Source organism: Canis lupus, chromosome 31 (genome assembly GCF_003254725.2).
Source record: "Canis lupus dingo isolate Sandy chromosome 31, ASM325472v2, whole genome shotgun sequence".
Classification (NCBI taxonomy): domain Eukaryota; kingdom Metazoa; phylum Chordata; class Mammalia; order Carnivora; family Canidae; genus Canis; species Canis lupus.
The window spans coordinates 4,032,523-4,104,611 of record NC_064273.1 but is presented as its reverse complement, the minus strand read 5'-3'; positions in this window follow the sequence as shown (position 1 = coordinate 4,104,611).

Sequence of the window (72,089 nt, the reverse complement as noted above, 5' to 3'; positions counted from 1 at the left end):
ACAAGGATTTAACATTTCACATTTTTTAGGGTGGTTATTATTAGAAAGTCAAGGGATAGCAAGAGTTGGTGAGGATGTAGTGAAAAGAGAACCTTGTACACTGTTGGTAAATTGATACAGCCACTAGGGAAAACAGCATGGAAGTTCCTCAAAAAATTGAAAATAGAGCTATCATATATTCCAGCAATGCCACCTTTAGGTATATATCCAAGAGAAATAAGTAACTCTCTTGAGGAGATATGTGTACTCCCATGGTGATTACAGCATTATTTACAATAGCCAAAATATAGAAACAACCTGAATGTCTATTGATGGGTCCATGGATAAGGAAAATGTGTATATATATACCATAGAGTATTATTCAACCTTAATAAAAAAGGAAATCCTGCTATTTGCGACAACATGGATGAACTGGAGGACATTATGCTAAATGAGATAAAGAGACACAGAACGATAAATATTTCACAACCCTACTGACGTGGAATCTTAAAAAAAAAAAAAAAAAAGGCTGAACTCACAGTATCAGAGACTTGAATAGTGATTACCAAAGGCTAGGGGTCAGAGAGAGGGAAATGGGAGGGAAAAAGTAGAATGGAAGTTGCCAGGAGCTGAGGGGAAGCAGTCATGGGGAGTTACTGTTTAATGGCTATAGTTTTACAGAAGCAAGAGTTTTGGAATTAGATGGAGGTGATGGTTGCACAACAATATGAACATACTTAATACCACTGACCCATAGAGTTAAAATGTAAGATAATAAATTATATGTATTTTACTGTACTAAAAATTGGGGGAAAAAAGCTTAACTCTGCTGCTAGACAATAATCTTGGTGACTATTTAGCAGTAATGATGATGATCAATGTCCTTAGATGTTGTTTGAGGTCCTTCTGAGTTTCTTCATGCACCATGTGAAATATGTGAATTCAGTCAACCACCTAACACACCAAAACACCACTGAGAACTTTAAATCTGGCCGAGCTTTGGAATCTAGCAAGAGTTGAGCTGGTGGGCACATAGAGAAAACGTCACCACCTGAACTTGCACATTGGATTTATGGAGTAGATCAAAATAGTTTGAGCCTCTTGGAGCAAATATAATGATTAAATATAATCTAATTTCCTTTTATAGATTAATACTTACATATTTCAAGAGCCACAATAGTATTTTGGAAAAGAATGACTAATATTTAAGAAGGACATACAAATTTTAACTGTTAAAATATTACCAATCTAAAGAGAACACAAACAGCAAAAGCTTACAATTAAAAACAATTTATATGTATACATATATATATACACATATGTCATACTGTATATATGCCATATATACATATATATCCTACATATATATACATATGTATACTATATATATTCACAGATTCCAGCACACACACAAAAAAAATCAAAATCTTGTTGAATTAGACAAATTAAAAAATTAAAAAGTACAAATTAAAAAAGTACAAATTACTGTACTTTTGCATGCAGTAAAATCCATCAACACTTCGGGAAAATCAAACCATTAAAGACACATTGGAGAGCATATGAGTATATGGAATTAAAAATAAGAATAATTCATATTCATAGCAGAAAAACATAAATATAAAACAACAGAATAGAAAAAAAGACTATCATTGGTTTTGCTGAATACAGAATGAATTCAGAATGAGTGGCAGAGTCTAGAGAATTTTAAATACATTTTTATATTTAAAAATATTGAATACAGGAGACTGTTTTTTATAATTCACCAATAAATTAAAAAAACATAAAAAGTCTGATGATTTTGATTACACTGAAATAAAGATAGTTTCATTAGATAGGACATCATTATCAGAATGGAAGGTAGGAGAAAAAATGCAAAGCAAAAAACTCTCACAAATCTAATAGCAAGTGGTCAAATTGGTTTTCAATTCTAATATTTCATTCTATATTCATCAATACTATATGACAGTGTCTGCTTGAGTTCTCATATTATGGAATATTCTCAAATTTTAAAATACTTGTCAGTGTGGTAAATGTTGCTTTGAGCAGGCATAAAATTAGATATTTTTCCATTTTTATTTGCCATTTGTTCTTTATATTTATGAACTGTTCACTTTGTGTTTTTAATTTCATGATCTCTTCTGCTATGTACTTTTGTCTCTATATGAGTCAAAAGCTATCATTTACAATGAAGTACACATTGCAGGTATAATTGTAAAGAAGATGCACAATTCAATAAGTTATTTCTTCTTTTTTTTTTTTTACTAATTTCAAATTTATTTCAAAGTTACAGGAAATAATTGAAGAACTGTAAGAAATACACCACTTACATCATTTACCTTTAATTCAGATTCTTAATTCAAATTCTAAAAATTTTCCCCACAATATACTTTATGTCAAAAAGATCCAGATCAAGATCATGTTACTTGTAGATGTCTTCTGGCTAGAACAATTCTTTGTTTGTTCTTGACTTTAATATCCTACACATTCTTGAAGATTACAGAACAGTATTTTTTTTTGTTTTTTTTGTTTTTTTTTTTTTAATAATTTTTATTTATTTATGATAGTCACACACAAAGAGAGAGAGAGAGAGAGGCAGAGACACAGGCAGAGGGAGAAGCAGGCTCCATGCACCGGGAGCCCGACGTGGGATTCGATCCCGGGTCTCCAGGATCGCGCCCTGGGCCAAAGGCAGGCGCCAAACCGCTGCGCCACCCAGGGATCCCCAGTATTTTTTTTTTTTGGAATGGTTTTTAATTTGTCTCCTATTTCATCATGATTAGATTTAAGTTATGCCTTTCAGTAGAAATGCCACAGGAATACTTTTGTATTCTTATAATATCCCAACAGGGGCCACACAATTGAATTTGTTCCATCTTTTGTGATGCTTGAGATAATTCCTTGTGGTACTAGCAGAAAGGATTCTCTACTGTAAAGCTGCTTTCCTCCCTTCTTTAAATAGATAAGTACTTTGAAGGTGCACAGATAGAGATATACAGATTTCCTATTTCTCATCCAGATTCCAGTCACTCTTAACCACCAATTGATGTTCCTTGCCTGTATTTAATTGCGGTGATAGTAAAGGGTAATTTTCTAATTTCATCATTTCTTTCAAATTTGTTACTCAGCATTCTACTTCAAGGAAAACATTTTTATTTTCCTACTTGTTTATTTATCTAATCAATGTGCCTTTGTGGATTCCTATTTTATTCAATGTGATAAACACACATACTGTTATATTTGGAATTCATTTTTCTCAGTTGGGCCAATGACAGTGCTAGCTTCTTTAAACTAGCTTCCATGTTGTTATAATGTGTTTTCTCTGTCCTTTGAACATTTCTTTGTTTCTTGTGCAACAAAATTTGCCAGAGCCATGCTGTTCTTTCCCAGCCCCAGCCCTAGAATAAATAATTTCCTCAAGAAATAGTAGTTTCTTTTAGTGGAAAATATTTATTGACCAAGTTCTGAGTTCTAAGTATTCTTATTTCTGTTGAGGACTTGCTGGTCCCAGAAGTGGATGAAGTCAGAAAATAAATGCATGCAAATTCATATATATAGGTATACACACACATACACAGTGTGAATGTGACATCTACAATTGTTTCTGTATCTATGAGGTCATATCTCTACTTCAAAGTTCAGTATTATACTTCAGGACTCATTCACTCTTTTCATATTTGAGGATCATCTTTTCTCCAAATGTGAAACTTGGCTCCAATTAACTTTGTTGTATTTATTTATGTATTCATTTAATCCCTCATATATAAGCAATTTCTGAACCTTACTGCATTGCTGCCCTATTTATTTCTGCTTAATGGCTTTTTAATTAGGCCAAGGAAGGAAGGATGGGAAGAAGCAAGGAAAGAAATGGAAAACAAGAAGAAAAAAAGAAAAAAAGAAAGGAGTTTGATGAGTTTTGACATACATCTATTAGTGTAAACTTCATTCCCATTAAAATACAGAACACTTCTCTCATCTCAGTAAATTCTGACATATTCTTTTCAGTCAACCATTCAATCATTGCTCTGATTTCTACGAGCATGGCTTAGTTTTATCCATTCTGGAAATTCATTTTAATTGAATCACAGAGTATGTATTTTTTTGTGTTTGATTTGTTCTATTTTGAATGAAATTAAGAGTCATCATGTTGTTTTATGCATTGCTATCTCATTCTGTTTTTCTGAGTTACAACAAATAATATTATATAAATATACCATAATGTCACTATCTTTTCATCCATTCTTGGAAAATTGAGCTAATTCCATTTTTTATTACTAGAGAAACAGCTGTTATAAACATTTTATACAATCTTTTGAATAAATACATTTGTATTTCATCTTGGGTAAATACCTAGGAGTGGAACTGTTTTTAAGAAAATATTTTGCAAGTGAGAAACCTGTTTTTCAAAGTGATTGTATCATTTTATACTGCCACCATACATACCTAATGACAGTTTTATATGAAGCAATAATTTCAATACCCAGATATAGATGTCTATTCACAGACACATTATTCTAATTAGTCATTTCTTAAAAAGGTACTTAATATTTAGAATTTCTAAGAATATTAATTCAAATATAATTTTTTCATGAAATGGAGATAAATCCTTTGGTGTTTGAAAATGAATGACACAACAAATCACTGAAAAGTTTACAGAAGGGGTTCTATCTCCCCCTCTCTCTATGTACTTGTTCCCTCCACATATCAAAAGGAAACCAATAATGACCAAAGTATTCTACCTGGAAAATTATTTTAAATAAATTACAATAATTTAATAGAAGCTGATCAAGTTGCACTTTTTTAAAACAACATAAAAGATCTACCCTTTTCCTTCTTAGAGCCAATTTCTCCTTGCTTCATTATTTCTTTTTATGGTCTAATAGAGCATCATATAGAGTCATACTGAAAAAATTCTATTTTCTTCAGACATTTACCTGAGCCCTAATTAATTGATTTTTTTACTGTGTTATGAAAATTTTTTCTTGGGCAGCCCGCATGGTTCGGCAGCTTAGCGCTGCCTGCAGCCCAGGTCATGATTCTGGAGAGCCAGGATCAAGTCCCACATCAGACTCCATGCATGGAGCCTGCTTCTCCCTCTGCCTGTGTCTCTGCCTCTCTCTCTCTGTGTCTCTCATGAATAAACAAATAAAATGTTAAAAAGAAAAAAAAATATTTTCTTTTTGATGAGACATAAACTACAAATTCATTTTTGTATAATTAAAAAGGTTATAATAATACTTCTACAGGATTTTAAATTTTATAGAATTAACATACATACTTATTTCTGTTTGTCTTCCACTAGTCACAAATTTAGCACAACAAAAAAGTCATTAAAATTAAAGAGTAGCAGGATTAGATGCTATAAAAGTTCTCATAAAGTAGCAACATTTGCAAAGTGAAATCTTACATACAATTGTGCTTTTTAAAAATATTCTAGGACATATATTATTAAACAGAGAAATAGCCTTGAGTGTATAAATTCTGATAATGAAGATGTATATAAAATAATAATACACTTTTTCTTAGTAATTGTAAGCATTAAAAAGAGCAAGACTTAAATATAAGCATGAAGTATAGTGGTCCAGTTATGGACTTGCCAAATTAGAACTGGTTTGTTATCTATTATGGGCATTTGTTTATTTATTTTTAAGATTTTATTTATTTATTCATGAGAGATACACAGAGAGAGAGAGGCAGAGACATAGGCAGAAGGAGAAGCAGGCTTCCTGCAAGGAGCCTAATGTGGGGGGACTCGATTCTGGGACCCCAGGATCATGACCTGAGCCAAAGGCAGACGTTCAACCATTGAGCCACTCAGGCATCCCTATTATGGGCATTTAAAGTAATACTTAGTGCTTCACTTATTCTTTCAGAAACTTTAAAACCGACAATTGTAAAAGAAACATTCTCATAAATCTTTTGATACTTACTTATGTTGGAAAAAATATAATCGAATGAAGAATATAGAACTTATTTTGGCATCCTTTACTTAATGAATAATACACACTTATGATGACAGCCAGTAAAAATATCCTTTGGTAAACCTTCAATTAATTGAAAGAAAAAATACACCTTTTTTAGAGAAATTAAGAAATACATAATCTAACCAATTGTCAAACTATGCTTTTTATTCTTATATTATCTACATTAATTTTGATAACTGATACAGAGCAAATATTCTTACTATTACAAGCATAACATTTGTGAGAATAAAGTTAGAAGAATATGGATGAAAAAATACATATATAAGAAGAAGCATAAGTATTTGTATGATATTAGTATTTTATGGCTACCCAGAAAGCCAATAATACTGATTACAAAATTTGAGCAGATAGTTCATATCTTTATTGTTCTTCTCTAGTTCAAAATACTACTCTCAGAAATTACTTTCACTAGGATCCCTGGGTGGCGCAGCGGTCTAGCGCCTGCCTTTGGCCCAGGGCGCGATCCTGGAGACCCGGGATCGAATCCCACGTCGGGCTCCCGGTGCATGGAGCCTGCTTCTCCCTCTGCCTATGTCTCTGCCTCTCTCTCTCTCTCTCTGTGACTATCATAAATTAAAAAAAAAAAAAGAAAGAAATTAATTTCACTGAGTAAATACAAAACATAGATGAGACAAATTAATGAATAAAAGGCTTTAAATTTCAATAAATAAACTGAATAATGGGCAACTAAGGAAGAACAACATTACCTGTTTAGTTCATTCATAGGAATATTATAAAACTTCATAAAAGTATCATATAACAAAATCTTGAAATTACCCCAAACTTCTAATAATATATTTGAAATACACTGTGTATATTACTATCTTATTATCTTGATGATTTAATGATATCTCAAATGTCCAATAAGTATTTATTGTTAAAAAGATATTATTCGTCTCTTAGTTAAGTATAATACAGCAAAATTATCTTATTTTCTTCAAAGGAAATGTTGAAGGGAGAGAAGACATAACAAGGGTATTAACTATATTTTGGTAATGCTTATGTGGATTTGTAGTTCATACTGAAGGAAATAAATGAGACAAAAGTAACTGAAAATTACTTTGGTACTTTACTGTGCATGAAGAGAATAATAGGGAAAAGAATCTAAAACATGAGTCACATAAAGAATGAATATTAAAAAACAATTTGCTCTAGGAAGCTGAATAAATCTTCTGGAAAAAAAAAAGTTCTTCTAATGTTAAAGAAATAGAGAAAAAAGGCCATGAAAAATTATTCCAAGAAGAGTTGCAAGATAACAATGGATGATTAGATGGTCAATTTTATGTGTCAACTTGACTGAGCTAAGGGATGCCCAGAAATCCTGTAAAACATATTTCTGGATGTGTCTGTGAGGTGTTTCTGGAAGAGATTAGCATTTTAATTGGTAGACAACATGAACAGACCCAATGTGGGTAGATACCATCCAATCTTCTGGGGGCAGAAACAACAAAAAGGCAAAGGAAGAGTAGATTTGCTCTTTTGACTTAAACTAGGACATCCATTTTCTCTGGCCTTTGGACTTAGTGAGGACCAGGACTCACCAGTGGCCTCCACAATCTTTGGCCTTGGACTCAGACTGAATTATACCACTTCCTGGTTCCCCAACTTGCAGATGGCAGATCAGAGAACTTTGCAACCTCCATAATCACATAAGCTGATTCCCATAATAAACTCTTCACATATATTTATATTTTTTTTCTTGGTTTTATTTCTCTGAAAAATCATGACAAATACAGTTGATAAGACATACAAAAGTGAGATGAGGGACACATGATTGGCTCAGTGGTCTGCCTTAGGCTCAGGGAGTGATCCTGGAGTTCCAGGATTGAGTCTCATATCTGGCTCCTTGTATGGAGCCTGCTTCTCATGAATAAATAAAATCTTTAAAAAAAATAAAATAAAAATGAGATGAGAAATGATTTGGAGAATTCCAGAAAAGAAATGGAAGGAAGATGCCTTGGGAAATAATTAGGTTACAGAAATTAAAAAAAAAAAAATTGATGTAAGTGAATTTTGATATTGCTTCAAATTCAAATGTTCTCAATTCTAGATCTTTAAAACAGAAAAGTATAACAGGAAACGAAAAAGATTGTATAGAAAGAGCATTTATATTGATATAGAAAGTTTTCATGATATAGTATTAAGCAAAAAATAATAATTTGCCTCAGATTGTCCTTTAATATGATGGATATTTTATTTTAAAGGTATAAAAAGATATATGGATAAATATGTATATTTCTGTAAACATAAAAGGCTCAACTATGCACAGATAATTTTTGTATTGACAAGGTTAAGTTATGAAAATATTAATAGATGTTGTTAATATTGAGAAAACGTTAAGTCACTCCCTATTCTAACTGTTACTTCTATAGTGTAGCAGTTCTGGATTCTCTCCATACCATGATACATCCTTTTATTAGGTAAAAATCTTTCATAACTGTGAATGTGGAAGAAAAACTCGGTCTATAGACATAGTCCTGGTCTTTTCCTTCTTACCTCTCTAGATTTTGCCAGACTGAAGATATCACAAGTTCTCAAAACCTTAGATTATCTGGGGCAGATATTAATGGGTGTTTCCAGTAGCAAGGGGGAAGAAAGAATTTAGGAAAGTGCTTAACTATTTATTGAGTAGTAAAATCTATAAAAATCAGATAATATTCATTCTTTGCCTTAGGCAGAATTAAAAGAATAAATTATTTTTTATGATGAATCCTAGGTTAGTTTTGGCTTTTTTTTTTTTTTTTTACAGAAGTAATTCAAATAACTGAATGACAGTGCTATGAAAATCTAATTCCTGAACACTTATAGGAGTGACAAAAGTTTTCCCACTTATTAACACTGTACCATGAAAAATGAGTGAAAAATAAAGTGAAAAATAAAGTGAAAAATATGATTACAGAAAGAACACTATCCCATTTAGCATTGAATAACATCTATTTACAGATAATAATTAATTAAAATAATTAATAAAAATATTTGCCCATCAGAAATGCACTTCCAGTAAAAGTTTAATTAATTCATATTACGTGTTTGATGAATTACTTACTAACAATTTTAGTATTTATTTATTTTTATTTATTTATGATAGAGAGAGAGGCAGAGACACAGGAGGAGGGAGAAGCAGGCTCCATGCCAGAAGCCACACGCGGGACTCGATTCCCGGACTTCAGGATCATGCCCCGGGTGGAAGGCAGGGGCTAAACCGCTGAGCCACCAGGGATCCCCTTTACTAACAATTTTAATAATTCATTTGTAACTAAAAAAACTTAACACTAAGAACCTTATAGGCAGAAAAGTTTTTAAAAATTTTTCAATTTTTAATCCATAGTTTCATAGAAAGGTATAAGGAAATTAACATAAGACTACAAAGTATAGGGGCAGCCCCAGTGGCTCAGCAGTTTAGCGCCGCCTTCAGCCCAGGGAGCGATCCTGGAGACCCGGGATCGAGTCCCGCATCGGGCTCCCTGCATGGAGCCTGCTTCTCCCTCTGCCTATGTCTCTGCCTCTCTCTCTCTCTCTGTGTCTCTAATGAATAAATAAATAAAATCTTTAAAAATAATAATAATAAAAATTAAAATAAAAAAAATAAATAAAAATTTTAAAAAAGACTACAGGGGATCCCTGGGTGGCTCAGCGGTTTGGCGCCTGCCTTTGGCCCAGGGCACGGTCCTGGGGTCCCCGAATCGAGTCCCGCATCAGGCTCCCGGCATGGAGCCTGCTTCTCCCTCTGCCTGTGTCTCTGCCTCTCTATGTCTATCATGAATAAATCAATCAATCAATCAATCAATCTTAAAAAATAAACTACAAAGTATAGCATTATACTATGATAAAAATTTTTCGTTATACTTGAATAAAAGTATACATGTAAGTATTTTTTAGTAAAGTAAAATTTCCACAGTTAAGGATGAGCTTTTTGATATAGTTTAAAAATATTTATTGCCAAGTATCAAGTTATATTAAAAGGATAATAATTTTATTTTTAAATATTTACATTATATATATTAAAATGACACTTTATATTTTAATTTATCTAAAAATGCTAGAAATAAATGAAAAATATGAAAGAGTGTTTGCTGTTTCAAATTATTTTATTGGGGTCATAAATCCAAAGGCATTTCTATTTTATAGGTGAGGGTTGTAAAAATAGGCTAAGTAACTATTAACTGAAAATATAAAATCAAATCAATAGACAGTGGTTTAAAGGCAAATGTATTTATTTTAACTATACTACATCTTTTATTACCATATCTAAAGTGATGAAAATATATGGATGATCAGAGGCACCTAAAATTATATATTTGCATATGCTGTCTGATTTCTGAAATTTACGACTATCATGAATTTCAACAGATCACCATATTTCAGCTTACATTTTACGTAACCACTTTATTACATGGTATAAAGTCAGAAGCTTCCTTCTATATCATTTTTCTGGGGGAAAACTAATGTTCAAGATGAAAAGTTATTCACTTCTTTATTGAACCATTCACTCTTGATGTATCCAAATTAGACTCTAAGACTGAAAGATTCCTGTCCACTCTTGCATCAATTACGTTAAGGAACACTTTATAGGGAATAAAACTAATCACATTACAAAAGTTGAAAGCATTTCCTTTAATTACTATTGGACGCCTTAAAATTTTTGTCATATTTCCCTATTAGCAATCAATATATTAATAGAATTAGAAAAACAAAAAGAAAGCTAAATCTTAAAAATAATGTATTTTTGAGAGCAGCCAGCTAAGTAAAAAAAGAAACTGATAAGATTTAATGGATATGGCACTGGAGAAGCCATTTGTCAAAGCAGATGTTCTGTGTAGCAGTACAGGGAACATTAGCCATGGATTGGTGAAAATAGACACCAAATTCAAATAACTGAGGAGAGAGGAAGCAGACAGTAAATGTCGGCAACTCTCTCAAGAATCTTGGCAGTGTATTCTATAATGATGAAAAAGATGAGCTTTAGCATTAAGACACCAGGGTTTGAATCTTGATTCTGACAATAGCTGAGCAATTTGGAGTAAGTCACACAATTCTTGACTTTCAGAATCCTCAGATGTCAGTTGAGGGTGAGGATCTCTACCTCAGGGGTTATTCTAAGTATTACAGGAAATCATTTATAAAAAGTATTTAACATACTGTTTGTCATGTGGTAAGTGCATAATACACGGAATATATACAATAGTAAATAAATAAAGATATTATGAGGGAATACATAATTTAGAGGTATATTTTACACAATTTTAACTATAAAATGTGGCTAAAGGTAATCCATATGTTTATTGGAAAAACCAATTTATATTGGAATGATTGAGAGCATTGTAGTTTAATGTTTACATTTATAAGGATTAAAAAAAAAAAACAAAAAAAAACAATGAAGCTTTTAATTCCAGGTGGGGAACCCAAACAGAAATTCCTCATTTAATAGAAGGTAACATATGAGTTTTTATTTTCCAATTGCAAACTAAATATTTGAAATATTAAAAAGTGCTAAAAATTGGATCAACGTAAATAATCCAAAATTATCTCTAGATCTATGAGGATTCTAACAGAAATTATGACTGCCAGAAAAAATCCTTAAAAACTCAGCTTCTACTGCCTTTCATTTTCAGTTATTTCAGAAGCATGATAGATTTTAATTTTATGTAGAAATTCAGTTAAAAATTAGGACCAATTCTTAAAAATGTCTTTGCCATACATTTATTCACATGCTTGTCTGATTTTTTTTTACTTGTTGTAAATCACAAAAAATATCTGATCTGAAACCATTAAGATAGTGTCAGTCACGCAAAATGTAATTAGCCTTTTCATTTTTAACAACATAGTTGATATACAGAAAAAGTTTAAGTATATTCATAATTTTGACTCTAATTTGGAACAAAGATTTTTGTTTTCAATTTATTTTTCAAATTAAGATAATTAAAAAATGCTGGTCTTTGGTATCATCAAGTGTATAAACTGTAATTTGTTTAAAAATAAAGCTTACTCTTTAATTAAAAATACTATTAGATATCAAAACAATCGAGGTCAGAAGTATTTTAACCTGATTCATACATAAATCATTTCCTCAAAACCTGTAAGAAATTGATAAGAATCCAAACCTTGAAAACAATAGTAGGCATAGTTTGTAAGAAATCTTACCTTCCGGATACCTGGGTGGCTGAGTGGTGGAGCTTCTGCCTTTAGCTCAGGGCCTGATCCTGGGGTCCGGGATGGAGTCACACATTGGGCTCCCTGCATGGAGCCTACTTCTCCCTCTGCCTGTGTCTCTCATGAATAAATAAATAAAAATCTTAAAAAAAAAAAAAAGAGAAATCTTCAAGGGAATAAAATGCATGGTTTAAAAATAGTTTTATAAATAATTGAGTGTGGAATATTGATATATGGAAAAAAACTTGTTAATCTTAAATAAGTTGGATTTAGTATTGTTAATTGCATGCATTTAGTAATATTTAAGTGATAGATTGATAAATAGGTGATAGGTATCTCAATTGATACTTCTTAGGATCAAATCTCAATTATTGAGTATTTTGGCAGAATTAGTAGCAATGAACTCTGATAAATCTCAGGGAAAACATAATAAAATGAATGATTTACTAGGAAAATGTAGTTTATTGTTAAATATTTGTTTTTCCCTTTCATTGGAAAATTCTCTTTTATTTCCATTTCATTCCCTTTTACATATGTACTTTATTAGCTGACCCATATTAAAGAATATTATATTATTTCTTCCAAAAAAATCATAACAGTATAGATGATAACATTTCTGGGTATAATTCAACATGTTGCAGAATAAACTATTGTTATTCAATACTCCTACTATTTTATACAAAAAAAAACATCTTATTTCAACATCATTGAAATGATTAGTTTCCTAAATTCACCCAATCTCAATTTACACACATATGTAATATGTTTATTATATAATAACACAGCACATATATATGATATCAGTACTAGTTTAAGAAAGTAAGCGAGAAGGATGCCTGAGTGGCTCAGTGGTTAGGCGCCTGCCTTTGGCCTAGTGCATGGTCCTGGAGTCCTGGGATTGAGTCCCATATCAGGATTCCTGCAGGAAGCTTGCTTCTCCCTCTGCCTGTGTCTCTACCTCTCTCTCTGTGTCTCTCATGAATAAATAAATTAAATCTTAAAAAAGAAGCAAGAAAAGTAAGTACGCATTTAAAAACTCTACCTATGTCTTAAGTTAAAACCACATAGATATTAAAAAAAATGATGGGCAATTTTGTTTACATTCATAAAGTCAACAGAAAGCTGTACTAGGGTTTTTTACTCTCGATTTTGGTCAGTTATAGGTGCAATCTTTATCACTGTAGTTTAAAAATCACTACAATAAAATAAATATATATTTTTAAACTTTCTTCGTATTATACGAATGGTCTAGCTATATAAAAACATAAGAACTGGGGCACCTGGGTGACTCCGGTATGGGCCTTCAGCTCAGATCATGATCTCAGGATCCTGGGATTGAGTCCTGCATCAGTCTCTCTGCTCAGTGGGTACCCTGCTTCTCCCCCTGCCCCTACCCCTGCTCATGCTTTCTCTCTCAACTAAAAAAATCTTTAAAAAAAATATGAGAATTTCTCTATTGTATTTTATTAAATAAGGGTGGGATCACAAATGTATTAAAATCAAGGATGAAGTGAAACTATTAAGCACATAACTAAGAGAAGAATCACCAAACATTATAAAATTTCTAAAATAGATACAAATTGAAAAGGGAATATAAAATAGAGGATGTGTAAATTTTACCTACATTCATATCACACATTTATAATTTTGTTAGACAAGCTATATTAGGCAAGTTGCTGTGTGGAATATTAGTAATGAGTCCAACTTAATTAGAAAAATAATTAATGGATGGAAGATCATAAATTAGTGCTGAAAATAAAGAAACAAACAAAAATTCACAAAATATATATCCAAATGAAAATAAACAGAATATATGTATTTCTTTTTTAAAAAGGACTTATTTAGAGAGAGAAAGAGAACAGGGGGAGGCCAAAAGAAGAGGGGAAGAGGGAGACTCACCAGCAGATTCCTGCTTAGTGAGGAGCCCAACACAGTGCTTGATCCTGAGATTATTACCTGATCTGAAATCAAAGTCATATGCCTAACCGAGAGAACCACCAAGGCACTCCTAGAATTTATTTATTTCAAACGCCGAATAAAGGCCCAATAAAATCACGTATGTGTCTATTTTTGCATAAATAATTTATATATGTATACATTCATACACATAAGGTACATGTATATGTAAATACACAAAAATTATATTCTTACATAATTCTGTGTGGGAATTGTGTATAGAGCATAAACCATGCTTAACATTTTGAAAAATAATTTTTTTATTTTAGAATAGTACCTTATACAAAATAATTAAGTGATTTACAGAAAGTCCATCGTAGAAAACGACATGAAATTTTATGAGTGTTTTCTCAACCTCTACATTGTAAAAAAAAACAGTCCCTAATGTTGAAAAATTGGTCAGATTGGACATTTTCCCTTTCTCTAAAATTAAATGGCATGACCAAGAGTCCTTAGAAGTTACTTGAATTCTCCTTAATAATTTGAAGATTCCACCTTATTTCAAGGAAGTTATTTTATGACAGAGGAACTTTTATTCTAATTGAATTATTAGATAAGAGATATACATTATATCATGTAGTGTGCACTATATATTATAATATGAACAAACATACGATTAAGGCAAAAAATAATATTTCAATACCAAATGATTTGATTGCTAAATAAAAATTTTATGTACAGAAATTACAAGCAGTGATCTAATAACATAAAGCAATGCTGAGAGGAAAAGCAAAAGTATTCTTTTCTTCAACAACCATTTGATATGCAGGTTTTGTTGTAGTCTAATCAGATAAATCTAACAATGAAAAATTGTCTTTTCAATTTATAGGTATTTGTACTTTAATCTTTCAGAATTGAATGGTCTCATAGTGCTGATATAATCCTAAAAGAAATTGGAGGATATTTAAGACTCATTAATCTGATTCAATATGTATAATTTGATTTTTCAAGGTACGTCAAATGAAAAGGGTGTTTTCTCCATGGTAGCTCAAATGTTTCCAGTACTACTATCTGAATGCCAAAACACAAAATATGAGATATGATGGATTCTTCAATTTTGTATTTCTAAAGTAAAAAGGCCTGTGGCTTGAGATAAAAAAATAAAAATCAGTACTCTGGAGTCATTTTAAAATGCTACCTTTTTTGGTATATATTTTATTTATGAGAATATTCTCCTTACCTTGTAGATGATGACTTGAGGAAAAAAAATGAAAAACTTTCTGTAACCACAATATTATATTTACTCATCAATTGAAATTCCTTATTTAAAAATACAATATTAATCATTTGTTTCCTAAATTCTCCAAGTCTTGTATTTGATATACTACAGTTTTGCTCTGCATTATTTTTCCTGTTAAGCAATTATTATCCTAGCTCATTCAAATAACCGGTCAACAAATTTCTTCAAATCCCAAATCATATATATTTTTTAAAGATTTTATTTATTTATTCATGAGAGACACAGAAAGAGAGAGAGGCAGAGACACAGGCAGTGGGAGAAGCAGGCTCCATGCAGGGAGCCTGATTTGGGACTCAATCCCAGGTCTTCAGGATCACACCCTGGGCCGAAGGCAGGTGCTAAACCCACTGAGCCACCCAGGGATCCCCCCAAATCATATTTTTACCAAATTATACTAAAGTCAATTTTTATCAAATTTCATATGTAAAAATGTGTAGTTCATTTTAATATACATAATTACCTACTTAGTTGTTTCCTATATACTTTGAAATTAAGGTAGAAAGTAGTTTAATTTAGTTAATTTAAAGAAATGAGTTCAAATTTAATTCTGAGACAATTAAGAAAAAGAAAGAGATATAGAAATTATTTTCTCCTGCTTATAGTCAGTTATTTTTTTTAAATGTTGATGTTTAAAAAAATTGCAAAGCATAATTTTCAGTGAGTTTGGGTTAGGTTATGCATGCTAAGAAAACCAACAACTTGTAAATCTTAGTTACTTGAAGCAACAAAATTGAATTCTCATTCTTATTAAATATATGCTATGTGTATTTTATCACCCAGGCTCTCCTTCCATGTCTCCTCCATCTGAGATCCAGGCTAACTAACACAGAGGCCAGTATGTGGAAGTTGCAGTTTTCCATGGTGGATGGGAAAAAGAGAGAGAGGGGAGGGAGAGAGAGATTTGCAAACCAGTCACTGGCTCTTAAAATTTCAGCCTTTCCACTAACATCTTATTAAACTGGTGCTTTTAAGCATATGTTCCTTGGACCAGCAATAGTAATATCATCTAAGAATTTGTTCGAAATTTGTACCAGAACAGGGATGGTGGGTAGTCCTATTTTTGTAGCTTCTTAGTGACCAGAATTTCCAATGATATTATGCTATGCCAAAACCTAATATATATTAGAATTATAATTTTACATTTCTAATTTGAATTCCTCATCATAAAATTTTGAAGGAAACATTTAGACAAGTCTCTGACAAATATACATTAATAGCCTAGGCTAGAAAACCAAAATCAAAATAAAAGTGAATATAAAGAGAAGAAGAATCTCTTTGAGGAGAATTTTAAGAGAAGCTGTAAATAATTCTCTAGCTCTAATCTTAGTTCATATTTTTTATTGAGACCTTCTAAATACTTTGAATTTCTAGACATGATATTTGAACAAACAAATTTAGAATTCTCTTCTAATGTGACAATTCTTCATTTAGTTTAAGGACAAATCTTTAAGCCAGAATGAATGAAACTTTATTTCATTTTGGAAAATAGATCTAGAATTTAAATTCATGTCTGTTAATATATGGCTTACTTTTATCTGATTACATTTTAGAGAATACTTAAATGGGCTCATTAAGTTCTTTGAAATATTTAAGTTTCCAAAGTGTGACTGTGTGTGTATGAGAGAGAAGAAGAAGCAAACTTATTTTTCCCTAGTATTACTTAGGGTGTTTACATTTCAGTGATTTATGCTTAAATTCAGACCTACAGACCATCCAACTTCTACAAAAAAAAAAAAAAAAAAAAAAAATCTGGGCACAACCTAATCAACCTACAAAGTACTGTTTTGTTTGAATTTCTGTTTCAGTCCCTCCAAATACACAAATAACTGATTTCTTCTGTTTGTTCATACCTACTAGTATTCATGTCTTGACTACTGCAGATATATAAGTGGTAGGCATTCAATTTCAGTGTAACATTTTAGTAAAATGTTTGCAAGTTTGCTCTGTCTTTGTAAAAGGGCATTTACACAATATTTTGAGTATTTTTTAAGTAATAGGGTTCTATTTGAAATTAATGATTAATGCTTATACAATAGGTTAAATATCATCACTCATATCAGAAGATTTATGTCCATAAAACTCTAATCAGGAAGATAATTTCATATATATTCACCCAGAAGCATGTCTGCTTCTATATGCACTGTTCTGATTTATCCAACTGCTGTTTTGCTGGAGGATGAATTTTCCCAAAAGAAAATCATCATTACTGATAACTTTTACTCTTAGGAATTGTGGTATTGTCTTTTCTAATTCTTACCTTCCCAAAACTAGGCTTGTTAAATATTGGTGATATCTGCTTGTTTGAAAATAATGATAAACATGAGGATGTCCAGTTAAATATTCTCTTTTATTTTGAAGATTTTATTGTTATTTATTCATGAGAGACACAGGGAGAGAAGCAAAGATATAGGATAGAGGAGAAGCAGACTTCCTAGGTGGAGCCCAATGCTGGATTGGATCCCAGGATCCCCAGGACCCCAGGATCATGCCCTGAGCCAAAGGGAGACACTCAACCTCTGAGTGATTCAGGCATCCCTAAATATTCTCTTCAAACAAGTACATATTGAAGCTTTTGATCTAGAACTGGGTTTTTACTCCATTTCCTACACCGACTATTTGAATTAACTGGTTTTAACACACTTTCCAAGGCCCAGCTTTTTATTTCTATGAAGTAGGGCTAATAATACACATTGCTTAGGAATTTGTGAAGATTGCTTGAATCAAAAATCTTTCTACTTGCTTTTATCATGCCTAATGATTCTTGGTTTTTCACAGAGTTGTAGCTGCTTTTGGCTTTATTTTGTTTTTCCTTTTACTTTGGGTTTACTGTTTTTTGTTTTTGTTTTTCTTTTTTTTTTTTGTCTTTCTTTCTTATGAGTGCCTAGCTTATTTAAATTAAATTCATATTTTTAATATTTTAATTATGTAATATTTATATTTATTTCTAAGTACCACTACTGCATTAGATGCATGCTACACATTTTGGCATTTATTATTTTCTTTATTATTCAGTTCCACACATTTTACTATTTCCCTTAAGATGTTTTATGTCATAAATTATTTAATCTTGTGGTTGGAAGTCTCCAAAATAAAATCTGGTTTTCTTTTTTGTTATTATTTTAAAAGTTTATTGAATTGCATTCAGAGAAATATTTTTATGATACAGTCTGTTGTAATTCCTGGTAAATTATTTGTCTTTAGACTATTACTTGGTGACTTAAAAAATAATTCCCCTCGTGTACTTAAATTAACTAAAACTTCTTTAACACCTGGAAGTGGGGATGACTAAATGCCCACTTGATCAAATATGTTGAATATTTTGGCCAAATCTTCTATATACAATAGTACCAGACATCAAGACTGACAATAAAGGTATGGGAATAAAAACAGGATGGGATAGCATTGATACAAGGGAATATAATCCTACCAATGGAATTAGAGAGACTACAGAAATTGATCTAAGAGAGCCTGTATTGTGAAAATAATAACAATACCATCTAAAAAGGTTGTGAATAGTATTTTCAATAAATGGAACTGTGCCATTTGGTTAGTCATGCAAAAATATACACACGCATTCACACACACACACACACACACACACATTTTGACCTCTAAATCACAATGTACAAAGAAAATAGATTCTACATGGACTGTAGATCTAATTGTGAAAAGGAAAAATAATAAATAATAAGGCTTTTACATGATATAATAATCAGTTTTGAATAAGTTTTTTCAAATAGGAAACAAAAGGGTTAAGCTTAAAGGAAAAATAAAGTGAACTATATTCAAATTAACTTCTATTCATCAAAAGACACTTTTAAGTACATAATTTAGAGGGAAAGATCTTGTGTGAAGAATTTCTGAAGAAACCATATAAGTTAAGAAAAAAAAATTAAAAAAAAAAAAAATTACATGTATTAGTAGAAAAAGAGGAAAAATTTTGAACAGACACCTCACAAAATGGGACATCCAAATGGGCAATGCCCTATTTATATGTGTAAAGGTGCTCTAATTCCTTAGTGATCATAGGAATGAAGATTGAATTTGATGACAAAATTAAACCATAAAGCAAAATGCTAATGTTGGCAAAGATATGGACACACAATAAAATTTTCAATATACATGGTACTTGTGAGAAAACAACTCTGGAAACTACACAAATATTCATCAAGTTTGGAATGGATTAATAATTATAATCTATTTAAGCAATGTAATGTTGTAAAAGCAATACAAATAAATGAGCCGCCAGTACTTGCAAAAATATTGATGGATCTTACAAGTATAATTTTGAGCCAAAAAAGCCAGAGACAAAAGGTAAAAAAAAACACATACTTATGATGCTATTTATATACAGAAAAAAAAAAAAAAGCAAAACTTACCTATACTCATAAAAATCAAGATAGTGGTCACTACTGGAGGGGAGGTTGTGATATAAGGAGTCCTCTTCAGATGTAGATATTCAACCCCTTGATCCAGGTAATGTTTGCAAAAGTGAATTTGATTTGTAAGAAAATTTATTAAGCTGCTTAATTGTGAAAATTAAAGCTTTCTGGTGTATTTTATACTTTATGAACTATATCATTAACATATTCTATCTTGCCAATTGACATGTTAGTTGATGAGGGTAGTGTTGTGCTCCTACTCTGTTTATGAACTTGTCAATTTCTCCCTTTGATTACAGTATATTAATTTATATCTTTAAGGTTATTTTGCATTTCATATACGCAATGTAAATGTTATTTTATCTTGGTAATAAAAGGATTAGATTTACTACAACATTGTTTCTTTACTTTTTCCTGAGATACGTTCTTACACTCTTATGCTATTACTTAAAAAATATTTTTAAAGTATTCCCTATAGAAAGCAAGTACCTAGTTGGTATTGCTTTGATTGCTTTTTTTTCAACTCAACTAGAATATTTTTTCTTTTTTAGCTGATTTTAATATATATATATATCTACTGCCATTACAGACTTCCTTGATTTTATCTTAAACACCCTAATATATAAAACTTGTTTTCTTTTCTTGTGCTTTACTGCCTTCACAAAATGTGCTAAAGATAATATTTCTACATTCCATGTTCCCTTTTATTACTTAGATGTAATATACTACTTTATAGTATGTTCTATACTACTTTATATCTCTTAGTATTATATAAGTTTGGTTACAATCTGAAGAGAGAAAACAATATAATTTAAAAGAAAAATTTTAATGTAAGTAATCATAGCAGGAGACTCAAATTAGAAAGATTGGCTAGTAGAAAGTAAATAAAACTCTAAAGAATATAGGAATACCAGATATATCATGTCACATCATACACAATACATTCTAATATATTGCTACACCCATATATTAAAATATACCACTAAGCTTAAGGCCGAGACGAAGTGTTCAAGGATGAGGTTCCACTCTACTTTTACTGATGCACAATCCTCAGTGGAAGGCACAGACGTTGGTGTGGCACCACATTGCTGAAATTTGCTCTAAACCATCCTTTTGTAACTTGTTAGAAATCTGTCCTCAAAAAGAAAGATATTTATGGGAAGGGTTTCACTGAGTATACCATCTGGCATGGGTTGAATTGTGTCCTCCAAAAAGAAGGAATTACTTCTATAGATTCCAGAGGGAATATGGCCATGTTGGCATTTTGTTTCAAATCCTAGCCTCCAGATCTGTGAAATTTCTGTTGTTTTATGCCATTCCAGTTTGTGGTACTTTTTTACAGCAATGCTGGGAAACTAATAGGAAACACCCAAATTAGGGTGACGGGGGTCGGTGATGGCCATGGAATACTGCTGCCCATGCAGGAGACAGGAGAAGCCATTCATGCAAGAGCAGAAATTACTCTGCACTGCAAGTACCTTTTAAGGAAAGGCTTGTAACCGGAAAGCAAAGCCATTCTCTTAAACAATTCAAGGAACTTAGAGTGTTTTAACATGAAGTCTCCCCATTTAATGGTCTGTGTTATTTTCTCACAGATTAATCCCTTTGCTTTTTTAATTATTTAAATTCAATTTGCCAACATATTGTATTAACAACCAGTGTTCATTTGCTTTTATAATAGCCTATTCAAAATTATCATCCCATTTTTAAAATAAGTCAAGGCTTATTTGATATACCTGTATATTTGCAAGTATCTTTTCTCACCACTGATCATTTTTTATAATGGTTTATTTTAAAAACTAAAAATAGCAAAAAAATATGATGCATAAACAATTTTCCTGGTACTTGATCTACAATCCAAATAATATCCTTTATGAACAACAATACACAAACTCTTAACAGAATATTCACGGAAAAAGCTAGCAATATCTAATAATGATAATAATATACTCTAACCAAGAGGAATGCAAGATAAGGGATAATAAAAATTCAATTAATGAGTCATTTTGAAAGCATAAAAGAGATAAAGCAACATTTGACAAAATATAACATTCATTCAGATAAAACTGTCTGAAGTCTTGAAACAGAAGGGAATTTCCACAATCTCATAAGGGGCAGCTACAAAAAGATTGGAGCTAACATCACAATAAATGTGAAAGACTGAAAACTCTCCCCCTAAGATTGAGAAGCTAGTTTCTCTTCTCATCAATTCTATTCAGCATTGTACTAAATTACCTGGCTGGAAAAAGGCAATAAGAAAAGAAAAATATAAAGATTAGAAATGAAGAAATAAAACTTTTATTATTTTTAAATGACATCATCTTGAATGTGGAAAGTCCTAAAGATTCTACAAAAAATATATTATAACCAATATGTGAATTAAGCAATATCATAAGATACATAATAGGTATATGAAAACCAACTGTATTTAAGTATATTACTAACAATAAAAAATGAAATGAAAAGTAATTAAGTCAACAATAGCATGACAAAAATATATATAGGAACAAATGACATACAATATCAATAAAGTGTATAAAATGTTACTGAGAGAAAAAAAGACCTAAAAATTGACAGATATATCATACTTATGATATAAAAGTACTTATTATTACTATTATCTGGAAATTATCCTAAAATTGATTTATCGAGTCAATGCAACCTCCATTAAAATGGAATTCAACACAGCAGTAAAAAGAAAGGGACACTGATAAGCACAGTAACTTAGATAGATCACAAAAATATCATTCTAAATGAGAGAAGCCAAACATAAAATCTATCATATTATATGACTCAATTTATATCTAATTTATAGAAAAGGCAAAACTATAGAGATAGAAAAAAGATCTTTTATTTCCTGGAACTGTGGTTGGAATATTGTTTAACTTTGGAGGTCACAAAGGTAACAGTGGATTGAGGTAAAAGTTTTAAAACTGGTTTGTGGTAATGATTGCACAATTGTATAAATTTAATAAACTCATAAACTATACACCAAATTAAGGAAGTGTATGATATGTAAATTACATTTCAAAAATTACTATTAAAATAGAGTTCCATTTGTCATTGTTTACTTTTTATAGTTTTACCACAAAATTTTGCATGCTGAAAAAATATATTTATTTATTTTTGTTTCAAACTTTATGAACGTATAGATTCAGGCTAAAATAGATTCATCTGTGACTCATGTTTTTCACTGAAGCATTTATTTTTTAACTATATATACAACTCATCCATGTTCATTGTTTTATAATATTATATTGCAAAAATACACAAAACAAATTAATGCATTCAAATGCTCATGGATATTTGAGCTATTTGTAATACTTTACTGCCACAAATAATGCTACTATGAACAATATTTTTGGTTGCCAGGTGCATTTCTGCCAAACACCTACTAGAGTATATATGGAGTAGTAGGATTTCTAGATTTTAGGGTATGTTTGTTCTCAATGTTATTAGAAAATAGAAGAATAGTTTTAAAAATTCCCATCACTAGACTTGTATAAATGCATTGTTCTTCCAGTTCCTTAACCACTTGTGGTATTATCATACTTTTAGATTTTGTGAACTGGTATGTGTTCATAAATAGGTATAAAATTACAGTTTAATTTATGTGTTCTAGGTGACTAATAAAATTAAACATATTTCAAATACTTGTCATCATATTCCTATCTTTGTTTTTTTTTAAGATTTTATTTATTTATTCATGAAAGGCACAGAGAGACCTCTATTTTATGGTACTATTTGCCTATTCTTATATAAGTAACATATTATCTTAGTAATATGTTTTCATAATCATTACCTATTTTTGCTTAGGTACATTCTCTCACATCTTCTTCAGGAGCCCCTTGCTATTCTTGGAATTTGCTTTCTGCAATTTTTAAATACAGTATGTCAATGCAGTATGTTTCTCTGAGACAAACAAACAAAAACTAGATGGGTTTTAGAGTGGATATGGACTAAATCTATATTTTGGTAAGAATGTGAAGAAAGGAATCCTCTTACACTGTTGGTAGGAGTAAACTGGAGGAGCCAATCTGGAAAATACTATGGAAGTTGCCTACAAAGTTAAAAATAGAGCTACCCTTTGACTCAGCTATTGCATCACTAGATATTTACTCAAGGATACTGATTCAAAAGGGCATATGCGGGGATCCCTGGGTGGCTCAGCAGTTTAGCGCCTGCCTTTGGCCCAGGGCGCGATCCTGGAGACCCGGGATTGAGTCCCGCGTCGTGCTCCCGGTGCATCGAGCCTGCTTCTCACTCTGCCTGTGTCTCTGCCTCTCTCTCTCTCTCTGTCTATCATAAATAAATAAATCTTAAAACAAAACAAAAGGGCATATGCACCCTGATGTCTATAGCAGCGCTATCAACCATAGCTAAAATATGGAAAGAGCCCAATATCCAATGACTGACACACACACACACGCCCTCTTATTAATTCATATATAAATATATAATGGAATATTACTCAGCCATCAAAAGGAATGAAATTTTGCCATTTGCAGAGGCATGGATGGAGCTAGAGTGTATTATGCTAAGCAAAAGTAGTCAGAGAAAGACAAGTATATATGATTTCACTCATATGTGGAATTTAAGAAAGAAAATAGATGAACAACTGTTTTGTTTTGTTTTGTGTTTTACTGTATTCATAGTTTACTGTATCCATAGCTTTGCCTGTTCCAAATGTCATATACTTGGAATCATACAATAATGTAGTCTTTTCAGGAGTGAAATAATCTTTTCTTCTTATCCATTGTTTTGACATTGCTCCTTTGTCAAAGATCAGTTGCCTTTTTTTTTTTAATATGGTCTATTTTTTGGCTCTATTCTATTCCAGTGATCTATTTGTCTACTCTTCATCAATAGCATGCTGTCCTGATTACTATAGCTTTATAAAAGATCTTGAAATCAAGTACTGTCAGATCTCTGCAATGATTCTTTTATTCATTTCCTTTTGTCAAATCTTGTTTCTGTATCCCCATTCAATTCCACAAAGAACTCTGAGAGTAATTAATTTTAAAAATAAATGAAATAAGATAACTTCTTTACCAAACTCTTTCAATAAGTCTCATTTCTTTTATGATAAAATAGAAAATTAACACAATAATCTAAAGGTCCTTTACTTTCTGATACCTGTCTTCATCTCAAGCCTTCTAGTCATTATACCCTGTGCTCACAATCACTTTGATTTCATTAAATTTCTGGAATATACCATGATCTTTTTCCCTCTCTGTGTCTTCACAGTCTTTTGACATTCTTTCTCTTTTTTTGCCTCTATCATTATCTTGACAGCCCCCTGATCATTTTAATTCAAGTTATTTGAGCAAAGAGGATCTTCTGAACATAAAATTTCTCAATTATTATGTAATATGAATATATTTGTTAAAGTATTTCTTCTAATATCCAACATCACTGAGGTCAGTGACCATGTTCATTCAACTCAGAAGTATGTGCATGACGAAATACATATGATCATTTAAAAATGTAATTTAATAAATAAATACATCATAAGTTTAAAACAATTTAAAAAGGAAAATCAGGAAAATATAGAACGAACACTCTAACTTTCCAAGACTCTTCAATGATTTGGGAACTGCAATGGCATCCACTGGTATCCTGCCTTCTGAACTTCAATCTTTTCTTAATAAAATAGTCACATTGATCATGATAAAATATAAGTTACTTTGTTCAAAATCCTCCACTGTTTTCCATCTCACTCAGAGTAAAAGCCAAGGATGGTACAATATGGTTATTAGTTAGTTACTTCTGCTTTCACTCATCTAATCATCATTCCGAACCAGCAACATAACTTCTCTGCCAGTCTTCAAACACAAAAGTTACACTCCCATTTCAGAACTTTGCCATTTGATTTTTCTCTGGCCTAGAATGCCACAAATATCTGCTGTTTGTTCCTTCATGAACATCTATTCACTACTCAAATGGTGACCTCCTCAGTACTACCTCTCTTTGCCTTATGATCTAATAATACAATCCGGATCTCACAACTCATTTAGATGTGAACTTTGAAATCTGTCTCTGGATTCTCAGGGGTGTGTCTGCACATGTGAACATACAAGCTTTTCATTCTAGATCAGTGTTACAAGTCATGAATTTATCCCATATGACTCAATATGAAGAATAAAATGTGTATTTGTAGTTCATATTTTGGCTAAAATGTCATGTTAAAAAACAGAAAAATACTAAAAGTTTAATAATAAATTAAAAATTTATTTCAATGAATTGGTAAAAAATGTGGAAAGGTATAAAGGGGCTATTGATAAAGATGTAGTCTCATTTTCCAAATATTCTTACATTTAAATTCAGTGTAGTCAGTGGCATAATTAATATTGTAAATTTTGAGATACATATTAATATTGACAAATAACTATGTTTTAGAATATGTTTTCAGTTTTGACTGAAGGCAAAGGAAATCACTCTATGACCTAAGAATCCTTTCCCATCAGTATAATTCTATGTAGTAGCATTCTTTATAGAACATGCAAAAAAATAAGCAAGAGATTAGCAGCAAAACCCAGCATAAGTGGATTAGTCATTTGAGCAGTCTTGAAGGTAATCCCTTTTATTTGGGAGAAAAACATACTAAATGGAGAATTTATACATCTGTGGTATTATGCTTTATTAACAAAAGGATTAATTGAAAATGACAATAGATTTAAATGCTTTCTCTGGAATATTAACTTTATTTCAGTATATGGGCTTGAGTATTATACATGATCCACAAAAGTTAACTCTCCGATATGTGTGAAGTCTCAAAATGAATTATACTGCAACTTGTATGTATAGAGAAATTGCTGGTCTTTTGTCTTGATTAAATTGACCAGAAATTTATGAACCTTATGTTTGGGTTCAGGAAGAATTTAGTCCTGACCAATATATAATTTTGTCACCTCTAATAAACTTAAAATTGTAGCTTGCATAATCCTTAATCTTCAGAATTTAATTATTTCTGCTCTTCTCTAAGGGAATGTAGAAAGGATTTTTATGATCTTTAAATGTAAGAGACAGGGGAACTCTAAAGCTTCATCCTGGTTCTTGGTTATAGGTTTGATTGTCTTGAGAGGTGAGTGGTCTTCTCAGGACATTCTTTGGCATTCACAGTTGGTTTATGGGACTGCTGTTAATTGATCTCCCTGAGCTTGGTAGAGTTTATTGTTTGCTCCTTTGAAGACACAGACTTTCTTCAATTCTAATAGGAACATTATAATGTTCTTCATCCATGCTGTTGGTTCTGGATATCCACTCTCATAAAAATTTAAATAGTAGGCTTTCTGGACCTAAACTTAGTTCTGAATTACCTAGAATACATGCAATTTAAGGATTATGCTACTCCATCCTTAATGCTTTCTTATAAAAACTTCATCACCTTCTTATCTCTGCTATGTTAACTATACTTTCTTAAATTCACTGCATGGTGTTTAGAACCACTAAGAATAGAAACCTCCTTTCTGAGTACCAAGACACATAAAGGAAAGATTTGGACATTTTTCTTGGATCATAAGTCGTACATATAAGAAAATTAGGTGTTATCTGACATCTTTCTTCCTTACCACTCAAGGTCCATGGCTAATCCTGAATCTCAGACACATTATCCTCTTTATAGTAAAGAGTTTATGACTTATTTCCACAACTCTGTTTCAAGATTTACTAATGAAGCATGAAGTAAATTAAAAGACAATTTTCTTGGTTTAAAGATAGATTTTTCAAGTCTATTATCTTATTAAGGACATCATAATCCTATGTCCTTCAGCTAGGGGTGATAAAATTTATGATTTAGCCTTAATAGTGGAAGAGTGAAAAGGAGCATTAATTAAGGGTGAAATGAAAATATATCAATTTTATATTTTCAATTATTCTCTTTTTATTGTAAATCTTCTTGTCTGTACAAATCTCTACTCTAGCTTCAGCTATCATATTCCCCCAACAAAGTGGGAACTAGGTCTTTATCCCAAAACTACTTTAATAAATTCCCTTTTTATTCCTAGCTATTCCATATTTTTCTCAATTTATTTGCTTATTGAGTAAAAAATGCTACTTTATATCTAGTCAGGGTCCCCAGAACAGTGTTTTTTTCATGAGGGTCATGAAATAATTTTATTTGTCATGAAATTAATTTAGTTGATTCAGTTGAAAAAGAAAAAAAATGAATAAAAGAATAAAAGAAAGAACAAATGGTGAAATAAAGGGAGAAAGAAGGTGAAGAAAAAGAAGAAGAGGAATATTGAAAAAGGAGAAAAAAAGAAAGAATGGAAAATAAAATAGAAATAGGATAAGTAATATAATTTTTATTTCAGTTTTATTTGTATGTGAAAGTCTGCACACTCATGTTGTGTAATGACAACATGACATATTTCTTAGTATTAGTCATAGGCAAAAAATAATACAAAAATTTTGTTTAACCCTTTTAAAATACTGTGAAAGATATAAATTACATGGACATAGCAAATTTTGTTAGATAGCTATATCTTCCAGATGAGTCCTGTGTAGTGTGTGTGTGTATACATGGAGCATGTGCAAGGCTTTATAAGCATACTTATGAGCAAAAGGATAGACTATGAGTCAGCATCTCAATCTCAATCTCTTCTTGGTCCACTCAGGTTATAGTTTCCATATCTGTCTTTAATGATCTGACTTGAGAGAGAGATATGCATAACATCTGTTCTAGATTAAAAGAAACATCATGGTATCATGTTCTGGTTTCCCAGGACCTCTTAAACTAGACTTGGCTACCATGTGCTTATTGCGAAGTCTCTTTCTGGCTCATGTGTTTGATACCTTTCTTCAACTTACTGTTTCTGTACAGTCCACAAGTCTTTTTGGCCTGTAATGTGGCTATTGAAATTGGATCTTCCCTATATGAAGTTGTGGCCATGATTCATTTATATGACATCCAAATAGCCAAACAGGAAGCTATAGCAATCCAAATATAATAATAAGTCTATTTTTTTTTTAGTTAACATGTGTACTTTATATATACCATTTATTCATCAGGCCCTGGTTTCCTCTTCTTTATATTAAGGGACTAAAAACAATTTAAATATCTATTATATTTTACCTTGTATCTCTGCTAACTAGGATATAAAATTCTAGTGACTACAGTCTAGGGAATTTCATGGAGAATGGCAAGTTTTCCTCCCACCTAACCCTACTCACACAAAGAATTTAGGATTTTAAGCTTAACATAGGATACATTGATTGACAGAGTGATTATATTTGGCAGTTAAGGCAAATTGTTTATTGATCATTGATAGGATACAAAGAAAACCTGTAGTGAATTGGCTGAAAGGATCAGGTAATAGTAAAACAGAAGGCCTGAGGCTAATAGAGTCCTTAGTTTAGAAGTAGATACCTGACCCAAAAGGAAAAGTTGAGCAGTAGCAAACAGCAAGTTCAAGAACACTGATACTAGGGAATAAGGCAAATTGTGCAAACTGGTAACAGAATTTTCTATTTGTCAATATACAATCAGATTCAATCACAGGAATAGGGCATTTGAAAAGGGAAAATTGAAATTTATTGGGTATATGTGTTAGGGGCAGAGCCTAGTGTTTTTGCATATAGAGTAGAATAATTTCTCCCCAAGTGTGGGTAAGTACCTTCTCATTGTAGATGAATATATTGCTGTCAGTTTTCTCAAGCCCAGTCTAGAATTTTCAAAATTCTACTGAATGCATCCAAAACTTAATGTATAACCTCTTCTTCTATCAAATTTCCCCCATTTGCTTTGTTCTCTTATACTCTTTTTCCAACTTCAATGGTATGAAAATTGAAAGCAGCGTTAATCATAAACTTCATAGCCCATTATTATTTGTTAGTACAGGAACTTCTTGTTTGATTTTATATTTTTCTATTTCTATTTTTTCTATTTCATCCTTGATCTCATTTCCTGCCCCCAATGCAGACACCTATTCTATATTTTTTTTCTTCCTTAGCCCATATCTCTTAGTCCTGTCAATTCAGTCTTCAACAATCTTGGCAATTATACCCATCTATTCTAGTTTAAGTTCTATTCCTTTATTCTGGTCCTCATTATTTCTCATCTTTGTAAGAACTCCATACATACTTGGATTTTAGAATTAACTCTTTTCTGTAATTTTTTTTGTTTTGTTTTCCATTCTGGCCCATCTTATACATAAAATGACTTATTTGGGTTGGTTTCTCTAAAAGCCAATTCTTTCTTGGAAATTCGTGTGCAAACAGCTCACTGAGGGTATGCTATCCAGAGAAGAGAAATGATGGATTCTAAATAAAGCAGGAAAGAAGAGCTAAACCAAGATGTGGTCTCTGCTTAAGCCCACCTTCAATCCTCAAGTTGTGCTGGAGAATGAACTATTCCACAGGGCTAGTGCTCCCATTGTACAACCTTGTATATCTCTGTGTTAGTCATTTTGCCTATGGAGCTCCTTTGGGTAGGGGGAGCATAACATTCTGAGTATGTCAGGTCACCATGGTTGAGGACACTTTTTAAAAAGGAGCAACTCTGAGCCATGGGCAGCTAACACAGCAGCAACAGTTCTGAGAAGGAATAGGTTCAACTGCTTAGAAAAAGCTATCTGGGCACAGCATCAAACACATTTACTACATCATCCAACAGATTTTCTAAAACTCACTCCTTGTTCATAATCCATCAGTGGCTTCCTACAGGATTTGATATTAATTCCAAATCACCTATCATGACATGCTTTTGCTCTGTTTCAACTCATCCATCCTTGCACTCTATTCATATGGACCTATTTGCAATTTTTAAAGTGCCATCTTCTACATATACTTCTATACCTTTTAAACAGATGGCTTCATCTTCAAACAATAATCTTCTGACATTTGGCACCTAGTTAATTTCAGCTTTCTTAGTCTAGCTAAGATTTTACCTCTCCTAAATACCTAACCACATTTAATCCCTTAAACCTATGCCTTGATTAAAGCCCCCTCTAGCATTTATAATACTTTAGTATACTAAAGTATCTGCTCACTGTTCCCTTACCTCACTAGATTTCCCTAAAAATAGGAAATGTGGCTTTTACATCTTCATCATGTATCTTGACACACATAGAATATATAATTTCTTAAACAAATTGATAAGGATTATAGAGTTAAAATGCTCAAAGTAAAAAAAATAAAACAACTAGAATGGATTGTCCTGTTTTGAATTCAGTTTCAATGTATTCTAGAGCTCTCCCCTTTCTTTACTACAATAAGGCTCTTGGATTTTTACACTATGGTATTTGAAATTATGCGGCTTTCAATTTATTGGTAACCTAAGATTATCTCAACAATGCTATTGTGGCTGTTTGTGGATCTGTGGTCTCACTTATATTCATCTAGATTTTTAATTATGCTTATTTTCACACTTCTATCTTGTACTCCACTGAAAGGGCAACAGGAAATTTAGTTAACTCTCCTGTAATTGTCATATTTTCTTCCATTTGTCCTTTATCCATGATGTCCTTGACATGATCCTTCAATTTTTAATTTTTATTTTTATTTTCCTCATTAACCCTTCAAACATATTCATTGCTTGCCTCTATATTCTCTATATTAGTTTTGTGCAAATCACATGCACACGATATATATGTACATGGTATACACACTGCCACTCAAATAATGCCACATAATATTCAGCATAGCTATCTTGTTAGCATGCAGTTCTTTAAATAAAGAAATTCGTACTCTTTGGCTATATGTGATTAAGATCGATGTTTTTACCTAATCCTGTACAGAATATCTTATTTTTCACCCATGTTTTCTGTTGTCAACTGATCAGCTTTCTTCACAGCAAATTAATCTGAATCAAGATGGTCATTTTCTTATGGTGGTGCTTGGATACTAACTTCATTCCCTCGGTTTGTAACTGCTTACTCTTCAAGCTCAACTGTAGAGACATCATTAACCATACCTCTGTGCTGTATGGACCTGCATCTTACTCATTCTATAAATCTTTGGCTCCTGCTTTTGATAGAAAAAGAACAACTTCTAAGTTGAATTCAACCAGAGTAAGTCTTCTCCACTTTTCAAAAGTCATTGATTCTAAGTAGCTTTCTGTGTTATACTTTCAGACATGCCTCTGGAAATGTATCCTGAGGTTTTTTCTTTTTAACAGTTTCCTTTCCATGAGGCCTGTGCTGCATAAGCACTGCTTGGGAAGGCATTTGCTATTAAAGTGTTGATGGAAGCTTGCATCAGGTTCAACATAGGTCACGAGGAGGACAAGGGAAAAAAAAACCTAGAGATAAGCCCAGCACTAATTAGTAACAATAGAAGCTAAAATAATATTACCTCTTCCATGCTGAATATCCATTTTGTTCAATCTACTATGTAACAGGTACTTGCACCTTTAATTCTCAGGGTTATCACTATGAGACAAGTAGTATTTCCATTTAATAGATGAGGTTTACCAAGATTAAGCAACTTGTCTAAGAATCTTGAGCCTTAAATGAGAGGGCTACATCTGCCTCATGGCAGAAGTTAAACAGATACTTGAACTGAATTTTCTGGTCAGCTTTTCCAAATCTATCTTTACTCCATTTGCCATGCACTTCTGTATACCCATTATGTGCCAGACACCATGGGCTTTAAAAATACATAAAATATTTACTCATAACAATTTATAGGTAATGCATTAAATCCTCATTTTAGAGAAGAGGAAACTGGGGCCAAAAATGTTTGGTAACTTCCTCAGGATTAGACAGCAGATAAATATTTCCTTTTCAATAGATCAACACATGTAACTAGACTCTGCAATGTAATAAAATCATTGCATTTTTTGAAATTTAGTTTTGTTTCAAAATAGGCCTATAGTAAGTAGACCTTTCAGTTTGAGCTATAGCTATCAATTGTCCATGCCTGGAAGACATTTACTTTTAAGCCTGGGTTACTCTAATGGCCACTACCACTATTTCCTTTTGGCAGCTACTAGATTTTCAGGCTGAGGAACTTGGGATTAATAATGGTTTCTAGGAGATGTACATTAGAGATCCAATATATTTCATCGATGACACATGCCCTACTTCCTCAATATCCTTCATTCCAGTCAAGGCTCTCTGTGACTGGAAGAAAGAAAATACTTTGCGGCATCCTTAGAACTGCAGGATGCTGACAAGGACCATTAACTAATTTAGATTTAAGTGTCTGTGGAATTGCTGGCTACAACTGCTACAGTGGTGCCATGGGTTAAAAAGATTTGCCTGTATCAGGGAGTCTATGGCTCTGCCTGTGTCTCATATTTCTTCTCACTAGAACTTAATGCACGGGAAACTTTGTGGTGTGTGTGTGTGTGTGTGTGTGTGTGTGTGTGTTGTTTAGAGAAACACATTGAATAAAATATATATTTTATAGTATACAATCAGGTGAATAATTTATTATATGTGTAGCACTAAAGAGATCAGGAAAAATGTGTTATTGGTTACACAGGTCCTCTATGATGTTATTTGGTGTGATGTTCTTCACATGAATTGCTCTGACAATTTTTATATCTTGTCATTGCATGCTGATGGCAGTGTGCAAATAGGTTTGCCACATAGGAATTACCTGTCCCACAAGTTCATTTTCAATGGCATTCTAAAGATCAGCCATCCTTGCAGGAGTTAAGAAAGATTTATAGAATCATTTTAATGCAAATCCTTAGAAAGAAAGACAAAAATTACTGACAGTTTTGTGTAAAAGAGAATATAAAGAAGTTCACTATTTTGATGTTTTATATATATATATAATTGAAATACAACAGAAATATAAAAATCAAATTTCTATAAAATCAGATTTTAATGTATTTTCCTCACCCATCAAGCAACAGGTCCTTAGAAAGACTTATAAGGAGCCTATACTAGAACCAAGAAATAATAATCATTTGTTCAAATGATAGAAGTTCCAGTATATTATTCATTATACAAAGCTGTGGTTTACATAATTATCTGACTATAGATTATCAAAAAACTAGAAATTCTATAGTTTTCACATGTGTAAATTCACATTTACTTGAATTTACTAAAATGTTGCTGAGGAAAGAAAACTAGCATCTTTATTTTGGTTGAATGTGTAAAAGGACATATTCTACACAAGAAATTATATACATATATGAACCACATGTATATATATACACACATATATATATACACACTCACAAACATTTTTCAAATGTTCTAACCTCTTGCATGTAAGTGGTAACATTCCTACATGGTGTTTAAAAATAACAAGAGCATTCACTAAAATGTGCATAAAGAAGAAAAACTCTCAAAAATCATTACCTGATTTGCTTCCCTTGCACAATTGGACTGATTATATATTTTCATTACTTTGTGGATGTGCATGGCATTTTACTATATGTTACTTTATATGCTAAAAGGATAAGGCAGTATTTATTATTATGCTTCTGCATTTTTGAAGGATTACAGATACAATTTCAAGATCCGGTTCATAAAGGAAATATAATAAAAAGAAAAATCTGCATTCTAAAAGACCTCAAAATGGAAACACCTAGATTAGAATATAGCTGACTGAAGTCACTTTAGAACATAATTTGAGATTTCTGCCTCATAAATTTTTAATAGATTTTTAGCTCCTTAAGGTTAGTGGTTGAGTCGTATATCCACTGTGGATTGCATTTTCCTGCATATTATAAAGATTGATAAAATGTTTGTTAAATAAATGAACTCAATGCTTTGGACAAAAATCTACTGTTGATTTTCTCTCAAAATATGTTTTGACCCTACTTTCTCCACCTTCCTCTCATCTATTCTGTCCTAATCTCATACTGGAGGTACTAATAGCCTCCTTTACACATCATGTCCTTGGTTTTGTAATATGCAAGTCATGTTGTCACTTTCTTTACCTAAGTATTTCATAGATTAAAACATAGTAAATCACAGTTTAATACTTTCCAGAACTTCATATTGCCTACTGGAAAGAGTCTGTATATTTTAATAGAGTTTACTGACAATAAAAACCTTTCCCTAATTTATTTCTTAAGTCTTATGTCATTTCAACATTCATTCTACCAACTTTTTCTTCTATTTCTGTCTTAGTGAGCCTATAACCTTAATACGTTGTACTTTTTTTAATATTGGCTTTATGCCCCAAACTGTATTACTCCATAATGATGCAGACATAAATAAAGCAGAGCCCCTATTTATTTGTATATCTGCTTGACTCATGGTCTTTCACATTTCGCTTCTGTCTATTTCAGGTGAGTGAAATGATACTCATTTTCATGACCTGCCTTTTCGTGGATAGCCATTCCAAATGTCAAAGAAAGAACTAATTATTTTTGCCGCCATCACTGTCACTGGCCTAATAACTATGAGATATGGTTAGTTACATACATTGATTATTCCCCTAATTTTGATGCCCTAGAGCTCAGGGACCATATTTTATTCATATTTGTATTTTTAATAGAAAATACTGTGGTTTACATGTCATATATCTTCAATGATTGTCAATTTTATTAAAAAATAAAGTATCAAAAAGAAGTATCCATGTGTTTGGATTCATTTTAACTAATGTGTTCTGCTCCCGCCCCCCAAAATAACCTCTGAAATTGTATGACATATTATGTATGAATATATATCAGCATACACATAGAAGCATCTATAGCTACAAAAACATTAGGAATTAGTGACTGCTAATCTTAGCAACAGCTGCTTAGCTTCATTTCCATTTAATGCTAAACCTACCAGCGATGTAAAATATTTCAATATTAAATGTATAGAGGAGATACCCATAGTTTCTATAAATCAACATTAAAAATGCAATTATGCATTTAAACAATAATTTCCTAATGAAAAATTTAATTTGATCTTAATTATAACCAATAATTATATATAATTAGAATTAATAATTATACAATTAAAATGTATGTATATTATATATAATACATACAATATATGTAATACAATTATTATACTATACCCATAGACAACTTAAATAAAATTAGTAATAAGACTATGTAGTCATGATTTCTTTGGAGCAGGATTTCTAAGCTGCTTAAAAGAAATTGCCACAAGATAATTTTTTTCCTTGAGACATAAATTTTCTGTTGTGGATTTTACCTAAAGTGAATTTTATGATGTCCTCTTATAAACACCAATGATTTGAGAATATGAGTTGCTGAGTATACGGCATAATCTATGAAGACTCTTACGTTATATTAAAGGGATCTTGAATACTGTATCTATTACAAACTATGTCCAAATGATTGATCTTGGAGAACAGTGATTTATTAATACATAGAATATGAATATAGTTTTTCTGTTTCCAAAGACAATAACATATATGTTGTATAAAAAAAATTCAAACTAACTTCATGCTTAAATTGTCTTTTCTGGAAGTTGTAATCAACTTGGACACGAGTGGCAAGAACATTTGGCATTTACGCCATGATACACAAAAGAAAAAGCAAGCCTACTTTGAAGGACATTGGCCTGTGGCATAAACAACTGAAGGAGGAAACAATAAAAAGAACCCTCTAGTTAGGTGCATGCCCATTTATAAAATCAAAATGGGAGAGATGTATCAAGATTATCCAACAATGTTTACTTATTCCAGTATCTAGAAAGAGGAAAATTGAGCATATAGTAATAAAAAAGAATACATTCAGCTCATTAGAGATTGTTATAAAAGTTTTCATGCTAGAGAAGAAATTATGCAAGATTTAGGAAATAAGCACTATAGAGTGGTATAAAACAATTTTGACTGTGAAACATTAACATCTGCATTGTTATTCAGCACACAGAGACATATTTACACACAAAGACACATATGGTGGAATGATGAGAAAGAGAAAGAGAATGCATTTTATTATAAACAGAAAGAAAAGCTCCAGAAAAATATACTGTTAAAGTAGGAATTGCATTAAATATCACACTCTCCTAGTTTTCCTCTAATTCTCATTCTCTTTTGTTAACTTTTTCTACTTTTCGCAACTATGAAATGTTGAATCGTGAATTGTCCAGGGTTTAATCTCAATTCTCAGGTTTCTCTGTAATGCAATTCCTTAGTCATGTCATCTGTTTCCAATTTTATACACTGCCTCTGAAATGATGACTACAAAATTTTAATCTGTAACTCAATATCTTTTGTAAACTTTATATACATATATAACTGTATTATATATTATATATATTATATATTTTATACAAATATAAATAAATATAAATATAAAATATATAAAGTATATTTTATATATTCATATATTCATATATTTATTTACATATATTATATATTTATATATTTTTAAATTTATAATAAAATATAAATAAATAATTTTAATTAATTAATATATAAATATATTCATATATAATATATAAAATTACATATATAAAATATATTTTACATATTTTATATATATATAAGTGTATTTGCAACATTCCACTTGGATTCTTTAGGGACAATCTCAAATTTAACCTGTGCAAAACAAAATCATTTTGTTTTTTTTTTAATTTATTTATGATAGTTACAGAGAGAGAGAGAGAGAGGCAGAGACAAAGGCAGAGGGAGAAGCAGGCTCCATGCACCGGGAGCCTGATGTGGGATTCGATCCCGGGTCTCCAGGATCGCGCCCTGGGCCAAAGGCAGGCGCTAAACCGCTGCGCCACCCAGGGATCCCTCATTTTGTTGTTTTGTTTTGTTTTGTTTTTGTTTTTTGTTTTTTTTATTTTTTTTTGTTTTTTTTTTGTTTTGTTTTTTTGTTTTTTTTTTTGTTTTTTTTTTTTAATCCATTACCTGCACCTCCCCCACATTCATAAGTAAGGCCCTCACAGAGTCAGTTTCTGTGTTCAAATAATTCTTCTGTGATTCAAGAGTTATTTGGAATGTTTAAAAAAATATGAAAAGGTCAGAAAAAGTTATCAAATATTTAAGTGACTGTCATGGAGAAAACATGACTAATGAAGAGTTAGAGGTGTCGCTAAAGATGTCTATCGAAAGTGTTATCCTACACACAAAATGCTATCCTGCGATTATCCATAATTGAAAGTATGTTTGAGGCTACCTCTGACTATATGTAATTTTATTTTCATATTTGACATCAGAATCTTACCTGGAAGATGCAACTGCACCTTTTATCATTAGGTTTTGTTTTGTTTTGTTTTGTTTTTTTAGTTTTTCAACATGTTATTTATAATCTGTTTTTATATTTTTTATGGTTAGTCCTATTTGTATATTTCCTGTCTTTGAAAAAAAACTATTCTTACATATTTATTTGTCTATATTGAGTAGTATCAACTTGTGCAGGTGCATAAAAAACTTCTATTTATTTTTTAATGCTAGAACTTAAATCTTTATAACACTTAGTCATCGACTAAGAGTGTTTATTTAATTCTACTTTTGTATTTGGTAAGAGTGTCCTAGAGTTTTCCCTACATGTTTGCACATTTGAGGGTTTTGTTGTTATATTAGCTTCTTCCTAAATATATTTGTTTTCTTTATTTCTATTGTAAATGACCTTTCCCTACAATTATATCTTCTAACTGGTTATTTTTTGTGTAATGAAGGCTATTGATTTCCATATGCTAATCCTACACTGTTTTGTTTTGTTGTTTGAAAAGTTGAACATGTTTAAATTTTCTTTTTTATTTCTTCTAATATTCATGTATTACTTATGGCTTTTCTTAAAACTTTCATGCAGCTATTAGATATTTTCTAATTATCTTGTTGTTCTTGAGTTCTAGTTTAATAACATTGTGGTCAGTAAAGATTTTCTCAATAATTTCAGTCTTTTGCCAGACAGGCCTGAACTAGTAGGAGGAGACACAGATTAAATTAGATTTTAGGTAGATGTTTTAATTTATATAGATGAGAAGTGTAATATCTCAAAGCAAAAGTGCCTTATTCCCAAAGGTAAATCTAAAAGCTGTGAATTTGCATAAAGTATTGCCAGGGTGAATAGCATTGCTGGGAAGTCACATTAAAAATGTAAAGCTTTGTGTCCTAATGAGTGCACCTGACTGAATTCAGCACTTTCAATGAATATTATGAAATCATATATTCTAGGGCAATAGAGATGGCTTGAGGAAGATCACTGCTGAAAGGGAGGGGGCTAATACTGGGCCAGGAGTACAACTATCTAAAGCTTCTTTAATGAAATAGAGAAACTAGGTGTCATTAAGGTAGAGAGAAAAAGAAGTAATAATCTCTAGCCATGATGATTCAAGAAATTGAAAAGTAGCAACAAAAAGGTTGCTGTGTCTTGATAATGTAGTGTGCCCTCATGCAGAACAATTAAACATGGCTACATGTCCACATCTTAGTGAAAACACTGAGTTGCTACACTCACACTATAAACTGGGATTAATACAGCATGGCCAACCCAAGTTCTATCATTGACTCTAGGAACTAACTACATGTATGAATAAGAATTTATTTGGAAATGACAGGGATTTTTGTAATAAAATCATCTTATTGATAATTACCACTAAGATATGTTAAAGGGGCTATATTTCTACATACTTAATAGACCTGGGTATAAATTGATAGCTCCTGCTTTTAAGATCAGTTCTATTTTCATGTATTATATTGGATCACAGATTGTATGGAGGACTTTAGGTTGTTTGGCTATACTTTATAGATAGTAGTGTGCTGTTAATAAAATGGATTTGGTAAAAATTCATGGTGAAAGTTCCTTTTTTAAGGATAAAAAGGATATCCTGCTTTTCTTCAAGATAGAGAAAATGGAATAGATAAACCAACTATGAAGGTTTTGTAATAAACAATAGTAAACAGATAATCATATCATGTGAGTTACAAATGGCTGTGTTTTTATAAAGAATTTGGTATTGAAAATGAATGAATGAAACTGTTAATTTGATATATTATATAGGTCAAGCATCTAAACAACCTAGTTTATTTGTTTGGGCAAACCACTTAAACATTTGACCTTTTTGTCTCATCAGTAATATGAAGAAAATAAAATCTCCTTTAACTATTTCCCACAGCTATTGTGGGAGCAAATTAAGATCGTGATTATAAAATAAAGGCTTTTGAAAAATAAAAGCTATAATAAAAATTAGGTGCCATTATAATTAGTTGTAAATGTTAACGAGCTCTTATAAATGTCTAAAATAATATCAGTTTCACTTTAAAAAGCCAAGTAGTGTTTTGTTTTTTTTTTCAGTCCCTCTTTACTTTTTATTCTTTCAGTTTTTCCAAATGAACATATGGGAAGAGTTCTCCTTTATTACATATATAAATTCAACACACATGTACACACAACACGAACACATTTTTCTCTGACATATCAGCAACATTTTTTTCTCCGTAGCTACACATTTTTCCAACATAATTATTCATCTTTGAAGTTATTTTTTCTTTCTTCATGAACAGCCAGAATGACCAGATATTATAGACCTGGTAAATATAACACAAGCAGATTAAAAAGACCATCGTCACACTAATGCCAACCAGATAGACATTACAGCTTTTAAAATTTAATAACTCTGCTTGCTGCATTTATTTCCATTGTGTTAATCAGACCTTTCATCACGGTCATTAATCAAGGTAGATTATGTATTGTTGCACAGTCACTACTATGACATATGAAAGTTTCTGTATCCAATGAGTTGCAGAAAGTTATATTAGATCATGAGGTCTAGGTTTCTGTACATCTTCAGTTGCTAACAGACATTGTGACTAGACTAGACTCACTTTGAAACTGTTTTCTTTAAGATAAAAGAAGAGACTAGAGATAAGATTATCTTTCTGAACCTTCTAGCTTTAATATTTTATGATGTTATGGAACATTAACAGTTTTGAATTCAAACTCTTACTTTAGACCTGGATTCTCTGAGAAATATGAGGACAGCCTGTAACATATCTTAGAGGTTATTTAATTGTGATTTCCTCAACTTTTACAAGGTCACAGAGCTCTTACCTCATATCCTCAAGAGAGGGGAATTGTAAAGATTACAAAAATGAAACAAACAAAAAAAAAACCAAAACAACAACAAAAATGAAAACCTTGAGGACTATATCCTTTGGTTTTCTAAATAGGGAATAAAAATATAGTTTGAGAAAGGCACAATGACAGTTCAAGTAAAAAATGTGAAAGCATCCAATCACTTAATAAAATTCTGTGCCAGCTACTATTGGCACAGCTTAAAATACATTGTCTAGTAGAAAAGGCTATAGAAATCAATGTTGAACCTAAGAAGAATTATGGACAAGAAGACTGATTGCACCTAAAAACTTATCAAGGTCATTTCTGATGGCATGTTAAATTATTCTTTAATATAACTTCTTCTTTATTGCATTTACTGAGATATCTTTCTTTTCCCCAATCTGGGACTTTTGAACACTTAACCTACCCAGATAAGCATGATAAAAGGTGTATAAATGTGTGATCATCTTTATAAATATCTGATGCCTTACCCAAATAGAGGAGTAGTGCTGGTGAAGATGTGCATGCAAGTGTGAGTATGCATCAGCTTTATTTGTGTGAGAATGGTAGGATAATCTTAAAAAAACTCCAATAGGCAGTCATGTGACGTTACCTAGTTTCTTGCATAGTATAGGTCTCCAAAATGTTTTCTAAATGGGAAATACATCAGTACATCAGTAATGTATCTTAAGTAGTGGTTTGCAATCTAAATCTAATCAGGACAAAATAAAGGTCATCAAGATAGAAAGACTGGAGAATCTGGTAGGAAAAAAAGTCTTAAAGGCAGAGTGTAGGAAGGAAACAAAGTCTCTGGACTTCAGAGTGAGGGAGTCAGACATGTTTTTCATTTGGGTCCTCTGGACATGTGAAAATGCTCAGAAAGCTGAAGACTATGTAGGAGAAACTAGACTATATTGGAGAAACTAAAAACTATACTGAAGAGTTTAAGGACTATACTAAAAAAACTAAAAATAATTTGGTTTAGAAAAAAAAATAAAGCAGCATTTTTTGTTAATTTTTGTTGAACAATTGATGTAAAAACATAAGTTATTATAAAATGTAGTCATTTTGTTTTTCATGACCTCTTAAGGAGGCCCTGTTATTTTTAAAAGAATGATATATATACTTCCCCAAGGAAACCTATCTATGTTTTTTTCAGATTTAGTATCTATTTCAGTACAGAACAAGAAACAAAACAAACAAAAAGGCCAAAATATACAAACATTCTTTCAAGGTAGTTATAAAATGTTATATTATTACTGTTCTAAAACATTGTTTCAAACTTTAATTTCAAATGTGAATTTATATTAGTTTATTATTTCTATTTTGCAAACTCATTATAAACCAGCATGAAAAAACTTGCATTTCAAAAACAGAAATAATGTTAAATTAAGTCTTATGAATTCTCCATGAGATCAAATTTAATGCAATTATTTTTAGAATTACTAGTTAGTAAATATGTTTTCTTAGATAGGATTTTCTAAGGTGTTAATATAACAAAACAACAACTCTGCATGTTTCTTTTAATCAAATATTTTTATATGACTGTAGTATTTAAACCTGAATCCTACATTTTGTTTTGCTAATAAATTTGAGCTATTATGAGGTTATCTCCCAAGAAATGCGATGATCTAATTATCCACTTTCTAAAAGTTTTTATTCAAATTCCAATCAATTAACATATGTTTTTCTTTCAAGAGTTGACTCAAAGTGGTGAAGAATTATAAATACACAGGAACATGAACATGCATATCCATATAGCAAAAAAACAAAATTAATTTGAAATACTTATAAATTTTCAACATAGAATATAAGCATTGGATCCAAAAATCTAACATTCTTTTTATGAGACCTTAACATCAAGGAAAATATCCAACTATTATTATTCCATGTGCAAGAGATACGTGAAATTGTTGTTAAGATATTTTCTGTAATTTATCTTTCTCTCTCTTTTTGCATACAGCAACAAGGAAATATTTGGCCCAGGTGGAAATAATAGATGCCATACTTTTAATACTTTAAGATGCCTGCTATTTGTGGTCAGACATGCTTTGATAATTTGTGAATGTAGATGGGGTAATATGCAAAACCAATTAGGGCCTCCAATATCCTCAATTAACAAACTGTTTATTTCACCTCTTTAAAATCATTTTCAAAAATATGAGTTATTTCATTAAAAAATGGTGATTTAAGGATATCAGGTCTAAAATATATTTGTTCTGGACTTCAAGATAATTCCTAAAAGAAAGGATACATATTCTATTATTAAACATATTGTAATCCATTATTTCTCTATCTGGGCCAAGTATTTTGTTGTATATTTGCTAATCATTGTTCCATAGACTTGAGTAATTTTTACTCACCATTTTCCCATGATTCAACAAATCTCTCTCTTTCCTGGTTTCAAGTGTAAATTCCTCAATTAAGCTTTCCCTGGTATCTCGAATACAAATATTTCTCTTTTCTTTGAAATTCCACAGCATTTCATCTGACAATGTGCTTACTTTATGACACTTTTCCCCCTTTTTATTACACTTCTATAGGTTTATATCCTCCCTTACTCAACTATGATCTCTACTGGAAATGGTTGATTGAGCTTTTTATAGCTAGTAGTAACCAAATGAACCTTTTGTATATAACAAGCATCCAAAATATGTGTTGGTAAATAAATGAATGAGTATTGGATGTTTTATGTTCAGAATAAAGCATGCTTTTCACAATCTTTCAAAAACACTTATTAGAAATATTTCTTTATGTAAAATAATTAAAGCCTTTCAAGATTAAAGATCAAAATATCATTTATGCCTCAATTGCATGGTCATTTCATATGGATAATGTTTGAATTTCAATGTTACAAAACATTACTTCCCATCTTATCTTCCTTTTGTAATAGTAGAAACAGTTTTAGTGATATTATATATTTTTTTCAAAGTTTTAGTGATTATATATATATACATATATATATACTTCAAAGAAATAAGTGACACATCATTTACTATCAGTACTTGGATCTAATTTTTAAAATTTGCCTTCTATGTTTGAAGTGGTGGCCCTATGAAGACCATATTTTCCTCAGAATAGAAATATTCAACATTGAAATTATACATGTGATTCTACAACAGATTGTTTCTCAAATATGCTCAATTGCAGTTTAAATAAAATGCACACTCTTGGGTGCATGATATTACTACCCCTGAAAGTAGGATATGACATATTTGAATCATTATGTGGTTCACACAGTGTGAAATGCAAACAGTACCATGAAAATCTGTCAATAAAATAAACATGAATTTCACTCAAGTTCTCATTTTAAAACTTCAGTCTGATCTGAAAGCCAAACTTTTGATGTTTGGAAAATAAAAATAATATTGTATTTATAAATTAACTTGCACCTATACGTTGTCAAGGTGTTAATCTTAAACCAAGTGTAATGCATCTTTAAATTTGAAGTAGTCATCAACAAGAAAGTGGCATTTCTGTATCTACCCTACCAATAACTGTGTGGAGGTATTACAAATGTCCTGGAGGTACTCTTAAGCAAATGACTCTAAGTGTCAAGTAATCTGAATATTTGAGAGGGGATTTCACTACCTAAGATGAAACTCATTTTTTTTTCTTTATTGCGTTGTGAATCTGTTTCAAAAAATGCATATGAGTAAAAATAGCAACATCATAAACAATAGTATATAAAGTTGTCAAGAAAAGCTATAATTTGTGATCTTTGACCATGTTTTGCTCAACATTCTTACATATTTTGTTACGACACAACATATTGTTCAATTAAATCAACCATTGTTGGATGATTATATGTCAAATCTATCTAAACTTGGGTTGATAAAGCAGAACCACTTAGGGCATTGATTTAAACTGTTGCTATAATCTGAATTTGTACCTTCACAAATTCATATGTTGAAATCTTAATAGTTTAGAAGGTGATTATTACCACCTAATGGTGACGGTATTTGTTAGGAGGTGTGACATTTGGGAGATGCATAGGTCAAGAGGGCAGAAGAGTGTTGTTATAAAAGAAACCACAGAGAACATTCCAGTCCCTTCTACTGTATAAGTATGCAAAGAGAAGTTTGCATAGCAGAACAGGGCCCTTATCTGACCATTTTGGCATTCCGATCTCAGGCTTTGACTTTTATAAATAAATTTCTGTAGTTTGTGAGCTACCCAGACTGTGGTATTTTGTTATAGTAGCCCTAATAGACATAGAAACTGTGAAATAGGAAGGAGAGCTATCTAGTCTTCCCCATTTTATTTCCAGTGTAAGGAATAAAATGAGATTAAAAGTTACTATTCATATCACTGTCCAATCTAATGAGCATATTTATAAAACACATATCTATGTGAAATAAAAGATCACTTGGTCATCTCATTGTAGTTATAGTTAAATAAAATATAGCATGAGGCTTAGCTGTAATCCTGCTTATGTGGTTAAAAAAACAACTAATCCAAAGTGACAGTAAGATTTCTATCTCTCTTAACACTCCCAAAATATTGTCAAATTAATTTGAAGAAATCAAATAGGCAGCTCTTTCACCTCATAATTAGAAAATACAGCTTATCTCTATAAAGTTACTTCCTTTCAATTATTTTTATTTATGGTATAATCTGTCATGTAATTTGTAGGGCTTTGGAATTTTCAAAAGCTTTTGTTTAAATTCCAGTTAGTTAATATATAGTGTAATATTAATTTCAAGTGTACAATATAGTGATTCAACATTTCCATATGACACCCAGTACTAATCATAGCAAGTGCCCTCCTTAATCTCCATCACCTATTTCCCCCATCCCTCACCCACTTCCTCTCTATCAGTTTGTTCTCTATAGTTAAGAATCTGCTTCTGTTTGCTTTTCTGTTATTTTTCCCCTTTGCTCATTTATTTTGTTTTTTAGATTCCACATACAAGTGAAATCATATGATATTTATCTTTCTCTGACTTATTTTGCTTAACATTATACTCTATAGTTCCATCCATCTCTCTGAAAATGGCAACATTTAATTATTTTTGATGACCGAGTAATATTCCATTGAATGTATATACTATATCTTCTTTATCCATTCATCGGTTGATGGACTTTTAGGCTCTTTCCATAGTTTGGTTATTGTAGATAATGCTGCTATTAACATCAGGGTGTGTGTACCCCTTTGAATTAGTATTTTTGTGTTTTTTGTGTAAATACCTAATAGTGCAATTGCTGGATCATAGGGTAGTTCCATTTTTAACTTTTTGAGGAGCCTCCATTCTATTTGTTTTCCAGAGTGGCTATACCAGTTTCATTTACAACAATAGGGCAAGATGGTTCCCTTCCTCCACATCCTAGCCAACACCTGTTGTTTATTGTGTTGTTAATTTTCACCATTCAGACAGGTATGTGGTGATATACTTTTGGTAGTTTTGATTTGTATTTCCTTAATGATGAGTGATGTTGAGCACCTCTTTTTGTGTCTTGGCCATCCACATAACATCTTTGGAAAAATGTCTGTTCATGTCTTCCACCCATTTTTTAATTGGATTATTCATTTTCTTTAGTGTTGAGTTTTATAAGTTCTTTGTGCATTTTGGGTACTAATGCACAAAGACTATTCTGTAGTCTTTCTTTTAGTTTTGTAATTCGTTCCTTTGCTGTGCAGAAGCTTTTTATTTTGAGGAAGTCCTAGCTTATTTTTGCTTTTGTTTCCCTTGCTTCAGGAAACATATCTAGTAAGAAGTTGCTATGGCTGATATTAAAAACATTACTGCCTGTGTTCTCTTCTAGGATTTTTATGGTTTCAAGTCTTCACATGTAGATCTTTAATCCATTTGAATTTATTTTGGGGTATGGTAAGAAAGTGTTCCAATTTAATTCTTTTTCTTGTTGCTTTCTGGTTTTCCCAATACCATTTGTTGAAGAGACTTTTTTTTTTCCCCACTAGATATCCTTTCCTCTTTGTCAAAGGTTGGTTGACCATGTAGTTGTGTTCACTTCTGAGCTTTCTATTCTGTTTCATTGATCTATGTAGCTATTATTGTACCAATACAATGCTGCTTTGACCACATAACATCTATCATATACTGAAACTTATGCTCAGTGCTGATGGTAATTACTAAGATATTTGGAGCACATTTTCATATTTAAAAAAATCATTTGGACACTAGGATTATATTTTTAAAACCAAAATGAACAACTCGTGTGAAATATTCTTTTAAAAATATATCTATAAAATACATATATAAACCACACCTCTTTCCATTCATCAGTCAATGGACATTTGGGCTCTTTCCATAGTTTGACTATTTTTGAATATACTGCTATAAACATTGAGGTGCATGTGCCCCTTCAAATAAGTATTTTTGTATCCTTTGAGTATATATACATAATGGAATGTTACTCAGCCATCACAAAGAATGAAATCTTGCCATTTGCAACAATGTGGATGGAGCTAGAATGTGTTAGTTAAGCCAAATAAGTCAGTCAGAGAAAGACAAATCCCTTACAATTTCACTCACATGTGGAATTTAAGAAACAAAACAGATGAACATGGGAAAGGGGAAAAAAAAAGAGAGAGAAGCAAACCATAAGAGACTCTTAACAATAGAGAACAAATTGAGGGTTGCTGGAGGGGTGGTGGGTAGGGGATGGGCTAAATGGATGATGGGCACTTAAGAAGGGCATTTGTTGGGATGAGCACTGGGTGTTATATATAAGTGATGAATCACCAAATTCTCCATCTGAAACCAATTTTGCCATATATGTTAACTAAGTAGAATTTAAATAAAAACTTGTAGTAAAAGAATAAATTTTAAAAATACACCTTGCAAAAATCATTTTTTATCGTTTTGTTTTCCTCCATAGATTACCAATATCATTCAAATTATTTTCAGATATGATTTGTTCTGACTCATTCTATTTGCAGTTTTTAAATAAATCTATCAACAATAAACTTTTGTTTTCTCTTTTACTGGTTTACCTACATAACTCTCAGGGCAACTTGATATGAATTTTAGATCCTCATATATCAAAAAAAAAAAAACAGTAATACCTTTATTCTGTTGTTCTTTTTAGAACACTTACTATATTAAGTATATAGATACCTTCTTTTAGTATAGACAATTAGACAAATAGTGTTTATTTTATACAAACATGTTTTAATTTTAAGAACTAAGAAACAGCTTGGTTTATTATATGGCTTATGAGATGTATATTCTGTTTTCTTTTTTTTTTAAGATTTTATTTATTTATTCATGAGAGACACAGAAAGAAAGAGAGGCAGAGACACAGGCAGAGGGAGAAGCAGGCTCCATGCAGGAAGCCTGACGAGGGGACTCGATCCCAGATCTCCAGGATCATACCCTGGGCTGAAGGCGGCATTGAACCACTGAGCCACCTGGGCTGCCTTATATTCTGTTTTCTAATATCAAAAATACTCTAGTGTGGCTGATGAGGTGAAGTGTAGAGATCAAAAGTGGTTGCACAATATAGGCAAAAAAATAGTCCACAGTTTTAAGTAAATTTTGTTTTCCAATGTGATTATCTTTATACATTACATATTTTTAATAAACAGGCTTTCTAGAAATTAAGAGAAATGCAGGAACACTTCTCATGGTGTGTCAATATTATAAAATCAGTGCCTCTTTTATTTACTGCCCAAGTCTTGGAAAAGGTTATTGTGTTTATCTGCATAAAATATGACTAGCAGTCAAGCATGTCACAGATTCAATTTGGGTCTCTAAATTAAACATAGAGTAATTTACTACTCGGGTCATGTGGCTAAATTTCCTGTTACCCATGCGGTTAAGGTATTTTGTTTAAGTTAACTCTCACTGTATCTATTTACAAGTTCAAATAAAAGACACACATATAGGGGCACCTGGGTGGCTCATTCAGTTAAGCCTCTAACTTTGGCTGAGGTCATGATCTCAGGGTCCTGGCATTGAGAGCTGCATTGGGGGGCGGGGGGGGGCTCTGCTCAGCAGGGGGTCTGCTTGTCCCTCTCCCTTTGCAACTCCCTCCACTCATTCTTTCTCTCAAATAAATAAAATCTTAAGAAAGCCCACATATAACAGTGATAATGTCATTCTTATATATATGGCAAATAAATCTAAACCTTTATCTGTAAACATGTACCAACAAATATATTATTAATATAACAAACCCTAAAGACTAATCATAGGATGAACCATGGCTTTGAAAAGCTGGGATTCTGTACATGCAGTTCTCAAATGTGAGACAATTTCATACTTGTGAATTAAATTGCAAGGTATTAATAGCAAGCTAGGATTTTTAATAACTGATGCTTAATGAATGTTAATGAAGAAAATGGGCCTCTACTGCTAAAATAAAGCTCAGAGGTCTCATTTGAAGATAGATCAAAAGGAAGTTTTATTAAAAAATATATGTAATAGCACCTTCTTTCTAAAATTATTGTATTCAAACCTATTTTAATTAATTCACTTATTCAGTGAAGTTTTTAGTTTAATATAACAAATCTAATAAGAATTAAGTACCAGTTTTTCCTTAGGTTTATAACACAGATTTGATTTTCTCAAAAATCTTAAAATTTTTTGGAATGAAATGTTCTTCAAAAGGGCAATATTCTATTTTATTTATTCTATTTTAGTTATTTTAAAGGAAATCACAAATATCTGCCATTTATATTATTTGATTATTCTAATTTATGTGCTTGATCTCTAGATACACTTCATTGGATGATGAGTAGGCCCCCTAGGAATCCATGTGTGTTTTTTGATTACCACATTACAACTTTGATTCATTACCTATTAATTAAGAAGGTCATTTTAATGTATCTAAGTTGACTGAAGAGCACTACAGCAATAGGTAAACAATACTTAGAACTTCTACTATTTCAGCTGAGTGATGTGTGGAAACAATAAAAGAAAAAAAAACTATTTGTGCAGGTGAAGTGATACCTGAGGAAAAGAGCGTTTCAAAGGAAGATTTGGTCTGGGGCACCTGGGTGACTCAGTGGGGCTATATTTCTGATTCTTGCTTTTGGCTCAGGTCATGATTTCAGAGTCATAAGATCATCCCAGTATCTGGTTATGTGCTAAGTGTGGAGCCTGCTTAAGATTCTCTCTCTCCTTTCCCCTTCTCTGCAGCCCCCCTTTTGCCAGCAGTTCGCATCTACATGTTCTCTTTCTCTCAAAAACAAACAAACCCAAAACAACAAAGGGAAGTTTGGTCTGATAGTATGTACTCAGGACAATTTCTTGATCTATAAGGAGTTTTTGAAAATGTAGAGATTAGTATAGCCCAAATTCAGATGAATTGAGAAAAAAGTAGTATTTTTGACAGCCTTGGAAATGTACACATGATGGAAGCAATATTGTAAACTAGATTTTTTTAAAGACTATATTTTTTTTAAAGGAAATTAATAACTTGGGTCTATAACATTTGAAATCTGAAAGTAAGTTGTATATTGACGACCTGGGATTGCACACTGGTAAATCATGGAGATTCTTTCCATACTTCTTTTGTGAATAAATCCTATGCATTTGGGTGGAACACTACTAAGAAGACTTACTGGAAATAATTATAGTGTAGGAATGAATTCCCAAAGTAAATTCACTTTGCACAAAAAGATGCATATTTAACACAGTTTTAATCACCCTTCCACTCTTCAATATTTCAATTTGAAAATGTAGCATTGAATTGCCATTGTTAATTACTCAGACACGCATTTGATTATTTCTAAATGAGATTCAAAATCTATGGAGGTCTTTGATCTTAAGAATATTTAATTCTTAAATATTAACCAATGGTTAATTTGTTAGCTAATGTATTATCATAGAAAAAAGTCCTGCTTATTTTCTGTTATATATTTCAATGTAAGCAATTTTTGTTGGCAAAATTTTTATTTAAGTGGGACTAATGCTTCGTGTATTAATTAATCCTAAACCAGAATTTAAAAATTCACTTGTCAATCTCCTATTACATATTCTAGAACAAGTGATTTTTAGTGGCAAAAAAATTATCAGTGTTGTAAGTAATCATAACAATATATGAAATCATAGTAAAATTTATTTTTAAAGGATTTTTTATTTATCCGACAGAAAGAGAGCACATAAGCAGGGGTAGCAGCAGAGGGAGAGTGAGAAGCAGGCTCCCCATTGAGCAGGGAGCCTGATGCAGGGCTTGACCCCAGGACTCTGAGATCATGACCTGAGCCAAAGACAGATGCTTAGCCAACTGAGTCACTCAGGTGCCCTCATAGTAATCTTTAATTAAATAACATGTGAAATGTGATATATGATCAATAAGTTTTCATAGCTGGAAAGGCTTCATATCATAAAGTGGCTTTTTTTGTTATTTTCAAAATATGTGTTTTAAGATTTTAGTAAAAACTAAGCAGAGAAGAAAGAACACACATTATTTGTTTAAATGACCCTGAGTCAGTTGGGTAATATTGTCAAGTCATCCAAGAGATCATCCAAATAATAAAAATAGCTGATTTTTTGACAGACATCCATATTTTCTGGGAGGAGATAGAGTAACAGAAAACACTGATCTTTGATGCTGCTTTGGCAAATAATTTCATATTCTAAGAGGATATAAAGGAATGACAGAACAAAGTTGTTCAATAAATAGTAAATATAATTATTTAAATTTATTTTTTATATTTAAGGTACATTCATTTATTTTAAAAAAGAACAGTCTTATTTTCTGTATCTTTATTGGATTCACTTCAACCTAAGCATGAAGTATCTGTTGTCCTACTTACCAGGCTACAGAAAGTCATCCATGATTTGTGGGTCAAAAAGGGGGAGGTTTATTATTATCTCTTGCTGAAGCACTTTCACCTCCCTTGGCACTTGATTCATTAGATACTTGTATGGTCTTGGAAATTACTTTCAAACCTTTCAAAGTTAATTGAGCTCTGAACTAAGGTCCAAAGCATCTGTACTTTTCTCCTTTACTGAAATAAAATATAAATCAGTGAACCAAAAAGCCTTCTATATTGCCAGTAATCTTTGAAATCTGCTATAAAATTGTCACATTATATATTAAGATAAAATTATATTTTCCTTGACTGAAAATTTATTTTTCCTCAACTAGTGTGAGCTGTTTTAAACTACTTTTCTTTCCTGTATGCCATAGTATTTATTTTTGAATTTGGTTTCATATTCTAGCCAAAACAAACAAAACACAAATGAACAAAAAACTGATCAACTAAATAACTAAACTAAATATAAAAACAAATGTGACTAGAAAAAAGAAAATAAGATTAAGAAAAATATGAATTTTTTCAATGTCATTAAGTATATTTCTGGAAAAATGGACCATTTCACTCTATTTTTTTCTCTATAAAAAGATAACATTCAGACTTCCTCTTTCAGTAAGTATGAAGTGATAGTAAATGTATCTATATCAATAGTTTTTCAGACACTGGACATCAGGCAAGAAGGAAGTTATCCCTGAGAGAAGGGAAACAAATGAGGTAATACTTACAATAGCCCCATCTTATTGAATGAAGACAGTTTCCAGAATTGGAAACTTTCCATTCCATTGAATAGAAGCAAGCTGTCTTTCTGAGTGGAGGGGACAACATTCAGGGTTTATAGAAGCTAAAGCCGACAACATTTCCAGAGCAGATTAGTGGGGAAAAGAGAATTTCATATAAATAGAATGGGATTTGGACCTGAGAAGGGTTTTTTTTTTTCAGACTTCAGCTAAGTGCATATCAGTGTACACATGTGAGAAAACTCTCCAAAGTCACAGAGAGACCACAAGAAAGGATCTGGCACATCAATCATTAGGAGATACACTGACCTAATATTAGTTCATGATCCCCCAAACTGGAATAGAAAAGCTTACAGAATAGAAATTCCTATGAATTTTAAAACAACATTAAGAAGATGTTAAGAACAGCTCCATGCCAGTGTGTTTAACGACTTCAATGAAACGAACACATTTTTTGGAAAGATACTGAAATTTCATCAAGAATAACAAAAATAGCACTATATCTCATTAAGACATTGAATGTTCTGTTTAAGCATTTTCTCATAAAGAAAAATTTAGGCCCAGATGACTTTCCCAGTGATTCTGCTAAACATTTAAGGAAGAATTTAGTGCCAATTTTACAGGAAAATAAAAACAGAGGAAGAACTTCCAAATTCATAATATGAGACTAGCATTACTTCAACGTCATGGCCCAGCATAGATATTGCAAATAAAGATGATGTTTATGGCAGCATTATGAATATTAGCCAAATTATGGAAAGAGTCAAATGTCCATTGCCTGATGAATGGATAAAGAAGACTTGGTATATATATATATATAGTATAGAATGGAATATTACTGACACATCAAAGAGAATGAAATCTTGATATTTGCAATGATGTGAATAGAGCCAAAGTGTATTATATTAAGTGAAACAAGTCAGTCAGAGAAAGACAAACACCATATGATTTCACTCATATGTGGTGTTTAAGAAAGAAAGCAGATGAACATAGTGGAAAAAATAAAACCAAGAGGGGCAAACCAGGAAACTAACTTTTAACTATGTAGAATAAGCTGAGGGTTACTAGAGGAGAGGTGGGTTGGGGGTTGGGTTAAATGGATGATGGGTATTAAGGAGGAGCACTAGTGATGAGCACTGGGTGACACATGTAAGTATGAATCACTAAATTCAACATCTAAAACTAATATTACACTGTATGTTAACTGAATGGAATTTAACAAAAACTGGAAAAGGAAAAAAAAAGATATATTTCAAATAAAGAGAACTATAAGCAAAATGCCCTTTATGTATATACATACATTCTTAACAAAAATTTAGGCAATAAATCTAATAATGAAAAAAAGTATAAAACAGCATGACTAGATGAGTTTTATCCCAGAAATGTAATTTTGTCTAACGTTTGAAAATCAATGCATTTGTCCATACTATCAATATAAAGAAGAAAAAGTATATGATCCTCTCAACAGATGCAAAGACTCATTTGATAAGTTCAATATCCATTCATGAAAAAAGTTCAGGTAAACTAAGAAGGAAGTAAATATTTTCAATTGATAAAGTGAATTTGTAAAAATATATAGTTAACATAGTTAATGATGAAAAAACTAGGACTGGGAGTAAGGTCAGTATGTATACTCTTTTATCACTTTTACACAGCCTTGTACTGGAGGTTCTAGCAGTCCAAAAGGCAAGAAATTGAAATAAAAGAAATATTAATCTAGAACAAAATCCTCTCTTTTCTCTATGAGAAATGAGATATGTACTTTCCCTGACATGGAATTCAAATACATTATAGTACATTATCGTAATAATATTTTGTTATCCATAAGTTAAAGGGAAAGGAAATATTCTAGTATTTCTATGAAAATATTATCAAGGTAACTATAGCTGAAAAAGTTTTACATGTACTCAAGGCTTCCTAGAAAGGGCAGACAGCTCCGCTTGAAGTCTGGAGAAAGGGCTGAGCAAAAGCAGCGTGTGAAAAGCAAAGCCCGCTCTCCCACGGCCCTGAGGGTTGGGGGGCAGCTTTGGCGGGGCCAACCCTGGAGCCTCTGTCTCCCCCCAGCTGTGCTCAGCACCTCGAATGAGGCAGCCTCCCCGCGACAGTGTTTCATACCCCTCAAAAGTCATGTGCTGGCTTTTTTCCCTCTCCAGCCGCCCTCCCAAGCTGCCACAGTTAAATGAGATGCTTTGGTTGTTTCTTTTGAGTAGGTGTGTTAGTGCGGAAAAGACAGACCTGGCCAGCAGGCGAGCAGTGGATTCAGCTCAGGCCCGGTCGTGGCCCTGGGCCAAGGCCTGGAATGTTTGGAAACATCCGTGAAGGAGATGGAGAACTACGAAGCCCCCTTCCACTGCCTGGCCAAGCAGTTCCACCACCTGTACCAGGGGAAGGTGGGGGTTTTCCAGGCGCTGGTGTGAGGGCCTCGGGGAGGCTGGGGATCTGGCCGTGGCTCCGGCTCCTCTGGGACGAGAGAAGCTGGATTTGCCCTGCAACCTCCAACATGTCCTGACAGCTCTAAATAAAATGAGAAGATGTAGGAGCAAAAAAAAAAAAAAATGATGGCAGATAAGATTCTCAGATAGTTTCACTAAAATTTTTCTATAGTTCATATTAGTTATTCATAAAAGATTATTTTTTCAGCTTTATTTATCTGGTTAGCTTTATGTTTTCATGTTGTTATTTGGCATACTTCCATTTCAACTTGAAGATATTCCTTGAGCATTTATATTAAGTGATGATGAACTCCCTCAGCTTTTGTGTCTGGGAATGTTTTATCTCTCCTTCATTTCTGAACAACAGTTTTTACTGGGTAGAGTATTCAAAACTATTGCCAAAACATGTAAAAAATTTTAGAAAATATAAAAACTTGAAGGTCTTTATGGATATTTGCCCTTTCTTTAATTTTTTTAAAGATTTTATTTATTTATTAATGGGAGACACAGAGAGAGAGAGAGAGAGAAGAAGAGAGAGAGAGAGGCAGAGACACAGGCAGAGGGAGAAGCAGGCTCCATGCAGGGAGCCTAACGCGGGACTCGATCCTGGGACTCCAGGATCAGTCCTGGGCGGAAGGCAGGCACTAAACCGCTGAGCCACCCAGGGATCCCCCCTATTTTGTTGTTGTTGTTGTTGTTGTTGGTAAAGTTATGCACATGCAAACACACAAACATACAATTTTACTATATCCAAACCATATACTTGCGTAAAACATGGGCTAACCAAATAATGTATGTTTTACTTTGTGACAAGTACTTTATATAATAATTTTTTATAAATATTAGTGTCAGTTTTAAGGCTTTCAAATCTCTTCCATTTGTCAATCTGCTTATTCTTGGGCTTCAATAATATTTATATATATTTATATATACTGATGTAATATATATTTATATATGTTATATATTTAATATGTGTTAATAATCTAATGGAAATCTCCTTATATCAATAATTCACTATTTCCCAATATTTATCCTTCTGGAAATAGATAATTGGTAGAAACTGTTTTAGAGTTATAAACCACTAAACATAATTTAAAAGAAATTACTAATTTTTAGTAATTGTAGTATTTGTAGTATTAATTGTAGTATTAAACAAACCTCAAAGCCCCAAAACAATACGTCTTACCAATATGTAATTATCTGCTTATACCAGTCCTTAAAGTTCTATATTTTCTTCATTTAATTCCCCAAACTTCCATCTAGGCTTATTCTGAGATATTTCAGGTATTATATTGTATGAATGGAATATGTTTTTCTTTTGATAGAAAAATTAATACCAAATCTAATCGGTAATAATATATTTCAAAATATTGGAAAATAATGTAGAATCTTTCTACTTATCTCCTTAAAGGCAAGGTTATTTGGTGACCTAATTGTCCATATTTCCACTATCTCCATTGCTGGTGCTAGCTTAAAGAAAATCATCTTTCCTATATTTACTATCATAAATGAATTTTTTTAGATAGGAAATTTCAATAATTTATATAGTAATTCAACATTTATTGAGATTATAAAATGATAAATTATAGTAGCACTTTACAATTTTAAGGCTGGGGTTAGGAATTTTAATGTCGCTACACTTTTTTTTTTGAGATATCTATTTATTTATTTGGGAGAGAGAAATAGAGCACAAGTGAGAGCACAAGTAGGGGAGGGCGGTTGGAGAGGGAGAAGCAGACCCCCCACTGAGCAGGGAGCCCTATATGGGGCTTGATCTCAGGATCCTGACATCATGACCAGAGCCAAAGACAGATGCTTAACTGATTGAGCCACCCAGGAACCCCATTGCTAAATTTTAAAAAACAGAATAAGCTCATAAATAAAAAGCTATTTTTCTGTATACACTTCAAAGAAGCCATACAAGTTGTTTTTTTTTTTTTTTACCTAGTTGAAGAATGAAAGAAACAGATATTCAGACAGAATTGCAAGCAAAAATAAACTATATGCATTATATAGAGGACTATAAAAATTGTGACTCAAAAAGATTCATAAAAGCATGGCCAAAGGGGCACCTGGATGGTTCAGTCAGTTAAGCGTCTGCCTTTGGCTCAGGTTATGATCACCTCCTGGTATCATCAGGCTCTTTGCTCAGTGGGGAGTCTGCTTCTCCTCTGATTCTCCCTCTGTGCTCCCTCTCTCTCAAATAAATAAATAAATAAATAAATAATATTAAAATAAAAAAAATAAAAGCATGGCCAAAGGCATTAGAAAATTGCATTAAAAATGGAGGCTTCCAATATTATCAGATTACATATAATTTATTTTTTATTTATTTATTTTTTTTTAGATTACATATAATTTAGAGAAAAAATCATTAGACAAAATAAGGAAATCACTTATGATTATAAATGTTATCTGTATAATCAAATAAAGTCGATGAAAATAAAGTAAAAAATTTAAAAAGTAAGACATTTAAAGAGAAATTACTAAAAACATATTTTTAGTAAATAGTGTCTTTTTTTTCATTTCCTGATGAATCAAGTAGATGAATAATAAATAAGGGAATTGAGGTATTGATATAATAAATAAGGCAATACAAATTAAATATAACCAATTACACACTGTAACAAAAATACACCTCTGCACAATTCTTGTGAAAAACTTATAATAATTGGCATAAAAATTTGGACGAGTTCCAGAAAATACAAATAGTAGAAATAATTCCTTAAAGGCAAATATGGGAAAACTGGAAACTAATAATGTAGAAATATTCAAGATTAATAATATATAATTTCTGGAAACTGATGATGAAGGAAGGAAATTAAAAACATGTTTCTTATGGGATAAAAGCATAAATCCAATCCACTGTTTTAGAATATTGATATTGATAACTTCAAATTGGAAAACTCTAAGAACAAAAATATCTCAGCCTTAAAAAAAGTAAACTATGAAATAGATAAAAATGAATGAAATAAGTATTCAGTTAAAAAAGGTTAATAAATGACCAAGTACCTTATGCAATAAGGTAGGACACAATTCTCTCCAATCCCCATAAAAGTGTAGAAGAATTTAATAAAGTTGAAACTGTAAGATAGCAACTTAGGAAAATAGAGAACGTGATAAATAAAGACCTGAGTTATTCCTTGGAAAATAAATGGAAACATCTTCAGGTCAACGACAAAGTGGGAGATCGTCAGATACAAAAGTAAAATGAGAATGCAGATGTAACCACTGAACTAAAGAAATGACTATATTTTACAACTTTATGCAAATAAATCTGAAAACATTGATGAGTGACATTCTAGACAAATAAAATGAACAATCCAGGAAAACAGGAGTTAAATTGTAAAAAAGAGAGCAAATAAAAACTAATATAAGGACATCTGTTAAGATAAATAAAAATACTGACATAAAAGAAGATAATTACATGAACATCTCAGGATAAAGACATCTTTAAAAGAATCAAATGTTTCTACTATTTTTTTCTTAATAAAAGAGTAGTATAGGGGCACCTGAGAGGCATAGTTGGTAAGTGAGTGACTCTTGGTTTTGGCTCAACATGATCTCAGGGTCCTGAGACTGAGCCCTGAGTTGGGCTCCACCTTCACCCAGCATGGAGTTTGCTTGAGATACTCTTTCCCTTTCCCTCTGCCCCTCCTGTTCTCTGCCTCTAAAATCAATCAATCAATCAATCTTTAAAAAATAGTAGAATATGATTTATGTTTATAAATTGACAGAAAATGTTTTCTTAATAAAAATGAGGGAAAAGATGGGGTGCCTGTGGGGCTTAGTCAGTTGAACATCAGACTCTTGGTTTCAGCTCAGGTGATGATCTCCTGGGTGGTGGGATTGAGCCCCGTGGATCCTGTCTCTGTGATTGCTCAGTGTGGAGTCTGCTGGAGATTCTCTCCCTCAACATGCACTCTCTCATTCAAATAAATAAATCTTTTAAAAAATGAGGGATAAATTAAAGATGCCATAATTATCTAAATTTAACACCTATATTAAATAAGGGGTGACAGCTGCTACAATCAGGCAAGATAAAGAGAATGAAAAATGAATACAGGATTGCAATATGCAAATATTATTATTTACAGAAATTATTAGTGTCTATCTGTAAAACCTAAGAAGATCAAGTAAAAATCTTTTACATATGATATGAAATTTAAACAATTTTGTCAGGTATAATGTAACATGTATAAATCAATTCTTAAAAGAACTTTAAAAATGTGAGTAAAAGATAAAAATATTAATAATATTTCTGAGAAAATAAAGTATCCATCATTAATTTGAATTTTAAAACTTCAATATTAAAAATGATTAAAATACCATAATAGTGCTAGAGAGACTTGTGGAACATGATGTTCACAAAAATCCCAACTCTATGTAAGAATATAATATATAGTGAAAGTATTATTCATAATCAATGGGTAAAAATGTATTTTTTAATTTAAAAAGTTTAAAAAATCAGGAAAAATAAAGGTTTGAATTTATTCAAACATGATACCTTTGAATAAATTACAGAAGAATTCAAAATTTAAAAGTAAAAATAAACATATATATAAAATAGAAATGTATAATATATTTAAAAATTGTTCTAGTCCTATATAAGAATACATCTATCTATATCTATCTATATCTATCTATATCTATATATCTAGATATCTAGATATCTTCCAAGTCTCCAATTAAGATGATTTATATATATGTATGATACTTTTATATATATATATAAACTTTTCAAAAGTTTAAAAGTATATATACTTTTATATATGTATATAAAACCCCTTTCAGGTCTCCAATTAAGATGGATGTTTATTCATAGTAGTTTTTGTATCTTTTTAGTTTTTAGACATAAATCTAGGGTTGGACCCTAAAGCATTGAAAATTATTCTGATCAGATATAGAATCTTTGCCTTACATGAAGATTATTCAGAAAATAAAGCAAACAGTTTACAAACTCTTTTTAAGAACAAATAAATAATTCAAGAAAATTTTGTCATATTAAGAGAGGAAAAACAAATTCTAGATATGCAGCAGTATATTATTTTATATTAAAGTTTTTTTTTAAATCTTATTAAAAAATCCATTATATTTTTTGACCATGATGAATAAAATTCTTTTTCTGTGAAACTTTCATAACATTTTATATCTATTCAGGTTTTATCCTCTATCTTTCTTTTTTTCTTTTCTGGAACAACCAGTCATTTTACTTTAGGATGATATTTGTTTTTATTTCCCCCCTTAAACATACACACACACACACACACACACACACACACATCTTTCATACCTTAAATACTTAAAGTCTAAGGTTTTAAATAACCAAAAGAACTGGGAAATTAACCTTAAGATGATATATTATAAAGCATAATTTGTTTTTTTTTTAAGATTTTATTTATTTATTCATGACAGACACACACACAGAGACAGAGAGACAGAGACACAGGCAGAGGGAGAGGGAGAAAGCAGGCATGTAGCGAGCCTGACATGGGACTCCATCCCAGGTCTCCATAATCACACCCCGGGCTGAAGGCAGCGCTAAACTGCTGGGCCACCGGGGCTGCCCCATAATTGTGTATGATGTTTGTTAGAATAATGACTCAATGTCACTAAAGGCACATTTACATTTCAATAAACCTATACACATTGTAGTAAAGTGTTATCTTATTTGACTAGTATCTGTATAAGTTTAGGGAGCTTATACCCAAATAGAATAAACTATGTTTTGTCTTATAATTAGCATTGATGATTCAGAACACATAGTTTTTTTTATTACATCGAGAATATTAAGCTAAATTTGTTTGCCAAAGTTTATGTAGTTTAAACTTAAATGTTTAAAAGATTTAGATTAGTTTTTATGATTCTTTTTTTCATATTTAAAATATTTAAAGTTTAGTGTTTTTCTTTTTATTTCTTGGGAACTTTCGATCTCTAATTTGTATAAACATTTACTTATTTCTAACTGCTTAGAATAGAGCTACCTAAGGGATTTTATAATTTTAATTTGGTACTAATATGGTAATTGGAATTAAGAAAACATCATATATAACATATAATATATATATATATAGTATACATATATATGATGTTTTCTTAATTCCAATTACCATATTAGTACCAAATTATATATTTTATATATATATAGAGAGAGAGAGAGAGAGTAGAGAACTTTTGCTTTCATTCTAAAATCTTAATCATAATTCAAATATAAACACAGAAATTCAAGTGTCATTGGCTTATAACAAAGACTTAACTCTGCCTCAGTTTTGTATTTTTATCATGATTGTGTTTTTGGCAGATGGAGAAAATTGAGATTGCCTGATCAACATGAGGGCTAAAGAATATCCACCAATATTTGTGGAGGAGACTTTTAAGATTTTCTTTGTCCTGATGTGTGACTTTATGGAGGATTTGGACTAAATTTTGTGCAAAGATGGAAGAGATTCTGTGTAGCCATTTGGTTATCTCCAAAGTCATCTGTGTATTTAAAATATATAATCTATTTCTTTTTTTTAAGATTTTATTTATTTATTCATAAGAGACACACAGAGAGAGACAAAGACACAGGTAGAGGGAGAAGCAGGCTCCATGCACGGAGCCTGATGTGGGACGCGATCCTGGGACCCTGGGATCAGGCCCTGAGCGAAAGGCAGACGCTCAACCACTGAGCCACCCCGTCATCCCTAATTAGCTTTTTCAACACCAGGTGGTTAATTTTGAGTTTCCTTTGAGTCACCAATGAGAGCAGGAAGCCTCAGATTTTAGTGATTATAATGAGTTGAGGAGCTGGAGGAGTGGAAAAGTCTGGCAGGAGTTGAAAGTGGATGGACAAACTAGGGGTATTGAAGGGGGACAGATCAAAGGATTCAAGGGACCTGAAAGGAAAGTTAAAGGCAGTGAAAAGGAAGAAGGATGAGCAGGTATAACAGAAGGGAGAGGTCTTACATGAGCCAATTTGGGAATATCTCAAATTTTCCAAAGATCATTAAAATTCCAAATTATCCTTTGTAAAATTTTGCCATTTTAAAAGTCATTAAACAGAACTAGTAAAAAAAAATATATATATATATATACAAAAAAATAAAATAAATAATACAAAAAGCTGTCTGATCAAAAAAAAAAAAAAAGAAAAAAAAAAGAAAAAAACTAGTGTCATAGTGACAGATCATATAGTCAGTGAGGGAGATTAGACTCCAGATGGATTGAGACTTATAGCTAGGAAGAGGAGGATTAATCAGAAAAAAAGACTAAGTGAGAAAATTCTAACAAGAGTTTTCTCTAACATATAATCCCTGTTAGAGTAATCTTATTAGACTTTTCTGTAACATATAATCCCTAACATATAATCCCATTTCACACGTAATCCCTGTTTGGGAGCCAAAAGTAGTTTCTCACACAATCCTTGTCGAGATGCTGAAGGAAGCAACCCACAGACAATGAGTCAGGAAATCAAGAGCCCTCAAAAAAAGCCAAGATTTTTTGCTGCAAAGTCAGGAGCAAATTCTCATTCAGAAAGATTTAACTGTACTACTACTATTCAGAAAGATTCTTGTTCAAATAGAAAGGAACCAGGAAGAATGTGTCATTGTTAGGTATTATGGACAGAGGCAGAGTGCAGGAAGGAAATAGGTAAAATGATAAAAGGAAGGATGTTTGAGGGTGCTGGAAACGTTCAGTATCTTGATTGTGGGGATGGATACGGAACCTACATGGAGGATTAAATTGTATAAAATTTAGTACACATGAACAAGCACAAATAAAACTGGGGAAATCTGAATAAGACTCATGGATTGTATCCATTTCAATAGTCCAGTTGTGATATTACACTACCAATGTGCAAATGTTACCATTCAGAGAAACTAGAAAATACACATGGGATCTTCTTGTATTAATAGTTGCATGCCAATCTACAATTTTTTAAGTAACATTCTCCATTCATGAAAAAAGAAAAACACGGTGAGTTCTAAGGAGCCAATATTATAAGAACGATTATTATGGTATTTAATGTGTTCAGAGTTTAAGAGAAATTATGAATAGAGGTAGAGGAGTTGTGGATTAGAGCTTTCTCATTATTATGGTCATTAAGTTATTGGCAGTTTGAAGCAAGACTCAGCTCAACTTTTCTTAAACATGATATTTGAATATGTGTATATAGTCATGGAGAAGAAGTCAATGAAGAGAGAGAAGAAAGAAAAAGCAAACACAGATGAAAAATGGCTCCAACTAGAGGTTATCGTCTAGGAAGACAATAAAACAGAATTTTTATAAGAATCAGCAATATAGGGCAGCCCCGGTGGCCTAGTGGTTTAGCGCCGCCTTCAGCCCAGGGTGTGATCCTAGAGACCCGGAATCAAGTCCCACGTCAGCCTCCCTGCATGGAGCCTGCTTCTCCCTCTGCCTGTGTCTCTGCCTCTCTCTCTCTTTCTCTGTGTCTGTCATGAATAAATAAATAAAATCTTTAAAAAAAAAAGAAAAAGAATCAGCAATATAATCTGAGGAGAGTGCTTGTAACTGGCTTTGAATTGTAGCTTATGAAAGACTGAAGGAATAGAAGTTGGTTATTTTTTTTTAATTTTTATTTATTTATGATAGTCACACAGAGAGAGAGAGAGAGAGGCAGAGGCACAGGCAGAGGGAGGAGCAGGCTCTATGCTCCGGGAGCCCAACGTGGGATTCGATCCCGGGTCTCCAGGATCGCGCCCTGGGCCAAAGGCAGGCGCCAAACCGCTGCGCCACCCAGGGATCCCTAGAAGTTGGTTATTTAAACTATAACTCCTTCACACTCCCACTCCTTAATGTTGGCACTCTTATACTCATAAATGAAGGACTTTTCTTTCTTGAGGTACAGACAAAAAGAAAACTAAGAGTAAAGAAGGAATTTTTTTAGAGATTATTTATTTATTTATTTATTTATTCATGACAGAGAGAGAGAGACAGAGAGAGACAGAGACCCAGAGGAGAAGCAGGCTCCATGCAGGGAGCCCAATGTGGGACTAGATATCAGGACTCAGAATCACACCCTGTGCTGAAGGCAGGTGCTAAACCACTGAGCCACCCAGGGATCCCAAGAAGGAATTCTTGTAAGTCAATTAGGTGAGAAGAATAACATTCAAGAACTTCCACATTTCATTGCCTCAGTTTTAATACTGTAATGGAAGCTAAAGCCATCTATTAAGAAATGGATAATTACATTCAGCACTTCCAAGAGTATAGCTGTTTACTTATATGATTTGGTCTCTATAGTGTGGATATAATTACAAGAAGAAAAAATATTGAGAGGAAGATATGGGCAAATACAAGTGTAATTGGCATAAAGAAGCAGGAATGATAGGAATTTTGGAACTCATTAATTCAAGAGTTTGGAACACAATTCTGGGTGATAGAAATGCCTATAGGATACCTATTTTGATGCATGACCGAAATAAAGAAATAAAATAAATTGCTTTAGGGCCATTGTCGGACACATCAAAAAATTATGAATTTGGAATGACAAAGAATTATCAAATCTGATGTTTCATTTCCCAAATATCATGCCAGATTTCATGGAATACCTTTTATATATCTTTCGCTATGCATGTTTAACATTTACACATTATCTAAAAAAGAAAAAAAAAGAGGAAGAAGAAGAAAAACATAACTGTTAATTCATTGTGGAGGGGGCAAAAAGTGGCACTTGTTAATTCAATTCCGGTAGTAGAGGTACAGCCTCAGCCTCACTCTGAAGGATTTCAGTGACTTACTCAGGGGCAAGTTCTGGCTGACTGCCCCTGGCTCTTGGTTACCATGCTCCCAAGCACTAGACAGCGAGATATTTTCTTTACAGATTCAGTCATGCCCAGTATCTCCTTTTAGGAGATTCTCTCAAAATGCACTGACCATGTTTTCAAACTCTCTAGGGTCATTAGCACACTGTCTCTCTCTCACCTCTCTCTTATCATTTCCTAGACTTTGGAAATTTCAGTTCACTTTTCTGTGAGTTGTTAAAACTCTGAGGATGCAGTTCTCAGTATGTATCATGCTAGAAATGTTGATACAGAATGACAGAATTTATCCATTACTTTCTAAATTTCCTCATACAATGAAGGTATTCAATAGAAAATTTATGATTCAAACATGAGGAATAAAAGGCTTATTAGGTAACTCTTTGAGGAGGCATTTAGACCATGACTAATCAAATCTGCAGTGTTGTTTTACCTATTAAAATTTACAGCATTCTAGGTATTGCATCTTTTTCCTCCACATAAATTCTAAACTAAAAATTTGGATCACTTTTCATATGGAATGTTTTATTATATAATGGATGATATCATGGTGGCTTGAATGAGATTAAATTTTTTGAAAAACATCTTAACAATTTAAGAGATTAGTTTAACATGAATAGAAAATAAGTAAAAAACACCAAATATCATTCCTTCTCCTATTACCATGGACGCATACTCTTTTTCCAACAATAGTTTTCATAAAGCATATTTTGAGGTAGAGAAATCTGCATGATCATCTTTATCAGGTTCCTTTTTCATAGAAGTAAAGTATTAGCTTTGTGTAAAACTCATCCTAATTGGGGATGCCTGAATGGCTCAGTGGTTGAGCACCTGCCTTTGGCTCAGGTCGTGACCCTGGGGTCCTGGGATTGAGTTCCACATCAGGTTCCTGAGTGGGGAGCCTGCTTCTCCCTCTCCCTCTGCATATGTCTCTGCCTCTCTCTGTTGTCTCTCATGAATAAATAAACAAAATATTTAAAAAAACTCATTCTAATGGAAAAGGAACCTAATCTATTATATATAAAACTGTCATTTTTCTATGGCCACTAGACTTTAACATATTATTTATGTAAAACATATATATTGCTGTAAATATTGCCTTCATATATGTATCTTGCAAGAAGTTACTGTGTCCAAGTTCAAAAAGGGTGTTGCCTGTGTTCTCCTCTAGGATTCTTTTTTTTTTTTTTTTAAAGATTTTATTTATTTATTCATGATAGACACAGAGAGAGAGAGGCAGAGACACAGGCAGAGAGAGAAGCAGGCTCCATGCACCGGGAGCCCGACGCGGGACTCGATCCCTGGTCTCCAGGATCGCGCCCTGGGTCAAAGGCAGGCGCCAAACCGCTGCGCCACCCAGGGATCCCTCCTCTAGGATTCTGATGGATTCTTGTTTCACATTTAGATCTTTCATCCATTTTGAGTTTATCTTTCTATATGGTATAAGAGAATGCTCTAGTTTCATTCTTCTGCACATGGCTGTCCAATTTTCCCAGCACCATTTATTGACGAGACTGCCCTTTTTCCAGTGGATAGTCTTTCCTGCTTTGTCGAATACTAGTTGACCATAGAGTTGAGGGACCTCTTCTGGGCTCTCTATTCTGTTCCATTGATCTATGTGTCTGTTTTTGTGCCAGCACCACACTGTCTTGATGATCACAGCGTTGTAGGACAACCTGAAATCTGGCATTGTGATGCCCCCAGCTCTAGTTTTCTTTTTCAATATTTCCTTGTCTATTTGGGGTCTTTTCTGATTCCACACAAATCTTAAGATGATTTGTTCCAACTCTCTGAAGAGAGTCCATGGTATTTTGATTGGGATTGCATCAAATGTGTAAATTGCCCTGGGTAGCATGGACATTTTCAAAATATTAATTCTTCCAATCCATGAGATTGGAATATTTTTCCATCTACTTATGTCTTCCTTAATATCTTTCAGAAGTGTTCTGTAGTTTTTAGGGTAGAGATCCTTTACCTCTTTGGTTAGGTTTATTCCTAGGTATCTTATGCTTTTGGGTGCAATTGTAAATGGGATTTACTCCTTAATCTCTCTTTCTTCAGTTTCATTGTTAGTGTAGAGAAATGGCACTGATTTCTGGGCATTGATTTTGTAACCTGCCACACTGCTGAATTGCTGTATGAGTTCTAGCCATTTTGGGGTGGAGTCTTTTGGGTTTTCTATGTACAGAATCGTGTCTTCTGCAAAGAGGGAGAATTGACTTCTTCTTTGCCAATTCTTTCAAAGAACCAACTCCTGGTTTTGTTGATCTGTTCTACAGTTCTTCTGGGTCTATTTCATTGAGTTCTGCTCAAATCTTTATTAACTCTCTTCTCCTTGGTGTAGGTTTTATTTGCTATTCTTTCTCCAGTTCCTTAGGTGCAAGGTTAGCTTGTGTATATGAGTTTTTTTTTTCTAATTTTTTTTGAAGAATGCTTGTATTTTCCTCCCAGGACTGCTTTTGCTGTATCCCAAAGATTTTGAATGGTTGTATCTCCATTCTCATTAGTTTCCATGAATCTTTTTAATTCTTCTCTGATTTCCTGGTTGACCCTTTCATCTTTTAGCAAGATGGTCTTTAATCCCACATGTTTGAATTTCTTCCAAATTTCTTCTTGTGATTGATTTCAAGTTTCAAAGCATTATGGTCTGAAAGTATGCACGGGACAATCCCAATCTTTTGGTATCAGATAAGACCTGATTAGTGATCCACTATGTGGTCTATTTTTTTTTTTTCAGTGACACTTTTCCTTGCTTTAATATTTTTGTCTTTTTCTGCTTTTGAAATGAGCTCTCAATGACAAAATCTGAAACTGCTCTCAGAAATGCCAGGCACTGGCAGGTTATGAAGAAGCTCACAGATAAGGACAGAGCAGTGGCAGGGGGCAGGAGGTGGGAAGTGACAGAAGCAGTGGTTACAAATGTTCACAGGAAGCTAAAACTATCCACAGCTTGTGCCCTAATGTTAGCACAAGTTAGACTAGTCACTACCTTGGTGGGTGGCCTCAGTGTGTTTGAGTTAAGATTCTAGGAGGCAAGACGATTTCTTCCAGTTAAGAATTCTTGGCTTGCACCGATCACGGGGTGGCTGGAGGGAACCAGATCCGTCTGCTAGTTTTTCAAAATGCTGTTGTAGACCTGATAGATATACTGAGAGACTTCAGGAGCTCTACACTTCAGCGACAGCTGAAAGTTCCATGTGCACTTGAGAAGAATGTGTATTCAGTTGCATTTGGATGTAAATTTCTGTAAATATCTGTGAAATCCATCTGGTCCAGTGTATCATTTAAAGTGCTTGTTTCTTTGGAGATGTTGTGCTTAGGAGATCTGTCTTTTGAAGAAAGGGTTGTATTGAAGTCTCTCAGTATTAGTGTATTATTATCTAAGTATGTCTTTACTTTGGTTATCAATTGATTGATATACTTGGCAATTCACATCAGGGGCATAAATATTCATGATTGTTAGTTCTTCTTGTTGGATAGATCCTTTAAGTATGATATATTGTCCCTCTTCATCTCTTACTACAGTCTTTGGGATAAACTCTAATTTATCTGATATGAGGTTTGCTACCCCTTCTTTCTTTTGAGGACCATTCGATGGTACGTGGTTCTCCAACCTTTCATTTTCAGACTGTAGGTGTCCTTAAGACTAAAATGAATCTCTTGCAGACAGCAAATAGATGGGTCCTGCTTTTCTATCCAGTCTGAAACCCTGTGTCTGTTTATGGGATCATTAAGCCCATTCACATTCAGAGTCACTATTGAAAGATATGAATCTAGTGTCATTGTAATACCTGCTCAGTCCCTGTTTTTGTGGATTATTTCTTTGGGCTCCCTCTTTCTTTTACAGAGTCCCCCTTAATATTTCTTTCAGAGCTCGTTTGGTGGTCACATATTCTTTCAGTTTTTGCCTATCTTAGAAGCTCTTTATCTCTCCTTCTATTCTGAATGAGAGCCTTGCTGGATAGAGTATTCTTGGCTGCATGTTCTTCTCATTTAGGACCCTGAATATATCCTGCCAGCCCTTTCTGGCCTGCCAGGTCCCTGTGGAGAGGTCTGCTGTTAATCTAATATTTCTCCTCATATAAGTTAGGGATCTCTTGTCTCTTGCTGCTTTAAGGATCTTCTCTTTATTTTTGGAATTTGCAAGTTTCACTATTAAATGCCAAGGTGTTGACTGTTTTTTTATTGATTTTAGGGGGGAATCTCTCTATCTCCTGGATCTGAATGCCTGTTTCCCTCCCCATGTTAGGGAAGTTCTCAGCTATGATTTTTTCAGATATGCCTTCTGGTCCTCTCTCCCTTTTGGCAGCCTCTGGAACCTCAATTAAATGTAGATTTTTCCTTCTGAGACTGTCATTTATTTCCTTTTACCTATCCTCATGATCTTTTAATTGTTTTTCTCTTTTTTCCTCAGCTTCCTTCCTTGCCATCAACTTGTCTTCTACGTCACTCACTCTTTCTTCCACCATTAACCCTCATCGTTAGGACCTCCAGTTTGGATTGCATGTTATTCAATTGATTTTTAATTTTAGCCTGATTAGATCTCAATCGTGCAGTCATGAAGTCTCTAGAATCCTTTATATTTTTGTCCAGAGACATCAGAAGCTTTATAATTGTGCTTCTGAATTGGTTTTCTGATATCGAATTATAATCCAAATTCTGTAACTCTGTGGCAGAGAGTACTGTTTCTGATTCTTTCTTTGTGGTGAGTTCTTCTCTCTAGTCATTTTGCTTAGTCCAGAGTGGCTAAAAACGAGTTGTACTGGAAAAAGGAAGAAATAAAAAGAAAAAAGAAACAACAAACAGAAAACAAGTAGAGGTATCCTCTATTTCTGTGTACTGTAAATCCCTCAACTTCCCCTGAAGCTTTCCAGCACTGCTCATTCAAGAACTTGCTCTTCCCCTGTCCTTAGTTCCCTTTACCTTTCCTCATAGTCTTTTAATTGTTTTTCTCTTTTTTCCTAGCTTCCTTCCTTGCCATCAACTTGTCTTCTATGTCACTCACTGTTTCTTCTACCTCATTAACTCTTGTTGTTACGGCCTCCAGTTTTGATTGCATCTCTTTTAACTGATTTTTAATTTTGGCTTGATTAGATCTCAGTTGTGCAGTCATGAAGTCTCTTGATTCCTTTATGCTTTTTTCCAGAGCCACCAGTAGCTTTATAATTGTGCTTTTGAATTGGCTTTTTGACATCAAATTGTAATCCAAATTCTGTAACTCTGTGGCAGAGAGTACTGCTTCTGATTCTTTTTTTGTGGTGAGTTTTTCTTTCTAGTCATTTTGCTCACTCTAGAGTGCCTGTATGAATGGGATGCGTCAAGAATATGAACCATGACATAATTAAATTTCACCCTAGATGATTCTGCTGAGGTCAGAGACCAGAAATTGAAAACAAATATCAGAAGGTAATAAAACAAAAGGATCATTAAAGTGGAAAAAAAATTAAAACAAAGTAGTAAAAAATAAAAGGCCATGAATCCCAAAGAAGAAGAAAAAAAAAGAAAAGAGAAAAAGAAAAGAAAAAGAAAAAGAAAATAGAGGGGAAAAAAGGAGAGGAAAATAAAGGGAGGTGACTGGGGGATGCTGGTGTTGAGGAAGTTGTAGTGGAGGGAGAATGTAGTCTACCTGAGGGTTCCTAGAGGGTGATGCTCTTGTTTCTGAGTATATTAAGTTCTGTATGTTAGAAGATGCTCAGTCCCAAATTTATACAAACCAGAAATACTTATAGAGGCCCCCAATATTGACCACCAAAACATAAATGGGATAAAAGAGAGGGGTAGAATGGGAATAAGGAATCTCACAGAATGAACCAAAACGGTATATCACGTAGTTCTGGGTGCATGATGTTCATGTTTTAGAGGCTTTTAATTTTCGCGTTTGTAGAACCAAAGGAGGCAGAGAAAACAAAAAACACAAAATAAATAAAACATATCTTGTATATCTCCCCAAATCAAGTTGAGTATGTTTAAGGGAATCTAAAAGTGAAAAATATATCTAAGACCTGTAATTTTAGAAATATTAAAGTCAAAAAGGAAGAATTTTAAAAATGAAGAGGTGGTAAAATATTGTAGTTAAGGTGGGAAAAGAGAAAAAATTGTAAATTTACAGTCTGATTTAAAAACGAGTTGTACTGGAAAAAGAAAAAAAAAAAAAAGGAGGCATACCCTCTGGTTCTATATACTGTAAATCCGACGACTTCTCTGGAGCTTTCCAGCGCTGCTTGGTGGAGAACTTGCTCTACCCCTGTCCTTCCAGCTGGTCTTCTGGGGAAGGGCCTGCTGCGCTGATTCTCAGGTGTGTGCACCTGGGGGAGATGCCCTGCCCCCTGCCAGATGCCGGGCTCAGTGGGAGCTCTTTACCCCCATGAAGCCTCCGTCCCCCAGTGGCCCTGCCTCTCCCAGGAGCAAAGTGAAACAAGAAGGAGGAACAACACTGTCGCAGGCCAGCTTTCCAGCCCTGGAGTCCGCTCCTGCAGTAACTACCACAGTCTCCCAGTCCGCACTGGCCTAGGTGCTCCCGGGGCAGCAGGGGACGCTGATCTGCACAGCTTGGGGGTGCCCAGTAGCAGAAGTGTCCTCACTGTCCTGGGCTCTCCCCACCTCCGCCTATCTGGGGGGTGGGGGTAGCAGAGGGTGGTAGGCTGTGTCGGCCCAGCGCCGTGGATCCGGAGTCTGTGCTGCTGGAGTCGTTCTCCCAGGGCCAGGGCTCCCGAAGGCAGCAGGCGCAGCCCCCTCCGCCCGGAGCTGCTGCCTGACCCTCCCGCTTCTCCCCCGGACATGCTCCAGCCCTTTACGGAGATCCGTGCAGTCTGTGGTGGACTCTTCCCTGGGCGCACCTCCTCTATTAGTGACTCTGCGAAACTGGAGGCTCCACTGCCCCTCCGGTTCCTCTAGAGTTCCCTGCTAAGCACCTTTCCATCCGGGAAGAATCCGGTGCGGATTTTACAGTTCCTCCTTCTCCAGGGCTGGGCTTCCCTGTCCTGGGGGCTCTCGCGGGGCCCCTCCCCCACTGGATTCTTTTTTTATTTTTTCTGCCCTCCTACCTTATTAGAAGCGAAAACCCTTGTCTCTGTGGCATTCCAGCTGTTCTCTCTTTAAATCACAGGTCGAATTCGTAGGTTTTCAGGGTGATTTGAAAGTAATCTAGGTAAGTTGGTGGGGCCAGGTGAGTTGGGGACACTACTCCTCGGCCGTCTTGCCCCCCCCCCTCTCTATAACCCTAATTTTAATAGAACTTGTAGCAGATGTTATTGATGCTTCATTCAGAATTTCTTGACTGAGGACCGTTTTATAAGGCATAGAAAATATAAGGCGTTTTGGTCAAAGCCAGCACAAGTGAAATAGGATACACATACACTTTAAAAAAAAAAAAAAAAAAAAGATTTAATAAATAAATAAATAAATAAATAAATAAATAAATAAATAAATAAATTTATTTACTTATGAGACACAGAGAGAGAGGCAGAGACACAGGCCAAGGGAGAGGCATGGGACTGATCCCGGGACTGGGGCCATGCCCTAAGCCAGAAGCAGACGCTCAACCACTGAGTCATCCAGGCTTCCTGGATATTTTTTTTTAAGGATTTTATTTATTTATTCATGATAGTCACCGAGAGAGAGAGAGAGAGAGAGAGAGAGAGAGAGGGAGGGGCAGAGACACAGGCAGAGGGAGAAGCAGGCTCCATGCAGGGAGCCCGACGTGGAATTCGATCCCGGATCTCCGGGATCGCGCCCCGGTCCAAAGGCAGGCGCTAAACCACTGCGCCACCCAGGGATCCCTACACATACACTTTAAATTGAACTTTAAAATATACTGTTTCTGTTATCAGGCTAATTGAGGATAAAAATACTTTCC